The sequence below is a fragment of the Acomys russatus genome, chromosome 19, assembly GCF_903995435.1.
Source record: "Acomys russatus chromosome 19, mAcoRus1.1, whole genome shotgun sequence".
Taxonomy (NCBI): domain Eukaryota; kingdom Metazoa; phylum Chordata; class Mammalia; order Rodentia; family Muridae; genus Acomys; species Acomys russatus.
In genome coordinates this window covers 13,248,029-13,312,786 of record NC_067155.1, presented here as the reverse complement: position 1 = coordinate 13,312,786, position 64,758 = coordinate 13,248,029, and the positions used below count along the sequence as shown (strand labels likewise).

At 45.7% G+C, this 64,758-nt stretch overlaps 2 protein-coding genes across 2 annotated transcripts; both read right to left on the bottom strand.

Annotated features, from left to right (window-relative positions):
- Positions 1-5,569: 5,569 nt before the first annotated feature.
- LOC127203213 (MHC class I-like protein MILL2) lies at positions 5,570-23,724 on the bottom strand. Its single transcript, XM_051162008.1, has 9 exons — positions 23,622-23,724; positions 21,581-21,628; positions 20,274-20,500; positions 16,298-16,601; positions 15,814-15,859; positions 14,342-14,817; positions 14,123-14,236; positions 7,759-7,846; positions 5,570-5,573 (listed from the first exon to the last, which is right to left on the bottom strand). The coding sequence occupies exons 1-9, from the start codon at positions 23,722-23,724 to the stop codon at positions 5,570-5,572; spliced, it is 1,410 nt and encodes a 469-aa protein (XP_051017965.1).
- A 6,226-nt stretch (positions 23,725-29,950) lies between these two features.
- Positions 29,951-31,155, bottom strand: Igfl4 (IGF like family member 4). The gene is made up of 4 exons (XM_051162007.1): positions 31,137-31,155; positions 30,683-30,754; positions 30,339-30,607; positions 29,951-30,159 (listed from the first exon to the last, which is right to left on the bottom strand). The coding sequence occupies exons 1-4, from the start codon at positions 31,153-31,155 to the stop codon at positions 30,100-30,102; spliced, it is 420 nt and encodes a 139-aa protein (XP_051017964.1). The 3' UTR covers positions 29,951-30,099.
- Positions 31,156-64,758: the final 33,603 nt, after the last annotated feature.

The window sequence follows — 64,758 nt, the reverse complement described above, 5'->3', positions numbered from 1 at the left end:
GCAGTAAGCATCCCAGACAACAATTGAGCCAGGAGAATAAAAGTCACTCTTACAATCTTGGACAGTCTAATAAAGAACTTAAAAGAGTTTCTCAACCCTTTAGAGGAGGTTAAAGGACATTTTGAGCCAGTTAAGAAAACTGCATTTTTTTTTTTTTTTTTTTTTTTTTTTTTACAATATATCACAAAAAGGTAGAAAGACCCATTTGTATTATTTATGTAATTTACAGTCAAGGTAGATTACTATTGATTTAAAGGAAACTTCTGTAAATTATAAGTTAAATATGTAGTAGCATTGATACATTTTCTTTTTTTTTTTTTTATTTTTTATTTTAATTTTTTGAGACAGGGTTTCTCTGTGTAGCCTTGGCTGTCCTGGACTCGCTTTGTAGCCTAGGCTGGCCTCGAACTCACAGCGATCCACCTGCCTCTGCCTCCTGAGTGCTGGGATTAAAGGCGTGCGCCACCACACCCGGCTTGATAAATTTTCTTTTAAGAAATAACCTGGGTCATACAAACACTGTGTGCTTTATAATGATAAAGCCATATCAGGGTCAGGAAAGTTCCCAGCCCCTGTATTTAGACTGATGCTGAAAGAGTTTCAGTTTTATGGCTGTCATTTTAGTATGGAATGTTAAAGGTAACTGAGATAGGCAGACTGTCAGTTGTCTCATGAATGATTGTATTCTTAAAATATCCTCGATTGTGCTTATGGTCATGATTGACTGCCAGTGTGGGATTTATTTGGCCTCCTATGCTTATTTCAAAATTAGATAGAGGTAAATAACTACATTATTACCTATTTTTAAGGATAACTGGGAGATACAAATTGATAGTCAGCTGTCAGTTAAGGAAGGCTATATTTTGATTACAGTAGACTACGTATCAACTCTTTTAAGGTGTTGTACCTATGTAATTCTTAAAGATATTATGTAAGGTTTCAGTCCTTTTAAAAGCTACTGTGGTTTTGTTAGGTACTTAGTTCAGCTAACCACTGGGTGTTTTCTAAATTAATCAGCCAATTTTAGGGTAGAAACAAGCAATCCAGATATACTAAAAGTAGACAGATACGGTCCTCAAACATTATAGGTCATGACATCCTGTCTTATATTTGTAAGATGTAGTTTAGGACAGATAGCTAAAGACAGGCAAGTATTGAGCTTAGAAATGCTGGCCCTCAAGCTTGTCAGAGATCTGCTGAATATGGCATTATGTATATTTAACTGTGACAGAGATTCCCAAATCCTAGCAGTAATTTCCCAAGGTCCCCAAGAAGATTTCGACACGGCAGATGACTTAAACACTGGATTGCGGTATTCTAACCATCGGGCAAAACTGCCCCAATATGCTTTGCCTGCTGTTAGGCCCAGCCTATACTGTGGACAAACAAACAAACAAACAAACAAACAACCTGGACATTTAGAGAGTTATTGTCTCACGTTGCTGAAAATGAGGTGAAGTCAGTCTCTTATGTCCCTTCTTCCACAGAAAACAGCCTCTCGTGTCCTGTACCTCTGTCCGCGATGATGCTAGGAAACCACAGGAGGTGGCAGAATGGCTAGCCATCTCTGTCATTTTGATTGCTGTATAGATTGATCTAGGTTACAAATTTCCCTTCTCAGGTCTCTGATGACATTGGTGGCGGGGCTAATGATAGCTTGGCAGTTAGAGGACAATGAGATCTAAGGCCTCTTTTCTTATTTAAAAAGACAGGCTTGCCTTGCTCATAGGCGTCAGCTTTATGTGAAAAGATAAACAGATCTCAGAGCTGGAGAGATGGCTCAGCGGTTAAGAGCACTGCACCCTCTGCTCTTCCAGAGGCCCTGAGTTCAATTCCCAGCAACCACATGGTGGCTCATAACCATCTATCATGAGATCTGATGCCTTCTTTTGGTGTGCAGGTGTACATACAGGCAGAACACTGTATATGTGATAAATAAATAAATCTTTAAAAAAAAATAAACAGATTTCAGTGTAAATATTTACTAATCCTTTATTTGGATGACTGCTCCGAGTAATCAAATGTCTGTGTCTCTAAATAATTAGATAATAAAAATTTAAGGTATATAAATATTTAATATAAATATAACACTATTTAAGGCATATAAAAGTCGAGTTCTAATAAGCTGGTGGAGCACTGACTGTTTATTAATCAGTCACAAGCTCAAGATTTTAATTTCCCTTTGGATGTATTCTGAATATAGACTTAAGGGTGCCTCTCATTATGCTAAAACCGAGTCTGACAATCTGTATATCAAGCCTCCTGGACTAAAAGAAAAATGTTTGTGCTTTTACTGGGTCTCAAAGGCATAGCCTACTCTGGCTGTCTTATAGACACAACTTTAACTTCTGTCCCTAGTCTCTATTTGTCTCTGCAGCTTTTTTACCTTGACTACAGACTCCATCCAGAGATCACCTGTGGATTACAAGCTGCTGTCACATGCACCTACTGGAAGCTGACATAAACCAGCTCTGCAGATATGACTGCTTCCTGTCTCTTCAACTAGATCAGCTAAAGCTAAGCAGATGGTTCTTATAAGTGCCCCAACACCTAGCTAGCCTTTGACTAGCTTTTCAGCCTTCCTAGGTTGTGATAACAGCTCCCCCTAATGCCAGCAGGAAAAATTACAGAATTACTATGTCCCTTGTCCCACCTCATAGGCTGAAATGCCATGTCAAGGGCAGGAGAGACAAATGGCTCTCCTTCCCCCTTGGGGCCTAATACTTATTTAAAGGTCACCCTAAAACCATTCTTTCGATGGTACAGGTCCCCTTGAACCAGCAGTTATCCAAACAGGCAAAAAATGGGGGCTACTGACCTGCTCTGGTCGTTGATGGTCCAGACTTACCAGGTACTCAATGCTACAGGACCAGACCTCACCTCCTCATGTTGGTTTTATTATTCTTCAAGGCCCCCATACTATGAGGGAGTTACATCTACAGGAAACACCACCTTAACATCTGACCAACAAAACTGTAGGTGGGCTCAGCAAGGACAAACTAGACTTGCCCTGCAAGATGTGTCAGGACAAGGACTTTGTATAGGTATGGCCCCTGGCAGGTATGTTGCTTTATGCCTTCAGAGACTGTTAATGTCAGCTAGTGGTTCATATTTGTTACCACCTGATCAAGGTTGGTGGGCATGTTCCTCTGGATTGACTCCGTGCGTCCATCTAGGAAGTCCTTAACCAATCATCAGACTTCTGAGTCCCTAGCACAGCTGACCCCCAGAATCACTTACCACTCAGACCAAGATGCGAATAGGGCCCTGATGGGGCGGGGATCCCTCCACTCCAACCGCCAGAAAAGAATAGACTTCCCTGCTGTTGCTGTTACCTTCTCTGTCCTTCTAGGGTTGGGGCAGGAAAGGAGATCTCAGCTCTAATTTTGCAGAATCAGAATTATCATAGCCTTAGAGCAGTTACAGATGCAGATTCTTAAGATCCAAAATCTTAAAAAAAAAAAAAAAAAAGTCTATTATCTCACTTACGGGGAATCTTTAACCTCATTGCCAGAGATTGTCCTTTGGAAAAAAAAAAAAAAAAAAAAAAAGATTTAGACCCGCTATTCCTGCAGCAGGGAAGTCTGTGTGGAGCCCTTAGCAAGAAATGTTGTTTCTGTGTAGATTCATTCAGGGATTGTCAAGGAGTCTCTTGCCGAAGTTAGAAAAAAAAAATCTGGCCCAAAGAGAAAATAAATATGAGGCCGAACAGGGATAGCCTGAGTCCTGGTTCAATAGTTCCCCTTGGCTTAAAACTCCCATTTCTGTGTTTGAGTGACCTACTCTTGAACGCCGCATCTAGAAAAACACACAGAAGATACACTTGGCACAGAAACATAGAATAACCAATCAGCTGAGAGACAGGAACGTACTAAAAGTCCAGATGTTCCCTGAGATGACCCAAAAAGTTATTCCTTAGAAGTTAATTGTCTGTGCTTTGGCACCAGACTCGTACTGGGTCAGCACCGATCAGTTTAAATCTCAATATCCCCCCACAAATGTCATCTAACCATATACTGTAAAACCCATTTCTTTGTCTAAAACCTATTAAAAAAAAAAAAAAAACCACATACTTTCTAAGTTCCGGGCTCCTATTCCCAATCCACTGCGTTGGTGACAGAGGGAGTCCCTGCCTGGGCTTGAACAAACAACCCTCATGCACTTGCATCAGAAGTGGCTCCTGAGTGGTCTTTGGGGACCTTGAGATCTGGTCATAACACAGCAAACCTGCAAGCACTGCACCTTTCTTCTTCTGACCACCTCTTTGAATCATTCATCACCCCCTCCCCCACACTGAGCATTTCTCTGAGTCTCCTCCAAAGTGTCTTCTCTCAGAACATTCCTCAAAGCTTTTTTTTTCTCCTCTCTGTTCTGGTATTTATATCCTCTCAGAGTCCTCAAACTAACTGCAGCTGGCATCCGGGCCATCTGGAGCACACAGAATAAAGCTGGATGGCAGTCCTTAAACTAACCGCAGCTGGCAAAGACAATGTCCCTCTCTGAGCTGCACGAGGTGACTATCAGCTTTGGACAAACTAAAAGCAGCTCCCTATCCCGCACTTGGCATTAAAACAAAAACATAGCGGGCGGTGGTGGTGCACGCCTTTAATCCCAGCACTCGGGAGGCAGAGGCAGGTGGATCGATGTGAGTTCGAGGCCCGCCTGGTCTACAAAGCGGGTCCAGGACAGACAAGGCTACACAGGGAAACCCTGTCTCAAAAAAACCAACCCCCCCAAAAAAAACCCCAACAAGAACAAAAAACAAAACATAATTTTTTTTTCTTTTGGTTTTTTTTTTTTTGAAACAGGGTCTCTCTGTGTAGCCTTGGCTGTCCTAGACTAACTCTGTAGACCAGGCTGGCCTCGAACTCACCAGTCATCCACCTGCCTTTGCCTCCCGAATGCTGGGATTACAGGCATGGGCCACCAGGCCCGGCCATAACTGAGTTTTTTTTTTTTTTTTAAGAAACCAAAACTTTCACTACACATCTTATTTTATTTTCATGTGTATGGGTGTTTTGCTTGTGTGAGTTCAAATACCAAGTCATGAGAACAGGTCGTAGCAGTCTTATTCTGCCTATCTGTAGGACAGCCTTGAACAGCAAAGCCTTGGAGGGCACTGATCCAGGCTGAGCTGTGGAGGTCAGTGCAGCTGGAGGGACACAGCACTCTCTGGTGGTAGGCAGTGGGTTTACAGTAAAGACCAGAAGAGACAATGGTGTTGAGTCCAGCCCCAGCAAGCTCTGCAGCTCAGCTCACACGTGGCAAAGACTGTTGCTCCCACACAGCACGGGAGACCCACCACTCTGAGCCCTTGGGTCCTCTTGCCTCTGCCAGTGAGTCACCTTCTGCCTAGTTTTCTAAGGGCATGGATTGGGGGTAGAGGTCAGAGAGACCACCAGTGGTTGAAGGAGAGGCCTTTGCAAGGATCAGAGGTCACGGGTGGGTGGGTGGGTGGGTGGAGGGCATCTTCTCTCTGTTGTCTGCACAGCGCCGCCACCCAAGGCCAACACCACAAGTGGCAGTTCTAATGCCATGGATGGTGTGGACTTGAGACTCAGAATACAGCCTACCTGTGGAGGAGAAATGGTCAAAGCCTCCACAGAAGGTGACAGGCGGAAGCTTCCAGAGAGCAGCAAGACTCTAACTTATTCAAGGTCACAACTGACAGGACCCTATGAATGTGAAACCTGGAACCTAAGTGCCACTTGACGTGACCCAGTCAGCCTGAACATCACCTGTGAGTAATTTCTGTCCCATCATTGCTACAACTGCCTAAATGGAGCCAGGACACTTGGCTGCTCCTGGGTTCATGACACAGACCCAGCACACAGATACCTAGGCAGGACAGGGCATCCTGGCCTAGCCCAAGCACTTGCAGCCAGGCCCAGCATTGAGCTAGAATGGGTTGGGTGGTGGTGGTGGTGGGGAATTTCTCCTGCCCAGAGAGGCTCAGGGTGATGGAGACGCAGACAACATCTCAGACTCAGGCTCAGGGCACACGTAAGTGTCCAGTGGGGATGTTCTGTGTGTGTGTGTGTGCTGGGGATGGGCCTGTGCATGGTACATGAGTATTCTTTTACTAATCTGCACCCCAGCTCTGGCTGGGACCTGCTGACCTGAGGTTGTAGCACAGCTACCACGGCCTCCCACAGACCAGGATTTCCCCTTTCTCTCTGCTGGCATCACATGTGGCTTTATTCTGTTTTCCCCAGGTGGTCCAGAGGCCCTGGTTATCTCCTCCTCAGATATCCATTTCCATGCAGGGGCAGATGTCAACCTCTCACACACCTGCACAGGACTCTTGGCTTATCAACGGGAAGGCCCGGTCATGCTCCCAAGAGCTCTTTGTCCCCAACCTCACAACTAATAACAACGAATCCTATACCTCCTTTGTCCAGACCTTGGCCATTGGCCTCAGTAAGACCTCAGTAAGACCACAGTGAAGAAATTTACAGGTTTTTGGTATGAGGATACAGGTTTTTTTGTATGAACGAGCTTTGGGGAGGGTGTGTGTGTGGAGCCTTGGCTTTATGGGTAGATGCAGAAGTCAATTCCCACCCCCTGGGTGGGGGCCTGTCTCACCAGAGAAAAAGACCCTGAGGAGGATCGTTGGCCCTGTTGAGGAAAGCCATGGGCCCCTCTTGGAAGTGAGCACCAGGAAGCCTTGGCTCCCTATCTCTGTCACAGACTCAGTTCCAGGTGACACGGAGAATCAGTTTACTAGGGTCGGATTCTGACTTTCTGTTGTCAGGGCACAGCGCGCTCTAAAGCAGTCAAAGCCTTGTGCTGTGTGGAACCATCCAGCGCACTGCCGTGAGAGCCACGGCATCTTCAGGGACTGAGCAGGGACAGTGTAGCCGGAAGGCACCCAGGCCATGAAGTACCTTTCCTGATGGGCTTATGAGACCTTACTGGAAGGTCAGGCTCCCTGAGCAGAGGCACAGAGGACACAGATCTTCTGGACAGGTGCTTGTCTCTTGGTCCAGCTCTGGGAATTCTCTCTTGCAGCTAACCGGTAACAGGCTCTGAAGATGTGGACCGCGCCCAGGACGCGAGCTGCAGTTCCCCCAGTGGCCACCAGGGGCAGCATCACAGACACACAACCCACACATTTGCCTGAACCAGTAATTTACCTTGTATCCTGTCTTCCACCCCAGTTCCTACAGACCTGGCTGCCACTGACACAGCCTTCTCAGACCTCCTGGATGTTTCCTTCATCTGCTACACTGCTAGGGGATCACGTTCATTCCCCCTCTTTGTGTATTTCCTCTGAGTCCGGGTGATAGTCTGGTTGATAGATAGGTCCCCCGACGGAGGTCCAGGGCATCCCAGAAAGGCCCAGGGAGCACATGACGCAGTGGGAGGGGCAGACCCATCACACAGCAGTTGAAAGTGGTAGCATCATCTTGAAGCCCTACACAGTGGAACCCAGAGCCCTTTTACTGAGACTCAGGTCACCTCCTCCTACACACCTGTGGGAGGCTGTGAGAGGCTCTGCTCCTGGGCTTTTGTTCTGAGTCAGGACCCCGACTAGTGAATGCTTTCGAGATCCGTACTCTCCCCTACTCATCCCACAGCTGGTCCCTTTGTTTTTGTTTTGCTCTGTTTTCTTTTGTTTCAAGACAGGGTTTCTCTGTGTTAGCTTTGGCAGTCCTGGACTTGCTTTGTAGACCAGGCTGGCCTCGAACTCACAGTGATCCGCCTACGTCTGCCTGGGATTAAAGGCGAGTGCTGCCATTAAAGGCGTGCACCCACCATGCCCGACCACAGCTGGTCCCTTTGGATACCTCACTGACATCACTGTTGCCATTCTCCTGAGAGCAAATGGCATCTTCCCAGAACACTGAAACATAAAGAGAGGGAGAGGGAGAGAAGCATCTGGCAACACTGAGGGGAGAGGAGACAGCAGTGCCTCAGACAAGCACCCCATCCACAGCCATGTGACTCGGGGAGGGACTTTTTGCCTCAGTGCAGACTCAGCTCAGAAGGAGGCAGGGCCACAGAGATACTAAAGCAGAAGCTCCTCCATACTGGGCGAGGATGGCACATGCACCAGAGACTGTGGAGGCGCCACTGTTACCCCACACAAGGAGCACTATGGGCAAGGGGCTGGTACCCTAAGTGAAGACAGAATCCCCTGACAGCGTGTGGTAGGGCAGACCTCAGGTCCTGGCTGGAGTCTCCAGGGAGGAGAAGAGTCTGAAGGAGTTCAAGGTGTCTGCTTGCCCCTGAGTGGAGTTGACACAGAGGTGGACAGATGTTCAGCAGCAGGAAGTTCCCAGTGAACAGGAAATGGTAAGGGACGTGCACAAAAGCCAGATTGTTCTCTATTCAAAGCCAATCACGTTAGAACTTGCCAGAGTCCTGCTTTGGCAGACTGTGGGGGGGGGGGGTGGGTAGGGTGGTGGTGGTGGAAATGGAGGCAGTTGTATGCAGCATCGGAGATTTGGGGTCAGTCAGACTGGTGACTGATGGCTCTTTCTCTTGTTTTTTTTTTTTTTTTGTCAGTCAGTGACCCATGTCTCTTTCTCTGTCCTATTCCTAAAATAAAAAAAACCTCTTAAACTCGGAGACTGCAAGAGGCAGCCAGTAAGGACAGGGAAGAGGGGAGGGAGACAGGATTTCCTCTGTGTGGCTCAGGATAGGCTGTTCTGCCACTGAGGAAGAAAAGATAAGCTGACCAACCAGTTTTTCCCCCTGAAGTCAGGGCTGCAAAAAAAGCACCTTCTAGGCAAAACCTGCAGGGAATTGTAAAATTGATGTGTAGTTAGGCATCTTTGTGGAGATCTTGGGTAGGCTAAAGTATGCCAGCTGATGGCAGAGCTCTGAGTCTGTTAACTTATTAAATCGACAGGGGAAGAAAAATAAGAGAGAGACCATTCAGACACACACACACTCAAGAGAGGACAAGGGGGTAGGCAAGTGACCCCAACAAACTGTTTTGTTCTGGTCGCACCTCTGATATCCTGAGCAAAAGCTCTCTATGTCAGAGAACAGATTTACCTCATAGTCCAAAGGATTTATCACAGAGCCCAGACAAAGGGAGAGGGATTTTAGTGACTACGTGTTTTGGGACTAAGCTAACCATTTTTTTTTTTTTTTAAACCTAGTCTTTGTTTTGGGACTATGCTAACCATTTCTTTTTAAATCTAGGCTGACATTCCAAGATACAAAGTCAATTTAGAAGTTTGTATTTCTGACAGTAAAGGTTTGTACTTAATTTTGACATTTCTTGGTGGTCCCCTTAGTTTCTGGGATCATGGGAAGTTCAGAGCAACGTGCCAATCTGTATGGTGTGTGCCAGGCTCCCTGACGTCATATCTAAAGGGAAGGCTTACCTGTAGCCACCAATCTGCCTCAAGCCTGTCTCCTGGTGAGCTGTAAACTTTCTATGAACTATTTGACTTTTTTCTTTTTTTTTTTTTTTAACTTCTAAAATTGTTTGAATCAAATCAGGACTTAATTCACCTGAACAGTAGTGCGACTTCACGAAGATCCCATAGGGGATTTGTTCAATGCGAGTGGGTAAATACCTAGAAAGTGAGGGTTCACACCACGTCAGACATTTGAGAGACACAGCAGCACAGAAAAGAGTGGTGTCAGGGGCTGGAAGCAATTCTGGGGGTGCATCATAGTACAGACCTTCCAGAAATCCCATACACCGACTGAACCCCAATTCAATGGCTCTTAGCAGGAGCTATAGTCTGAAGACTGCAGTTCCCAACTATGACAGGGTGACTCAATAAATAACATTGACCAGGGGAGGCCAATGAGGCGTCTCAACGAGCAAAGGCAATTTCTGCCCGGCCCGAGGGCCCGAGTTTAACCCTCAGCTCCCGCATGGTGGAAGGAGAGAGCCCTCTGACGCCTCAGAATTGTCCTCTACCCGACACACAGGTACTGTGGCATGCACCCACCCATACACGCATGTATGCAGGAATGCACACAGGTTCACATGTGCATGCATTCACACACATGAAGAGCATCACACACACAAGAACAGAAAAAAAAAAATTAAATTAAATTGTGGCATCCATTAGCAAGAGAGCTGGGGTGATGGATCCCCCCCTGAATTTTCCAGGAACAGCTAGAAGTAGGAACAAGGAAGTGTTGTCTAGGCTTTCTAGAACAGTCCTCATGCAACTTGGTGTGTTGTTGTCATGGTAAACCTGCTTGGTATGAGAGGAACCGCAGGTTCAGACATTTGGTGGAAGTGCTTGGCTGAGGAGCCAATGGGGCGACGCTACCGTCTGTGGGGTTATGACTGAACGCCTCTAAGTCGGAATCCCACTGGGGCGGAATGACACAGCAGCACCGGAGGAGCCTCAGCTGGCCCTGGATGTGGCGATCCGTGTGTGATTTAAGCTCTAGTAATGTTTCTTATACAAATGTAGGTGCCCTCGTATTTGAGGCATGGATGTTCAGAATTGAGACATCAATTCTTGGTGGTTTTTTTTTTCCCCCTTTGATGAGCATGAAGCGTCCTTCCTCATCTCTTTTGGTTAATTTTGGTTGAAAGTCTATTTTATTAGATCTGAGAATGGCTACTCCAGCTTGTTTCTTGGGTCCATTTGCTTGAAAAATCTTTTTTCTTTCTTTTTTTTTTCTAGCACGTCACTCTGGTGTAATGTCTATCTTTGTTGCTGAGGTGTGTTTCTTGTGTGCAGAAGCAGGATGGGTCCTGTTTATGCATCCACATTGTTAGCCCGAGCCTTTTTAATGGGGGGGGGGGATTGAGTCTGTTGATGTTGAGAGATATTAATGACCAAAGATTGCTAAGCTCCTGTTATTTTGATGTTGGTGGTTGTGACATGTTTGTGTGCCTCTCTTCTTTTTGTTTTGCTGCGGTGGTGGAGTGATTGATTTCCAGTGTTTTCTTGGGTGTAGTTCACCCCCTTTGGTTGGAGTTTTCCTTTTAGTATCTTGCGTAGGGCTGAATTTGTGCATAGATATGTTTAAATTTTTTTTTTATGGAATATCTTGTTTCTTCATCTAAGTTGATTAAAAGTTTTGATGGGTATAGTAGTCCGGGCTGACATCTGTGGTCTCTTAGGGTCTGAAAAGATGTCTGTCCATGCCCTTCTGGCATTTAGAGTTTTTGTTGTCAGGTGAGATTCTGACAGGTTTGACTTGATATGTTACTTTGCCTTTTCCCTTGCAGCTTTTAACTTTTTTTTTTTTTCTTCTTCTTTGCTCTGTACGTTTAGTGTTTTGATTATTGTATAGTGGAAGGATTTTCTTTTCTGGTCTAATCTATTTGGTGTTCTGTAGGCCTTTTGTATGTTTATAGACATCTCTTTTTTTTTTTTTTTTTTAAGGTTGGGGAAATGTTCTTCTATGACGTTTCTTTCTCTTGTTCCTATTTCACAGTGTCCTTGATTTCTTGGATGTTTTGGGTCAGGAATTTTTTTTTTTTAGATTTAATATTTTCTTTTGACAGATGTATCAGTTTCTTTGATTGCATCATCTACACCTGAGAGTCTTTCCTCCGCCTCTTCTGTTCTGTTGGTGATGCTTACCTCTGTAGTTCCTGTTTTCTTCCCTAAGTTTTCCATCTCCACGATCTCTTCAATTTGTGTGTGTGTTTTTAAAAATTCTTTCTTTTTCCATTTTCAGGACTTGAACCATTTTATTTATTTCCTTCACCTGTTTGTATTTGCTTGTATTTTAAAAAAGCATTTCCTTTTTAAAGGCCTATATCTGTTAGATTGTATTTTTCTCTATTTCTTTAAGGGATTTATTTGTGTCCTCTCTAAATGTCTCTATTATCTTCATAATCATAGATTTAAGGTCTTTTTTTGGGGGTGTCTTTCAACGTGTTAGGGTATCCAGGGCTCCTTGCAGTGGGATAACTGGTTCTGGAGGTGCCATATTGTCCTGGCTTGTATTCTTTTGCTGGTCTTTAGCCATCTGGTTGGCTGTTGGCTGGTGCCCACTGGATTTCTCAAGGGTGTGGGAAGAGCCCGGGGCAGGAGGCTGGATCTTCCTTGGGATGATGGGTATGGTTGTGGACTGGCTGCTGGATCTTAGGGAATAGCCCACCTTTCTCCTTGGTGCCTGTGTCTCAGTAAGACCCATAGACATGAGATTGGAGTGGGCGTTCTAGCCTGTGTGATCATGAGGACTGGTAGATCTCCTTAGAAACCTGGGAGCCCACCTTTCCTCTCGCTGGGGGCAACTCCTGAGGTCAACAGCCCCTCCAGTTGCCTGTTTGCTTTGTGGGCTCTGAGGTCAAGCTGCCCAGATCCCATGTGTGCTGTGTGCTGGCACCTTACAGGGGGATCCTGTGTGCTCTGGCTGGTCTCCTCAGGAAGATGGGCAGAGCTGTGGACCTGAGGCTGGGACCATTTCCCTGGATCCTGGAGTCAGGTGGCCAGAGGCTGGAACCCATCACTCCCAGCACCCGTTGGCTCTCTTCTTGCCTGAGAAAAACAGACACTGGTGCTTTCAAGTCTGCAGCACAGCCTCTCACTTGTTCTGCAGTCACTGTGGTCCTGCTACCTGGACACCGTGCGTGCTAGATGCCACCAGCTTGGATCTCTCTGTATCTATACATTCTTGTGTGGCAGAAGCTACAGAAGTGTTGTAAGCAAGCTGATTAACGGAGCAGGCATTTCACACTTGCTGAGTCATGGTCACCATGGAAACAGCTCTAGATGTTATAGCAGTGACTGCTGCAAAAAACGCTAGCTAGAAACAAGACCTAAAACTGTCTTTTTTTCTAGAAGGAGCCTGATATAGTTCCAGGGGAATCCATTGCTCAAAATCATATGTTGTACCATCAAGATGCACAGGTGCTAATAACGAAGGAAGGCTGTGGAAGCAAGAGAGGCTGTTGTGAACAGAGGGAGGAGTTTACACAATTAGGGGTTTATGTAATTCATGCAATTCATTTGGAAGTGTCCCCTACTCTCTTAAATAGAGGGACTCCCAGCCACTAACACACAGGAAGAGTTAACACAGGTAGTGAGTGCGAACTTAAAACGGGGTGTCCATACCTCACGTTGTGGGGACCCCCCAACAAGGCTGCTGCTTTATAACTGTAATTTTGTTACTGTTATGAGTCATAACGTAACTATCTGATATGCAGGGTGTCTGATGTGTGAGCCTCAGGCTTATAACCACTGAGGAAAATCAGTTATTTCATTCTAATACTTGCTGCTATCACGTAATACTTTAAAAGCCAGATATTTTTAAATGAGCCTTGATTTGACACACGTTATAGCTAGGTTTTTTTTTTTGGTAGCTGTTCATCATAGAGTTTAGACACTTTAATATCATATATTATTATTTTTAGGTCTTATCCTTTATATACATTAAACCACTTACTCCGACCTCCAGAATTTATAAAAGCATTTCAGTTTCTCATTGTGTAACCACATATACCTATATAAGCTTTATACATGAATCCTTATTTATTAAAATAATTTTTATGTATTTAAAACATTTCATTTAATATCACATATTTTTTATCTTTATAATGTTTTTTTATTAAAAAACACATTACAGTATAGTAGTATAGATGGATTTTTTTTTTTTTTTTTTTTTAAATTCTTAAGGTAAAACTGGTAGGGATGGTCTATTCATCTCCTTTCATTGTGAAAGAGTATTAACAAATGAGAAATTGGCTGCGATCATTTCAGGCTGGCATGGCTGAAGGTAGAGGGTAGTAGTTTAATGCAGAAGATAAACAGAAGTCTTGCACTGGATCCTAAAAATCCATTTGATTATTATATGGAGTTAGAGAACGATAACGAATAAGACACCTGGAACATCCTTTAGATATTTCTGTTTTACGTAGACACACAACATCTCCCCCAGATGTTCCATGAATATCTCTTGAGGAGACGTTTCCGTGTTTGAATCAAGATGAAAATTGCAACAGACACGTCTGTCATCTAGCAAAGGGCTCTCAGTCGCCTTTTGGGCTATCAGCTGCACTGTACTTCCACCAGGGGGCGCTGCCTCCCAGCAGCAGGGCAGGCTAACAGGGTCAAGAGGTGGCTCCTTGGGAAAAATGGTGCTCAAGTCTCAAGTGACTACCTTTCTATCTGTACAATTTACAAAGAGAAGAAAAGGCCTGTCGCCACCCTCTCCCACACCCCGCGGGGTTGCTCACCTGGTCTCTTGCTGGGCTGCGTGGTATAGGCAAGGCTTAGAAACACCAACACCACAGAAAGAGCAGAAGCCGCCGGAGCAGAAACCGAGCTGCTGGTCCTGGCTTGGTTTTCTTCTGGAGGCCACAATAAAAATAAAAGCTGTCGTGGTCGGACTCCACAGGCACTTCCCGACCCCGCCTCCCACCCCGTGAGGAGGATGGCTACCCCATTTTCCTTACCAGAGACAGCAGGGATTTCTCTGTCGTGGCTGTGGTGCCTCAGGTTGCAGGTGAACTGCGCTTCCTGTCCAGGAAGGACCCAAACGGACACCCGAGTCTGGTAGGTCCCGTCTCCGCTGGGCAGGGTGGTCCCGGGCCCCCAGGTATGCTCCTGTGTCGGTTTCCCGTTCTGAAGCCAGGCCAGGTTGGCCACCCGAGGATACAGATTAAAAGCCCAGCACGTAAGTTTGTTCTTGCCATGGGAGGATTTCTTGAGGGTCACACTCATCCTTGGTGGGCCTGAGAGAAGATAAAGTGAGTTAATGAGAGTGAGGACCCTTCTGTCATTGCACGGTGGGTCGCCCAAAGGACCACCCTGTTCTTGTTTGCCTCCCAACCTCCCCTCTCTGTAGGTCACACATCTCCCAGTGGTTAAGGAACTGTGGGAGGCCGGGACTGAGCTCCAATGGCTCCTGATCCTCTTAAGGGCCTTTCCCCTGATTTATAAGCTGATGCTGAGAGGACACGATGTGAGGACACGATGTCCCTGCTGTCAGGGTCTAGCGGTTCCTCATAGGGCATAGGGATTAAAGGCGTGCGCCACCACGCCCGGCTTTACAAATGGTTTTAAGCCTCCACATGGGCATTGGGAATTCAACCTGGGGACCTTTGCAAGCGCAACGAGTGCTCGCGCTCGCCGAGCCACCTCTCTCTCTAGCCCCAACTTGACCTCTCTAAGAGTAAGAGCTGAGAAACAGTAAGAGGGCCTTGATCAGGGGTCCCGTGGCGTGGGGTAGCTTGCGTGTTGAATCCGTAGTGCGCAGCTCCAGGGTTGCACCTTCCTTTCCGAAGTTACCTCCCCATTGGGATGGCTCTGTAGCCTACTTCTCTTCCCTCCTACAGCCACCTCCACCCACCCACCCCTGCGAAGGAGGCTGTTGGGAGGAGGAGGTACTTTATTCTGCATGTGAGGGCCTTGCGCCTGAGATCCAAAGAAATCTGGGAACCCCTCCTTTTCCATCCGAGGGCCCCTGCACGCCAACTTTCGTGCGCTGCCTTAGACTGTGCCACCACCGTGCACACCAGTGAGAAACCAGACCCATACAAGGACCATGGAAGGAGCCACTAGTGTTAGCGATCAGGCTCCTCCATTCATGGCCAGCTTCGGGGACTTGGTGACAAAAGGACAAGCCATTGCCAGATGCCAAGATGTGACACACTTCCACTGTTGTCACCCTCTGCATGTCCTCTCCCCATGCATGGGCTGCTAAAAGGACCCATTCTCTCTACTCTTCTCTCTCTCTTTCCCACCCACCCCTCACCCAGGGGCAGCCTCTGTGTTCCCTCCTTTAATACGCCTCCCATGTGAGACTTGTCACATGGTGTGACCTTATGGATTCTGCTGTATCTTTCCACCACCTAGATATCCCAACAACTTGGCCACAGGAATGTTCCCCTGGGTCCTGAGAACCAACCCTCGTGAGGGTCAGTACCTGTATCCTGCAGAACATTTCTCAAGGAAGCCAGGTGTCTTTGGAGCTGAGTAGGACAGGTGTCATCCAAAAACATCTTAACCAGATCAGCTCTGGGTGCACGTGTCTCCCAGAAGGTTTTGATCTGCTGGGTGCGGGGCACAGCCATTGCCCATGTGAGAGTCTTCGGGTCAAAGGTAAGGAAGTTCTGTCCAGCGTAGCCTAGGTTCCAGAAGCTTCTAGTGCTCCCATTTCTCTGAAGCTCACAGCCCATGGTTGCCTGGAGGGTGGGAAGGCCTGGCCAGCCCCAGGCAGGGACTTGTCATCTTCCTGTCCCTGGACCTCAGCTCCCTTGAGACTTCAGACTAGAAGGGACTATCTACCCAGTGCTCTTCCCGATAGAATCATTACTGTTGTATTCAACTCAGTCTGGCCGTGCCCTGCCCAGAATCACGGCTTAGGGATCATAGGCGGGACCTGTGTGTTTCTGGCTCTGCACACTCACCCTTGTTCTGGCTCTGCTGGCTTATGACGTCAGCCAGCATCTCCCTGAGATGGTCCTCCTTCTCCCGCAGGGTCTCAGTCTCTCTTGCCCAGGTCTCAGCTCCCCCGTGCCCCTCGAACCCAGGTCCCCAGGGCTCTGCTGTCCTTTTGTCCCCATCGTAGCGCAGGAAGAGCTCATCATCAAGGTATCCCAGGGCCAGGAACCGGGGCTCCCCAGACACCTCCCGAGAAAAGGTCATGAGGTTATAGCGTAGAGTGTGGGATCCTGAGGAGACAGGTTTGTGGGCTCCCACAGTTAGTTCCGCCTTCAGGGATTAAAACCGGACTATTGCATGCCTCAGTGTCTCACTTTTGGATATGAAGAGCATCATCTGTGTGCCTCCCAATGAATAAACAAAAAGTAATAAAAGAGTTAAAGGTAAACAAAACCAGAAAAAAACCATTGAGCTAAAAAAAGGAATTAATAAAAAATGTCAAGGTCTCTATAAAATATTTAAGAAATTAAGCTAACGGCTGGAGAGATAGGTTAGTGGTTAAGAGAGATGGTATTTGGTTTCTGACATCCACATGGTGACTCACAACCATCTATTTTTGCAGTTCCAGGGAATTGCTGCCCTCTTGAGGCCTCTACTGGTACTGCATACATGTGTTGCACCGACTGTACACAACATATCCATATACGTAAAATATATATTAAAAAAAATGTAAAATCAATTAACCTGTAGGTGGATGTGATGGCACAATGCACTTGAGTGGCTGAGGCAGAAGGATGCCAGGCTATAGGATTTCCACAGAATGAGATCAAGTAAGCCTTCCATTGTTTGCCACTGAACTGGGGCTTCATTGGTTTCTGAGATCAATTGGTTCAATCTCCCAAATATCTAAAAAAAAATCTTGTCTGAACTCCAGCAGAACATGGACCATGGGAGTCAGAATGACTAGGCTGCCCCTTACCTCCCACCTACCTACCTCCCTGCGTACGCCTGCCTAGACCCTTCTCCTGTGTACACCCTCCCCGACTCCAGTTCCATCACTTACCATAACTCCCCTTTACCTCCATGGAGGGAGACAAGACACGGCCACTATAGTACTGTGAGGAGCCAGATGGATCCAAGACTTGCCCAGACGTCCTGACGAGAGGGCAAAGGGAGCTCTGGGTCTGTGCCCTTGTCTGGGAGTAGCCTGGGCAAGGCTGGTCTGAGGCTGGAGCTGGTGCCTCAGAGGGGTTGAGGTTGCAGCGTCTGGGCACCCAACTCTTCTCTCTGGGCTGTGGTTATCAGTCCTAAGGCAGCTGTGTCTGAGGGGCCCTGGGTTCTCTCTGCCGACATTGTCTGACTTAGCTTTCCCTGACTGTGGCCATTTTTACCAGGCAAATAACATATACTATGCTGTGCTTTTAATAATAGGTTTTCTTTTAATAATAGGTTTTTAGCTATTTAAACAAATAATTTATTTAATTTTATTTTAGCGTGAGGGTGTCAGAGCCATTGGAATTAGGATTGCAGACAGTTGTGAGTTGCCATGTGGTGGCTGGGAATTGAACCCGGGTCCTTTGGAAGAGCAGTCAGTGCTCTTAACCTCTGAGCCATCTCTCCAGCCCCCCTGATATTTTTAAAAAATTATTTATTTATTTATTATGTATACAGTGCTCTACTTGCATGTACACTTGCACATCAGAAAAGGGCACCAGATCACATTATAGATGGTTGTAAGGCACCATGTGGTTGATGGGAATTGAACTCAGGACCTCTGGAAGAGCAATCAGTGCCCTTAACCTCTGAGCCATCTCTCCAGCCCCTTGTTTTGTTTTCTTTAGACGCTTTGTTTTGTGAGGTCTAATGTCTTAGTTAGGGTTCTCATTCCTGTGGCGAAACCCTATGACTGAAAAGCAAGTTAGGGAAGAAGGGGTTTTCTGGGCTTACATTTCTATCACTGAAGGAGCTCACAGAGGGCAGGATCCTGGAGGCAGGAGCTGATGCAGAGACCATGGACCGGTGGGCGTTGCTTAACGGTTTGTTCCTTCCACATGGCTTGCTCAGGACCCGCCCTATCAATCACTTGCTAAGAAAGTGTCCTACAGATGCATCTTATGGAGGCATTTTCTTAACAGAGGTTTCCTCTTTTTAGGCAACTCTAGCTTGTGCCTAGTTGACATAAAACTTGCCATTTTATGCTAGGCTATACCCACTAGCAATTTGTCCCTGACCCCAGTCCCTGGAAGATATGTTCGCAGTAACCCTGACTCAGGGAACCCTCCCCCACCCTCCACCCGCCCCCCCAAATCATACAGCCAGGACTATCTACTTATTATGTCATGACTAACTGCTTTTTGGCTCCGGTACCCTGCTTATTTATGCAGACAGCTAAGGACTCTTTTGCCACCTTGACTACCTAGTCTCGGCAGAGCAAGCAGCACAGGCCCGGCTTGCTTTAGTCAAGGTCTTGGTGGTTTTCACCTTTAGGAATCCTTCTCTCATCCCCCACACCCCCGGCCCCTTTTCAAAGCAATCCCAAGTTTGCCTTAGAGGTTGTTGTCCTGCCTGAAGTAATCGATAAAAGTTTACGTTGTAATTGTATTGAGTTTGTGGTCTTCCCCCAATCCTTTGATGTTCTTAAACAGCATAGCATTTAGGTATCATCTATCATCTATCATCTATCAATAATCTATCATCTCTATATCTATCACCTATATCTCCTATCTATCTGTCTGTTTGTCTGTCTATCTGACATCTATATCTCCTCTTCTCTCTCTCTCTCTTCTCTCTCTCTCCTCTCTTTCCTCTTCTCTCTCTCTCCTCTCTCATCTATTTATCATCACTTATCTTTACTGTTTGCTAAAAGCCCTTAGAGAAGTTCTTTAATTTCATCCTTAAGATCTCTGCCCTTGGCTCCCTAAAGAAGGCTCTGTAAACTTAACGACCTGGGAAGGTACAGTGGATGAAAGTTTAAAGGCAGAATATCGCTTACAACACAGTGTGAGTGAGGTTCATGGGCTTACGCTGTGGAGTTTGATGAGAGGCTGCTTAGACCCACAGCGCAGAGTTGATTAAATTGTAGTTCAACAAAACAGACAAGAGGAAAAGAGATTAAAAAAAAAAAAAAAAGGCAATGAAAGTCCTGAGAACAAGGAAGCAGCATCAAACAACAACAAAACAAAAAACCAAAAACCAACCAACCAACCAAAAAAAAAAAAAAAAAACCAAAACCAAAACCAAAAAAACCCCACAAAAAACCTGTTGAATTAATTTTGCTTTATCCCTAGAGGATGGGGAGGAAGTTTCCTTTCATTTGTTTGCATATTTGCATATTGTTTGCATGTTGGCTCCTACTTCTCCAGCTGAGCCGAGCAAGCGCGAGCGAGAGCCCTTCCTCTTTCATCACACACAGGATTAAGTCCCCTGTTAAATAAAGCCTCCGTGCCCTTTCATCTGTGGAAGCCAGAGGGACCTGAGGCCCTGATAAAGTATTTTGGACAATAAAGCCTATTTGTTTCCTTGTTTGTTTGTTTTCTGAATTTCCCTCTACTACAGCAGGGGATTTGACAGCGGAGATGAAAGAGGCGGAGCACTTGAAACAAGGCAGCTGTGTCTCAGCAGACTTTGGGTTGAGGGGGGGAGGACGCGAAGGGGGGGAGGATGGGAAGGGGGGGGGAGGACAATATCCCTGCCCTGCAACCTCGAGCTGACTTGGACGTAAATGGGCTAATTAGCCACCCATGTGAAAACGGAGCGGCAGCTGTTGTCAGATGGTCCCCCTTGGGTAAGGTTTGGGCTGAGAAGCTCGCCCTGGAGTGTGGAATTTAACCCTTTAACCCTTAGGATGTCATTTGTCAAGGCTCAGGAAGGTTGGAATGCCAGCCAATGGCCGGAAGGGAGACACAGGGCATCTGCTTTGATGGCCAGCTTCTGCAGGACCACGTAGGGCTAGTGAATTTCTGCGTATTAGAGCAGTCTGGGATGCTGGCCCAGGGGCTCCACCGGGTAGGTAGGCAGTGGGAGGAGAGCGGAGGAAATTCCATCAGGAGCAGCTCGTTTACGCGGGCTTTCAGCAAGTCCAGGCTTCCCTGATTCTGCAGGACCACCTGGGGCCGGCATGGTGCGGGGCCTTTTGGGAGCAGTTTGATGGCCACAGTCGGTTTTCCGGATAATGGCTGTCAGCTGAGTGGAAATCTGCCGGGACAGACTGCAGACAAAGGGTTTATGTCCTGGAGCTCAGGGGGAAAATCGTCATCTCGAAACTTTCAGTCCGGTGGTCTTGGCAGTTGGTCGGGGCGGCGGGAGACGGGGAGGGGGAGGCGGGGTACGGGGAGGGAGCGGGGGAGGGCGGCGGCGGGGTGCAGGTGGAAGGAATTCCAAGGGCAGAGTAAGGAGAGAGGCTACTTTCAGGAATAGGCCGTACGCAGGGAAGCTCAGGCTGCTGACAGGTGTGCTTCGGTTAAGTCGGCTTGGCCTGTGACAAGTGAACCCAAGTTGAAACCCCCTGACACTACACTAATTTTTAAAATATTTACAAACAGATATGAAGGCTTCAGGGACATTAGCATGGCTGCTGTCTGCAAGCAGGGGTGCTTTCACCGCAACGAGGAGCACTGTTTAATTCTCTATTTAGAAAACATCCAAAGGAAACTGAAAGATTTGAGCCTGCCATATGCTGTACGGTGTATACCATATACGGTATACACTATACGGTGGTCTGCTACCTATGACAGGAGCCAGTGCTTTACCATGGCTAGCTAACAGCTCACCAGAACTCCATGGGTTAACTTCTGAGGCCCTAACATCACATATCATCTTTAAGTCTTTTTTTTTTTTTTTTCCACATGCCTCAAAACTTATATAAACTTCCATCCAATCATTTAACACTAAGGACAGTGATTAAAAGCAAGCTTTTTGAAATAAAGGGATAATAAAATGTACATTTTTAGTCAGTACTAGCAGCCTGCCTTTGTTTTTTTTTTTTTTTTTTTTTTTTCCACACTGAAACGTGTTTTGTAGGTTTCTCTCCCTTTCAGAGGGAAGCCTGTCAGCAAGGTGAACTTGTTGGTGAGTCTGTCTCTCAGCTCTAGAGAAAGAAAAGCCTGATTTTTTTTTTTTTTTTTTTTTTTTTTTACAAGTGCAATGGCCTGATCCGGGCAGCTGCAGCCAGTAGGGGAAGGAGCTGGGGGGCTTGCCGCTGTTAAACTGCTGAAATCTACAGTTAGCCAGCAACAGCTAACTGTGTCAGAAGCCAGAGCAGAATACATTTATTTGGCCTCTGTAATCAATTAAGATGACTGGGGACTTACCTGCTGGCTGCATGGTTCCTGGAGGCTCCTCCGTGATGATCTTGACGGCTTTGTTGGGGGTGGAAGCAATCAGTCTTTGGATGCCACACACTAAACAAGAGAGAATTGAGTCCATATATATATATATTACATACATATATAGCAGGCTGCAGCAGATCTAGTTTCAAAACGGGAGTTGAATTCAAGCTGCGTGCAAATTCAAGCTGCGTGCAAGCATATGGGGGCAAATTAAGATCACCTGTTGTCTTAGTCAGTGTTCTAGTGAAGAAACACCATGGTGACTCAGTCTCACTCTCTCTCTAGGCTTTTTTAAAAATTTTTTATTTTTTTTGCCTTTCTCTATGTAGCACTGGCTGTTTTGAAACTCTCTCTGTAGACCAGGCTGGCCTTAAACTCAGAGATCTGCCTCACTTTGTTTCCTGAGTGCTGGGATTAAAGGCTAATGCCACCTGGCGACCATATCAACTCTTATAAAGGAAAACATTTAACTAGGGCTGGCTTACGGTTTCAGAGGGTTAGTCCACTGTTACATAACGGATAACTAAAACTTATTATGAGTTAATAAGTATATTGTTTAAGGCATATGAAAAATTGTGAAAAGACTTAAGGATAATATATTTGATATTAAAGTTTTTAAAGTCTAATAGTAACAGTTACCAAAAAAAAAAAAAAAAAAAAAAAAAAAAAAAAAAAGGGACTGGCTTTTATGTTTATTTTCAAATATCTGGCTTTTATGAAAGGAAAAAGAACATTTTGTTTCAGTGTCCTTGTCCAGTATCAGATTTGGCGAGGCCTGTCTGAGGCTGGAGAAAGTCCCTAGAAGAGGTCAAAGGTTGCAGTTCCTGGGGACCAGCCTCTTCCTTGGGATGGGACTGTTTTTTTATACCATCCTCATTCCTGCCTCAACAGCTTTTCCTCGTTCCTCGTTTTTTAAAAAAATTAAATAAAAAAGGAAAAAAAAAAACCCATTAGCATATAGGCAGCCTCGCTAGCCTGCCTCTAGGGACCTAGCAACCTCTGATGTCATCAATTGCTACCTCCAGGTGCATGGCAGGTGTGTGCCCCCTATAAGGGCCACACCCACTAGCCCACTCTCTCTTGTTCTCTCTTGGTGTCTCTCAGTTTCTCTCTCTCTCTGATTCTCTCTCTCTCTCTCTCTCTCTCTCTGCCCTCATGGCCCACACAGGCGCTAACTCCATTCCCTTCCGTCCCCTTAAATACACCTTCTTGTGTCAGACCTGTGGTGTGGTGTGCAATTCCTCACATATATAAGATAACCCTGCCCCCACCAAGCTCCCAGGGGTCTGTGATTATACTTCTATGCTAGGATAGCCAGGGACACTTCCTCCCAAAGCTACAGTGTTCTTTAGACATAAAACTTTTCCTAAATGGCTACCAGACACACATCTTTCCAGGGACTTAACTAGATAACACACACACACACATGCACATATACAGACACACAGACATACACACACAGACACACACAAAGACATACACACAGAAACACACACATGCACGCTACACACACAGGCACACACACACCACACAGACACACAAAGAGACACAGACACACACACACCACACAGACACACAAAGAGACACAGACACACACACAACATACACAACACACACAGACATATACAGACACACACCACAAAGACATGGACACAGACACATCACACAGACACATAAAAACACACATAGACACACAAACAACACACACACATACACACACACACAAAGACATACACACAGAAGCACACACATGCACACTACACACACAGGCACACATACACCACACAGACACACAAAGAGACACAGACACACACACAACATACACAACACACACAGACATATACAGACACACACCACAAAGACATGGGCACGGACACATCACACAGACACATATAAAATACACAGACACACAAACAACACACACACACACACACACACACACACACACAATTCCCTCCTGGTACACCCCACAGCATAGAGACATCATGATACAGTGAGGTTCCTCTTCCTGCCCAGTGCTCACCTGCGCAGGTGCCCAGCAGACCATCCAGGAGCAGGTACACTGTCCACAGCTGGACTACGCCTAGGACTCTGAGGTCCTTGGGCAGCACCGTCTTCATCCACATTTCTTAGTAATCTGCCATCACTTGAAAGAGTCAAAGCCAGACAAGCTTCTTTTACTAGCTCCACACACCCAGGACTCAAAAAAGAAAACACGAGCCGGGCGTGGTGGCTCACTCCTTTAATCCCAGCACTCGGGAGGCAGAGGTAAGCGGATCGCTGTGAGCTCGAGGCCAGCCTGGTCTACAAAGTGAGTCCAGGATGGCCAAGGCTACACAGAGAAACCCTGTCTCGAAAAACCAAAGGGAAAAAAAAAAAATAACGTTAGGTGGAGGGGCTACCAAGAAGAGACTTGATACCGTAAGAGCAGAAACAGGAAGAGGAGGTCCTCCTCAGTCACAAGTCATAGGGGGTGGGAGTACAGGGAAAGCGGGAAGGAGGGAAGAATGGGAGGATACAAGGGATGGGATAACTATTGAGATGTAATATGAATGAATGAATAAAAAAATAAAATTAAAAAAAAGAAAAAGAAGCAGGAGGGGTTGTTCTTCTTCACGTTTTGGACAGGAGTCTGGAATATGCATAAACGCCTCCTGAAGAAGAGCAGCCAAGTGCCTGCCCCTGGGGCTCATTGCCTCATACCAAGATTCCAGCTTCCCAATGAAATAACCACATCGGCTCACACAGATCTGGACATGCCTGCTTGGAATTTCCCCTCTGCTTGCTCCTTATCAATAACTGATTAGGAATGAATAAAGCCAGGCAAGATGGGACATTTGAAAAACGATTTAACGAACTGTTGTCTGACCTTTTTGGGCTTAGCTGTGTTGCTGACTGAGAGGTTGAGCTCAGCACCCTCTGCTGCTAAGCAGACCTTGCCCCAGCCTGGTCTTGAGTATTTTAAAGCCGACCAGTAAATGTCATTTTAATGACTTATTTTTGGGTTTTGAGGCAGGTTCTCTCTACCTAGCCCTGGCTGTGCTGGAACTCACTATGTAGACCAGGCTGGTCTTGATCTCTGGCATGTCCATCATAAGCCATGTTCTCTAGCTGTGTCACATATATGCGTGTGTGCCTGAGATTTTTTTTTTTTTTTTGCTACAAACACACAAACATGAAACTACCTTAGTTATTTGGATATCACATTCCTTCCCACATTGGAAGACATGCCTATTCCTGTGTGTGTGTGTGTGTGTGTGTGTGTGTGTGTGTGTGTGCGTGTGCGTGTGCCTGTGCCTGTGTTGTGTTCATCAGTGTGCATGTATCAGTGCGCACACACATGAAGAGGCTAACCCAACTGCAGGTGTTTTTGTGTTGCCTTCAACACGATATTTTGAGACATTACCTTCCACTGAACCTGAAGGTCTCCATTTTGACTAGACTGGCTGGTAGTGACTCCCTGCAGGCTCTGTCTGCCTCTGCTCCACCCTGGCACAGGGTCACAGGCTCTCACCACAATGCCTAACATTTACATGGATGATGGGGATCCAAACTCAGGCCCTCTGCTTGTGCAGCAAGCATGTTACCTCCTGAGCCACGTCCACAGCAGCAAAATGCCCACAGTTCTTCAGTGTAAATCCAAACTTGCCAGTACTATAGCCCATCTCCAGCGTTGCCTCCTGTTGCAGTGGAGCGAGACCTGGGCATTCGAATGCTCGGCGCAACTTTCTTCGGTTCAGTGCCACTATCAGACCCTGCGACGATCACCACAACTCTCTCCGCCCCAACTTTTTCTGAGAATCTTATTTACAAGCTTTCTGAAGACTCATGAAATTCCTGTGCTAACGCCATCTCAGACTGGCTGGCCATCCCTCCAGGCCTGCAACGGGGGGTGAGGATGGGGCTTTTGAGGGGAGTGCTGCTATCCATGTCATTATCAGAGATTGCATGGCATTATGGGAGGGAGGGGGAGCCCAAACCCTCACCACACTCTCAAGTAGGTCACAACCCGGGACAGGTCGGACCTGTGACAGGTTGCCTTCGCAGTCTAGGCTTCTGTGAGGACAGAGGGCAGGGCTTCTTCTAACAGAACTGTGAGAGAGCCTGCTCCTCTGCGTGGGACTGACAGTTCACGGTGTGATACGATGGTTTGTGCCATCCAGGTCATGAGGGAATGCACGCTTGTTCAGTGACCGCTACCCTTCCCCCCCCCCCCCCCCCCCGCAGGTGACTGCTGCTTCTGAGGTCCTTGAATCCTGTAGCCCTCGGCATGATGTCTTGCATCGGGGTGCGGGGAAATGGAGAACAGCACGGCTTTCAGATGTCAGCATGAGTAGACACGTAGGCAGTATGTGTGTGTGGCCTCATGGGATAAGCCTTAAGCACAGAACAGCTGCTGCCCAGGAATTCAGCCTCCCTCCCCCACCCTCAGTGTGAAAGAATCCTCTGTGCCATGCGACAGGACGCACGTGCTTGTCCCCCTTGCGCAGGCAGGCTGTGAACCTTTGGTGGCCCCTGAGGGGAGGCAACTTGATAATCTAGCTGCAGTACCAATGGCTCCATAGGACAGAGTGGCCACTCAAGGGATAACTGTTGATTGCATTGTCTTGCTCTTGGTAGTTACCTGGATGAAGCAGCTGCATCCTAGGCTACCGGAACGACAGAGACCAGGGAGTCTAGTGGAAGAGTGGAGGCAATTGAAAGACCAAAGCCTGACCAAGGAGGCCTTGGCTATAGCTCTTCCCTGGGGAACCTTAGACGAGTTGGCTAGGCTATAGGATTGTTTGAGGCACAGGACCTCTTCTCTGAGACGATGTCTTCTAGATGTGTCATGGAAGTTGCACCTAGGAGAACTCAACAATTTGGATTCCCTGAAACGAGACCTGAACAAAGGTTGACATCCTAACACGCGTAAGGACAACTTCTCAGGGCTAACGCCCTCCGAGCATTTGATGACTGCTGAGAGAGGGGCACTTACTCTCCGGGGGACAAGCCCCTTAATTGGTTACTCTTAATTGTAGTGGCTGGAAACATGGTTTTGTTTTGACGCCAAGTGTGAGATGCGAAACAGACTTGTGTGAGGCTGTGCGGTGTTTGTCTGCTGGAAACAGGCTTTTGTGAGAACACGTGGTGTTGGTTCAGTAGAACTGCCTCTTGTGGGGGATTGGTCTTTGCTAACTGATAAACATCCTAGCATGGACTCTGATAGGAGATTATATCTCTATTTCTATCTGTCTATCTGTCTATCTGTCTGTCTATCTATCTATCTATCTCCCAAAACAAGAGGCTGGGCTTTTTGGTCTTGGCATCATTTCCTATGCTTTAGCTACTCATCGCTCCATTTTGGACTGGCTGGAATCCTGCCAACTACACCAGTGGAACTGCTCCAAGGAACTGAGTCTAAAAAAATCTACTTCTCCTGTTCCCATTAACCTCTTTTCTCTCCTATCTAGGGTAGGCAGGTTGGAAGGGAGGTAGAAGCATTAAAGAACCCCAAATAAAGTAAGGTTGGAAAAGCTCGAAGCCTACATTCAATACGATGTGGTCAGCCCTAGAAACATACAAGGGGCACTACACGGTCTCTCCAAGGCATGAGCCCTTCACTGGTTATTGACTACCAGATGGTCAGTCCCAGAAACACATAAGCAACACTAAACAGACGGAAAAAGATGATGGTTATATGTTTATTTGTGTATATATGTATGTATACAAAAAAATGGAGGGGATACTGGTAGTGAAAAGATTTAGGAAGGGAAGGGGTGGGCGGGGTAGAGAAACTAAAGGTAAGAGGGTATAAACAGCATGTGGTCAGACCACTGAAGCCTTCCCTTCTCAAAGCTGTCAGCTCATGGTATCATCTTAGCTATGGGTGAGATGTCATGCCTAACCCTCTCCGTGTTGAGATTTTTGGCCTGGCTCAACCTTGTGCAGATCTTGTGCACGCTGCCTCGACTGCTATGGATTCACATGGGCGCGTGCATGCCCTGCTGTGTCCAGAGAAAGACTCGTTTCCAGGTAGTCGCCCACTGCCTCTGGGTGGCAAAACCCTTCCATCCCTTAATCCACACTTTGAGGAAGTGGGGACGGAGTGATGGATGGAGGAGGAGTCGGCTAGGTGAGTGAACCAACATGGTCATCCCACATTGTACAACTTTTTCAAAAGTAAAAAGGAGAGAGAGGGGGGTGGAGAGAGAGAGAGAGAGAGGGAGAGAGAAAGGGGGAAGGAGAGAGAGAGAGGGGGGGAGGGAGAGAGAGTGAGAGAGAGCAAGAGAGAGAGAGGGAGAGAGAGAGAGGGAGAGAGAGGGAGAGAGAGTAAGAGAGAGAGGGAGAGAGAGGGAGGAGGGAGGGAGGGAGGGAGAGAGAAAGGGGGGAAGGAGAGAGGGGGAGGGAGAGAGAGTGAGAGAGAGCAAGAGAGAGAGAGAGAGAGGGAAAGAGAGGAGAGAGAGAAAGGGAGGGAGAGAGAAAGGGGGAATGAGAGAGAGGGGGAGGGAGAGAGAGTGAGAGAGCAAGAGAGAGAGAGAGAGGGAGGGAGAGAGGAGAGAGAAAAAGGGAGGGAGAGAGAGAGGGAGGAGGGAGGGAGAGAGAAAGGGGGGAAGGAGAGAGAGAGGGGGAGGGAGAAAGAGAGTGAGAGAGAGTGAGAGAGAGAGAGAGAGGAGAGAGAGAAAGGGAGGGAGAGAGAGAGAGAGAGCGAGAGAGCAAGAGGGAGAGAGAGAGAGAGTTGGAAGGACAATACCCTTTATGGATGGAAAAAGCTCCTCCTTGAGGCTGTGGGTTATTGAACAATAAAACACCAATGCACATACAATAAAAATAAATAAATTATTAAAAAAAAACCCCAAAAACCCAATGCCAGGAGTAGAACTGCTCATGATCTGTTGATCAGGGAGCCCTGTGGGCTCAAGAAACAACACAGGCTCTTCTTGTCTTTGCTCTTTGGTGATGATACCTGCCTGCTGAGGAGATCACGCACGTAGTCATATGATACAGAACCATGAGGACCGAGCTGTGTGGGAAGCCTCTTTCCGCCTGATAGCGCTTATAGTGCCAGAAAATACTTAAGTAGGATGTTTGCGTGTGTGTGTGTGCGCGGGGTGGGGGACGGGGCAGATAAGTGTCTTATCCAAATGTGAATCCAACTGTGATATTGACCTGCCAGGAAAGATATGAAATAGCGGCAGGAGCGTTACTGAGGTTGGCCAACACACTCCCTTTACTTCACAAGAGGGATTGCGTATGGGGTACCATAAACCTACTCAAAATCCCATGGCATGATGGAAGGTCACAGGGACCTGGGTGTGCGGCGTGTGTGCGTGTGTGCACGCGTCAATCTGTTGTTTAGTCAGATTCACAAAGCGTTAGACCACTTTCCAGACATGCGTGTTTATACTCACAAACACCCTCCTGCTTTTAATCAGAGAGGCACACTTTTTTTTTTTTTTTTTTTTTTTTGGCTGAACTGCATTGGAGGCCGAGAGGTGCTGAGAATGAGGGATTGTTTAATGCCCAGCACTAGATAAGACACTTATGCATCTTCTCCTAGGCTCATGGGACATTGCAAGAGAAGGGACGGGAAGTTTGTAAGAGCTGGAGGAAAAGGGAGAAACACTACAATACAGCATCTTCTGTGCAAGTCACAGCCACTGCGAGCAGGAACGTACAACTCTGGGGGACTGTGCTGGGTCTACACAAGAACGAGCCCATCGGCAGCCAGGGAAGGATGGAGGAGGGACGGGAGGGGCTGTGCCTTTCACATCTGAATTGTTTCCTTTGGATAGATTTGGAGGAAGGCGGAGTCAGTGCCTGCAGCTGTGTGGCCCTGAGGAGGGAGGGGGCCCACCCCCCACAATCAGGCTACAGTGAATAATCCCGACTGCAATGGTCACTGTAGGCATTTGGCTATTGTGTAGTTTAAATTCTGAAACGTTGTATAAACTCAGCTCCCCAGTTGTCCCCCCCCCCCCCCCCCCCCCCCCGTTATGTCAATAGAACAGCTTACAGCCATTTAGGCAGTTGGAGAGGTCCAAGGAAGATCAGGAGGAAGGAGCTGGAGCCAAGGAAAGCTACAAAGAACAAGTATCGCTGGGATGGTTGCTGGGAGTTAAGAGAAAATAGCGTAGAGGGCGGAGAACAGACAAACTGCTCAGATTGTGCTGGGGAGCCTTGTATTGTAAAAGAGCCTCAATTATTTGTTTTATAAAAACAACGTCAACAGATCATACAGATGCCTCAGTTTCAACTAAGTGGATCATATAACAAAGCCCTAAGTTGTGAGCCTTCGGCAGAGCCAGGTGGGGAGGATGAGGCGGGAGCAACATAAGAGAGAGTAGGGGATGGGGGGGGGGAGGGGTAACAAGAACACATCATTGCATCATACACATGTGCGAAACCATCTAAGACGGTTAATAATACAAAAAAGGAGATAGTGGAAAAACAATGTCCAAATGACTGATTACAAAAATACAGATTCTGAGATGACTTGGAACTCTGTTCTCCAAGGTCGGCTAGAGGACGTCAGATCTTACTGAGAGCTGGTGAGGTGAGGCTTCTGCAGACAGAGGCTCCTGCAGATGTGAGGAGGTGTAGGGTGGGAGACCGAGACTCGTGGAGTGTCTGATAGCTACCCACATACAGGGAGGTGGGGCCCCAGCCGAGACTGCACTCATTGGGGGTGGGGCACAGACACCCATGCTCTGTCCCTGCTTTCTCCTACCCGCACCTGGGACTGTAATAGAAAACTCACCTGGGCACAGATTGTGGAGATCGGGGAGGATCTGCAGTTGGGCTTCACGCCCGGGACTTTGAACCTAACGACCCTCTGACTCTTGGAGACTGAGGACTCCAGGCAGCAATGCTGGAAACAGGGCCAGTAGACACAGTGAGGGCCACAGAGGCGCGTGTCATTCAGGGGCAGGATGGTGTCATCGTCACAGCACTGCACCAAGGGGTTGTAAATCCGGTCCCCACATCTGGGTGCTGGCTGGCAAAGTAACAGGCCAGTATCTGGGAAGAGTCACAGCTGGGTGATATACATGGGCCAGCCTAGGACCCACCCCCAACCCACAGACCATCTTCTCCCCACCTCACCTTGTGGTCCATTCTCAGCCGTGGCTCCGGCTCCGGCTGAGTGCTGGAAGGCAGAAACCAGGGCTGCAGTTGCTATGGAGAAGAGAAGGAAAGAATAAAATGGAAGATATAACCAGCTGCCACGACGGAGGCCAGAAGATGGCGCCACTGAGTCATGCGTTTCAGGATAATAGCTCGGTGGATTTGAGACTGTCCCAGGGTGGGGGCCCCTGGGTCTGGGATGACAGGGTGAGAAAATGCAAGGAGGGCTCTGGGAAGAGGGTGATTTTAAAAGTCACAGACACAGGGATTGCAACCCAGGCAGGACGCTGGCACTGCTTTGCAGTGGATGGGGTGGGGGAAGGGGGAGAGGGTACAGGTGTGGGGCTGAGGGTACAGGTGTGTGAATTTGAGGTCCAGAGGTAATGGGATAATGTCATAGCACCTATGTCCCTTTGTTCCGATGCCTCCTTACCTAATATCCAGGTGGCCATGGTCTGTTTCTGTTGCAGAACTGTAGGAGGCTGAGCAGGAGCAGCAGCAGTGATGATTCTAAGATCTTAGGCTGTTATTTATGTTTCTATCAGTCATTTAAAAAAAGACATGCTTCCAAAAAGGGGTGGGTCAGAAAGGGTAATGGAAAGTTGGAGAGTAAACCATAATAACCAGTCCAACAACATGCTCTTATAATCTGTCCCAAACATGAAGATTCTGCAGAACTTTTTTTTTTTTCCGATGCAAACACACAAGAGTCTTTATTAAAAACTCTGAGCTAGGGCCCACACACGATGCAGCAGACCTTCTATGTGAGGCCCTGAGCCCAGGGAGAAAAAAAAAAAACCTGCAGAACTTTTTAAGCGTTGTAACTCAAGTGAGCATCTTTTCGAAGGCGCCATCTGTGTGCAGTCCGCCGACCCAAAGCACTGGCAGTTTCTAGGCTTCTCATACTCCATGCCTTGGAAGTTTTAAGGGTTATTCCCTGCCCTCATGGCAATCCAGCCCCGCGCTCTGTAGTCTAAACATTTTCAGTTAGTTAGTGGAGATTATAAGGTTGGAGCCTGAGCTAAGAGAGAAAAAGAGGGGCTTTGGGGTCGGTGCCAGGGAGGACGACAAAGGAGATAAGAGTTTCAGGAAAGATCCCTGGGACACAAGGAATAGAGGGAAAGCCTCTGCTTTTGTGGGCTTGCTTAGTTGTTTTACAGGGTTCCTTGTGCAAAACAAACAAACAAACAACAAACAAACAACCCCCAAACCTCTTTATCACACGTTGTAATGTTATTTTACCATCTCCGTTGTGATTGTGATGGAAACTTCCTTTTGACATCACTCATGTACTTCTTGTTCCTTGTTGTCTCTCTGTGAGTTACATAGAACCCGGAGAGGCTGAAGGAAGGGCAGCAGAGTTTCAAAAGCCAGGGCACCCCGTTAGTCATCAGGGAAATGCTAATCAAAACGACACTGAGATTCCATCTTACACCCATCAGAATGGCTAAGATCAAAAACTCAAATGACACCACATGTTGACGAGGATGTGGAGAGAGAGGAACACTCCTTCATTGCTGGTGGGAATGCAAACTAGTACAACCACTTTGGAAAGCTATCTGGCGCTTTCTCAGAAAAATGGGAATAGGGCTTCCTCAAGACCCAGCTATCCCACTCCTTGGAATATACCCAGAAAATGCCCTATCACAGAACAGGGACATATGCTCAACCATGTTCATAGCTGCTCTATACATAATAGCCAGAACATGGAAACAGCCTAAGTGTCCCTCAGTAGAAGAATGGACTAAGAAACTGTGGTACATTTACACTATGGAATACTACTCAGCTATTAAAAACGAGGAATTCCCGAAATTTGTGGACAAATGGATTGATCTAGAAATTATCATAATGAGTGAGTTCACCCAGAAGCAAAAAGAGACAAACGGTATATACTCACTTATATCAAAATACTAGTCCAAGGGATACGTACCATGAAAATCTTTCCTTACCAAGAAAGTGGGTCAGAGGAGAGGATATCCGATTGAGACTTTAGGCAAGAGTAGCATGGAAGAAAGAGGAAATAGTAGGACCCACAGGGTCCTGGAAACCTACAAGAAGAACTTTATGACAGGCAGATCTGGGTCCTGGGGTCCTCCTCAAACTAAGGCACCAGCCAAGGAGAATATAGGCAGTAAGCTTCGAACCCCTACCAAGACCTAGCCGACGAACATGATACTCTCCACCGTTGAGTGGAGAGTGAGATCTGACTCTCACACGAACTCTGGTGCCCCTTTTCTGACCATGTCCCCGGATGGGGAGACCTGGTGGCACTCAGAGGAAGGATAGCTAGTTACCAAGAAGAGACTTGATATTCTGAGAGCATATATAGGGGGAGGAGGTCTCCCTCGGTCACAGACATAGGGGAGGGGAGAAAGGGAGAAATGGGAGGGAGGGAAGAATGGGAGGAAACAGGGGAAGGACTAACAATCGAGATGTAATATGAATAAATTAATAAAAAAATTAATAAAAATAATATTTTTAAAACAACAACAACAACAAAACAACAACAAAACAAAACAAAACAAAACAAAAACAAAAAACAAAAGCCAGGGCACCCAACCTTCTGAGGCTTCTGAAAGAAGAATTATCCAGGGCCACCTATTCAACCTAGGAACACTAACAGAAGCTAATGAGAGGCATCCGTACAACAGTTCCAATTATGTGGCATCCCCCCCTGCCTTCAAGCAACTCCCAAGCTTTGGTCATAGCTAAGCAGTAAAAGGTGTCTTCTTCTTCTTCTTCTTCTTCTTCTTCTTCTTCTTCTTCTTCTTCTTCTTCTTCTTCTTCTTCTTTTTTGGCATTTTACTAAGAAAGTAAAAGAAAGGAGGCTGACACAAACCCAGTGTGAGGGCTGGCTCTCTCCAGTTGAGGAGCAAATAAGTCCATCAGCAGGAAGCAGCGAGCTCTCAAGAAGCTCCTCAGATATTTCGGTCCTCAGATATTTAGTCTCACAATCCTTCAGCCTTTAAAGATTTAAGAGTGAAGCAGTTAATGTGAATGAGGTGAGGGTATGTGACAGATATATTTATGTCTGAATGCCAGGATCGGTGAGTCTTGTACAGTTACCAGTGAAGCTGTCTTGAAGTTGGTGTCAGATTTGTAACTTTATGCATTCCGTTGGGAACTGGAAGGAAACACGGACGTGTCAACAGAAATGGAGTCACCAACACACCTACGTGTTAACTGTCCCCAAGTCTTCAAATATGTTTCCAAACTCTCGCGTCAGATTTAAGAACGAGACTACAGATTTCTTGCTGTTCAGGAGAGATTGCTTAGCCCAGTTTTAGCAGAGTGCTCAAAGCTGTTTGCCTTACTTTGACCATTCGTAAGTTCAGTTTCAGAATGCTGTTGTGATTTTAAATGTTGGGCCGATAAATCAGTTTTTAACCTTGAAGATGGAAGTTTGACTCATTTAAGTGAGCAATAGTAACCACTAAAAAAATTGCCAAAGCTGTAAAGCTAGTGTTTGTCGTGTTCTGGTACAAGTTTTATTTTTGGTACCGCGAGTGACTTGATAACACATCAAAAGTCACAGAACGTTTTCAACATTCGACTTTGACTTCTCCATCTTATTTCCAGGAAGCAAATGATGCTGTTGGAGCCAGCAGTCACGCACTAAAGACATTCTTTCCATAGGCTATTCTGATGGTTACATCCTGAGTGTGACCCTCAGGACCCACTTAGTGGAAGGAGAGAACCAGTTCCTATGGGCTGTCCCCTGTTCACAGGCATACATAAATAAAGAAATGGAATGAAAATGTCTCAAATAGGACCTCATTGGGCACCCATACTCATGTGCACACAGACCTGCCTACCCCCAACCCCCTCCCCCAGTTTAATAATAAAATAAAACAGCCAAGAGAATCAACATGTCCAGGAATATCAGGAGAAAAATTGCAGGGGAAGATCATAAAAATAATTGGCGGTTTCCTTTTGACCATCACTTGTCAAATTTGTACTGACAGAACCAGATTTGATGGGCAGTTAAAGCGCAGGCAAATGTCAAATTCCCCAGGGAGATTTGCAATTCTTTCTTCTAACAAATGATGTCCACTTTCAGTCCTGAGGGGCTTGCGACTTTGCAACACATCCCTTCAGGCTGAGTAAGTAGAACGTTGTACCCTGCGTTCTGGGGGAATGGCAGCGTCATTCATGGCAGAATGCCTGTTAGTAGTAGGGAGTTCAGTAAAGGCTTGTTGGGATAGCATGTCACACACCAAGAGCATAGGTGAGGAGTTGGTGGCCTGTCCTCCCTACACGCCAACTTCGGAACATACTCATCCACAATTAGAGCGTTGGGTTATTTCTACTTAGAGGATACAAAGCGAGAGCTCTTTGAAAGCTGTTACCCTGCTCGTTCTTTTAAAACATCAACTACAAAACATACCTTCAACTTACCGAGTATTCCGCCTGTCCTAGTGTGTGTGAAGCGTTCTTTCGTGAATAAATGTGCGCACAGACCACATAGACTGAGCGCCGTGGCTTGAAGTGTTTTCAGGGAGAAAACATTTGAGCATTGGGACAAGGGATGTGCTCTGTCTCTGGTCTTCCTCTTGTCTCTTGTATCAGATTCAGATTTATGGTCTGTGCTGAACACATCACCTTACATCTTTCTTCTGTTGTGGGGGAGCCTGTTAGAGATGACCACTCAGACACAGTTAGCAGCCAATTGAAAGTCTTTATTCCAGCTGGCTGGGACGACACTCAGATATTTGGGACCCAAGAGTAGCACTGAATGTTTAGGGTAAGAGGTTTTTAAAGTAAACACACACACACACACACACACACACACACACACACACACACACACACACACACACCCCACATCCTGTATGTCACTTGGAACTGGGGTGGGAGGTCCGGAAGGTGCAGGTAGTTTAACAGAAGCTAAAATAAGTTAGCTGGGGTCCATTTTGACCTTGGGCTCCTAGAATAAAGTTGGGTAATTGTCCACAGGGCTTCCCATGAAGGAGGCCAAATTCTTGTTAAAGCTGAAGTGGTCTCCTCAAGAACCTAAGATGGAGAAACCTCTGCTCCTTGATGGTTTTCTCCCAATGATGGACTTTCTTGGACCAGATTTCTACATCTGTTTTTCACCTTTCACCCTTTCTCTTTTTTAAATTATGGGAGAGGAAGGTGTGTTTTCAACAACAACAACAGCAACAACAACAACAAACAACCTGACATCTTGATTCCTGGTTGGTGTTTGGAGATAAAAATCAAGGTCATGTGCGACAGTGTAATGATTAGTAACTAAGCAAGATGGGTCTCTGGGCTGTGAACTTTTCTCCCCCAGCAAGACACTGCTTAGGAAACGCTGGACTAGTGAGATGCGCTTCACGCAAGTCATGGCATCCTTCCTAGTCTCTTATATTGTATCTTTTACTCCTCAGATTCTTTCCTCCATCTCTTGAATTCTGTCAGCAAAGCTTACCTCTGCATTTCATGTTTTCTTCTCTAAGTTCCCTAGTTCCCTGCTTTCTTCTGTTTTTGCTTTTGTCGTTGTTTCCACTTTCATCTTCAGATCTTTTTTGTTTTGTTTTGTTTTGTTTTTGTTTTTGTTTTGTTCTGTGGCTATTTAAAAAAATTTTTTTTTATTAATTTATTCTTGTTACATCTCAATGTTTATCCTATCCCTTGTATCCTCCCATTCCTCCCCCCCCCATTTTCCCATTATTCCCCTCCCCTATGACTGTTCCTGAGGGGGATCACCTCCCCCTATATATTCTCATAGGGTATCAAGTCTCTTCTTGGTAACCTGCTGTCCTTCCTCTGAGTGCCACCAGGCCTCCCCCTCCAGGGGACATGGTCAAATGTGAGGCACCAGAGTACGTGAGAAAGTCGTATCACACTCTCCACTAAACTGTGGAGAATATTCTGACCATTGGCTAGATCTGGAAGGGGTTTAACGTTTACCTCCTGTATTGTCCTTGGCTGGTGCCTTAGTTTGAGCGGGACCCCTGGGCCCAGATCTGCCTATCATAATGTTCTACTTGTAGATTTCTAGGACCCTCTGTATCCTTTTATTTTGCTATTCTCCCATGTGTCTCTCATTTAGAGTCCCAATAGGATGCCTTCCCCTCTGTCCCAGTTTCCTGGTAAGTGAAGGCTTTCGTGGGACATGCCCCTTGGGCTAGTATGCAGATATAAGTGAGTATATACCATTTGATTCTTTCTGCTTCTGGGTTAACTCACTCATTATGATCATTTCTAGCTCAATCCATTTATCCACAAATTTCGGGAATTCCTTGTTTTTAATAGCTGAGTAGTTTTCCATAGTGTATATGTACCACAGTTTCTTTATCCACTAGAACACCAACGGCCCAGGCCTTAATGTCAACCATTAATAAATGGGACCTCATGAGGCTGAGAAGCTTCTGTAAGGCAGGAGACACTGTCAAGAGAACAAAGCAACAGCCTACAGACTGGGAAAAAATCTTCACCAACCCTACATCTGACAAAGGTCTAATATCCAAAATATATAAAGAACTCAAGAAATTAAACACCACCAAACCGAATAACCCAATTGAGAAATGGGGCTTGGAACTAAACAGAGAATTCTCAACAGAGGAGTATCAAATGGCTGAGAAACACTTAAAGAAATGCTCAACCTCCTTAGTCATCAGGGAAATGCAAATCAAAACAACTCTGAGATTCCATCTTACACCCATCAGAATGGCTAAGATCAAAAACTCAAGCGACACCACATGCTGGCGAGGATGTGGGGAGAGAGGAACACTCCTTCATTGCTGGTGGGAATGCAAACTAGTACAGCCACTTTGGAAATCTATCTGGTGCTATCTCAGAAAAATGGGAATAGGGCTTCCTCAAGACCCAGCTATTCCACTCCTTGGAATATACCCAGAAGATGCTCCAGCACACAACAAGAAAATTTGGTCAACCATGTTCATAGCAGCCTTATTCATAATAGTCATCTTCAGATCTTAAACCATTTTATTGATTTCCTTCATCTGAAATTCTTCTAGTGATTTCTTCATTTCCTCTCTATAGGCTTCTGTCATGGCCTCTCTAAGGTCCTCAATCTGTTTGGCTGCATCTTTCTCTATTTATGGATTTTATTCATTTCCTCCATTATCAACTTCATTACTAAGGACTTGAGGTCATTTTCTTGTTCTTCAATTGTGTTTGAATCACTAGGGTTGAATTCTTTAGGATAACTGGGTCCTGGAGATACCATCTTATTTGGGCCTTTGTTGTTTGTGTTTTTTACGCTGGCCTTTGGTCATCTTGGTTTATAATTCTGGGGGGTTGTTTTTTGGTGTCCTTCACTGGTCTTTGAGAGTAGTTCATTGGTGAGTATCTATAGGTCAAGACCCCCCACCTGTGGGGATCAGAGAACTCTTCCCTGTATCAGGCAGGTGACTTGGTTTCAGCTCCAGGGGACTTTGCTCTACAACCTGAGCTCCCCATTGGGCCAGTAGAATCTGGAGCTGGTGGTCTGCCGCTCAATGTGCAGTCTGAGATAGTGTAGGTAGTATCTGTCTTTGGCTGGGTTTGGAGACCCTGCCCTAGGACCCCGGTTTAGTCCACCAGAGAGTGGGGATATGACCAATTGGCACTGTGGGAGCTGGGTTCAGTCAGTCTGAGAGTGTGGGACCACAGCATAGCTGTAGAACATGTACACAGTCACCTGGGTCCCCTGTGTGTGCCCTGGGTTCCTCCATGGACTGGTAGGGTGATCTGAAGTCATATCTATCCCAGATCCACACTCTGGCCTCCCCCTGGGCTAGCATACACTGACATTGGTGTTCTGTAACCCACTGTTCAGTCAGAGAGAGTGCAGGTATGGCCTGATAGACCCTGCCCGCAGCTGCAGGACCGTGGGGCTTTTCTGTGGACTGGTGGGGTGGTCTGATGTCTGATCCACCCATTATCCTGGGTTCTCCCCTGGGCCAGTAGATCCAGATGCTGACACTTCACTGTCCACAGTTCAGTCCCAGATAGAGTCCAATGTATGGAGCACAACTGCAGCTCACAGGCAGGTGTACAGCCAGTCTCTGGGGACTGGGTACCCAGTCCTCTGTGGACCAGTTGGACAGGCCAGACCCACCTGTGCTCTGTATCGTGTGGACCCCTCTCACCTAGGGCTTTCCAGGTCTTGTTGTCTGTTATTTCCACCCTGGTCCCTAGGATCCTTCCCGCTGCTCAGACACTGTGTGTAGTCAGCGCCACCTAATTCCTTGTTTTTTTTTTTTTTTTTTTTTTTTTTTTAAATATGGTCTACACTGCCCACATCTTAGCTGCTTTAAGATTTATTGTTTTGATATTTTGTCAAAAAAAAAGGGGGGCTGGAGAGATGGCTCAGAGGTTAAGAGCACTGTATATTCTTCCAAAGGTCCTGAGTTCAATTCCCAGCAACCATATGGTGGCCACAACCATCTATAATGAGATCTGATGCTCTCTTTAGGAGGGCAGAAGTACATGCAGGCAAAATACTGTATATGTAATAAATAAATAAATCTTTAAATAAAAATAAAAATAAAAGCAAGGCAATACAAAATCAGTGAGAGGTTTCATTCTGTGTTTGAGAAGCAAATGAGTGCATCAGCACTCAGTGAGTTCCCAGATAGCTGCTCAGACTTTTTGTTTCTGGTTTTATTCTTTCTGTGGTTCCTTATGGCAACAATTGATTGGCAAGTGGTGCTGACAAAAAGCAACGATGAGAATGAGGCATGGGTGTGAGACAGGTATGTTTATCTCTAGATAACAGGACCTGTGAGTCCTAGAGCTTCCTGAAATTGATTCTCAGATTGCAGCCTCCTCTTGCATTCTGTTTATAAGTCAGAAGGAACATGCATATTTCAGTAGAAACCTAGTCACAACTTTACCAAAGTATGGTTGCCCCTAAAAATGTTTAAATCTGCTTTCAAAAACAAGATCACAATTTTTTTTCCCACTGCTCAGGAAAGCATGTCTAGCCAAGGGTTAGCAGATTGCTCAAAACTGTATGTATTAGACTGAGAGGTCATCGTTTCAGTTTTATTAAGATGCTGTTCTGATTTCAAACCATGGTTTGAATGGTAAGTTGCTTCTCACCTCGACATTGCAAGTTTGACTTACTTACATAAGTAATTATAACCACTAAAAAATGTCAATGATGTAAGATAGAGATCTCCATTTGCTGGCACGAATTTTGTTTTTAAAACCATACGTGAGTTGATAACATAAAAAAAAAATCATAAGGCTTTTCCAACATTCACTTTCAGCTTGGCCAGTTTAGTTTCAGGGCGTAAATAATGTTGTTGTGGCCAGCACCCACTCTTTTAAATATGAAGTAAGATATGACATATTAAATATGTGCCACACAACAGTTATTATATGGAAAGTTTATTATATGAGCATGGGGAGAGAAAGAAGGGGGCACCCCAGGGAGAGAGAGAGAGAGGGAGAGAGAGAGAGAGAGAGAGAGAGAGAGAGAGAGACTATGAGAAACAAGAATTAGACAGAGCCACAAGGAGAGTTTGTCACTTTATACACTCCGGGGCAGGGGCATTCCCAGTGGCAGGTAGGTAGTGATGTCATAGGTTGCTAGACTGGGGCAGAATCTTAATATTCCTCTCGTTTCCTATAATTAAAAAATGAGGATGTTGGATTGTTTTTTAAAAAATTTTTTTAATGTTCTGTTCTAGAGGTTTCAGGTGTGCTGTTAAAATGATGGTATGCAATCTCTCCATAGGTAGGTTAAAGTATATAAATGTAGGTTCAATGGAAGCAGCTTTTGGCTGCCATGCAGGGGGTGGGGGAGGGTGGAAAGGAAATAGAGAGAGAGAAAAAAACAAGAACAACAAAATGTCCAGGTGATATGGTGAGAGGGAAGGGAAAAGCTCTGCCCTGGGAAGTTCAGGGTAGAGGGCAGGGTATGTCAGCCATATCCCGCCACAGATAGGGAAGGAAGGGGACTGAAAGAACCCAGAGCTGTGTGACCTGGGTCTGGAGCACACCATCCCAGTCTTTTGTAAATGCATAAGGGGTGAAGAAATCAATGGTCTTTGACTGCATCCTGCTGACATTAGGGTGGTGACAGGGGGGTTAAAAGGCTGAAATTTGGGTCCAGGATGAGCAGGCTGCTGTGTTCACTGTCCAGGGCCTGAGAAATTGCGGCTAGGAGGGGCAATGCAGGCAATGCAAGGCAACACACACACACACACACACACACACACACACACACACACACAAAACACACACACACACATATATGTGATGAACTTTGCAGACAAATGGGTGAAACTAGAAAATTAACCCTGGGTAAGGTATCCCAGATCAAGAAAGACAACTGTAGTATTTGCTCACTTGTAAGTTGTTAATGTATTAGTTATTAAGTAAAGGATAACCATGCCACAATCCACACACCCAGATAGACTAAGTAACAAAGATGGCTTGAAGGGAGACTCACAGGTCTCCCTGAGAAGGAAAAATAGAGTAGATTTTGTGGTGGACTGGAGACAGGTTGGGACAAGAACAGCAGAGATTAGGCAGGGGACTGGGATGGATGGCAGGAGAGAGCACTGGAAGAGATGGCTAGAATTGTGTGTGTGGGCATTTTAAAGGTGATGTGGAAACCTAGTGCAGTGGAAACTCCCTGGAATCTATGAGGCTGACCTTAGTGAAGATTCCTAGTAATGGGCAGGCAGGGACTGAACTGACTGTCTTCTGTAAGAAGGCAAGGCTCCCAGAAGTGGGACTGGGACATCAACCTAGGCACAAAACCTTTGACCTACAATCTATCCTGTCTGAAAAATATGCAGTCGTTCTAATGGTACAGAACTTGTGGAAGTGGCCAACTAATGACTGGTCCAACTTGAGGCCCATTCCATGAGAGAGGGAGTTAATCCCTGATGCTACCTGGAGGGCCAGGAACCAGAGGCTGGATATCCCAGAGACCTTGGATAAAACCAAACCCAATGGCAAAAAAAAAAAAAAAAAAAAAAAATAAATGCAGTGATTTCTAAAACTATTCTGCTATACTCATAGACTGGTGCCTAGCACAATTGTTATCAGAGAGGCTTCATCCAGCAACCAATGGGAGCAGGTGCAGAGGCCACAGTCAAACACTAGATACAGAGAGAGCTCAAACTGGACATCGCCACCAGTCCTCTTCCATAAAATAGAATAGGGAGAGAAGGAATTACAGGATCCAGAGGTGTCTAGGACACCATGACAACATGACTCACAACTAAGCAGGGTCCCTATAGGCACATAGAGATGGAAGAAATAACCAGGCAGCCTGTAGGAGATTGATATAGGTCATCTACATATACGTTATGGTTGTGCGCGTTGATGTTCTTATGGGACTCCTCACAGTGGGTGTGGGGAGAGTCTTTGGCTCTTTTGCCTGCTCTTGGGACTCTTTCCCTCCTCCTGGGTTGCCTCACCCATCCTTGATAGAAGGGTTTGTACCTAGTCTTATTGCAACTTCATGTGTCATGTTTGGTTAATGTCCCTGGGAAAGCTGCTCAGTTTTGAAGAGAGACAGAAAAGGAGTCTATCTGGGGAAGAAAGGAGGTGGGGAGGGAACTGGGAGAAGTGGAAGGAGAGGAAACTGCAGCCAGAGTGTAATGTATAAGAAGAAAAAATGCTTACTACATGCATTCCTTGTGCCAAAGAGGAATGCAACAGAGGGAATTGGGCTCCCTGGACCTGGAGTTACAGGAGGCTGTGAACTAGGCTGTAAACTACCATGAAGGTGCTGAGAACTGAGACCCTGGGTTGCCAGTAGCAGCATGCAGGAGCGAAGACCATGCAACTTGCTTGGCAAGGATCCGAGCTTGAGGTCTCCTCCAGATGGCCCTCAGTGGACAGGAGTCGAATCACCTGACAGAGATCCGATCCCTCCTGACACCTGAGTTCATCATTTGTTGCGACACCACCCATGACTTTCATAATGTTTTTCTTTTACTCTGCTCACCTTGCTCCTGATCTTGATGGGCTCCCCTCCCCCTGCTCTCGGTTCGCCAAAAACCACTGGGCACAGAAACCAGGTGTTCTGCCAAAATTGGGTAATAATACCTGGCCAGCAACTCATGCTTAAGGATAAAAATGTCTCTCATGAGGAAACAACATTAATTTTGGAAAAATGAAAAATCGTTCCTTACTAAATTTTTCAGTGGTTTATGAGTAACAAATGGCAGATGAAAATCATGAGACATTGAGGAAAGAAATCCCAGGGTTGAACACTTGATTAAGAAAAAGGAAAAAAATGCTTGGGTGGATTCTGAGGAAGACATAAACCGAGAGTGGAATGGTGAGCAGAGCAGCTGGGGTTAATTATTTGATTTCTATGGACAGATTAGCTGCCAAAGATAGCAGGCTTTGGAATTGTCATACTAAAGAAGAAAAGATTAGGATTCTTAAAGAATATGTTAGCGCCAAAGCACTTAAGGATGCTGCTGCATTTTGCTATACTCAAGGCTTCTAGAAAAGATGTCTAGTTAGGCATCAGGCTGAGCTTGAAAAATTAACTGCAAGTGGTGTCCAGCAGTTCTATACATAAATAGCCTAAGAGTACTATTGTCTAGTGGTTAATGTCTAGTTGAAAAGAAACCGCAAAAGCTGTGCCCTTCAGCCAAAACAATCTGGCTGAAGAGTTCAAACACTGAAGTTAATAAATAAAATTATGTGTTTGCCTTTGGGGTTCGTGGGGCATAGACATGGAGCTTGCTTCTGTTTTCTGCAATTTAGATGAGGTTGAAATTCTGTAGTTTTATGCAGCTCTCATGTGAAATAACTGGCTTTACTTCCTTAAAACTTTTTTGACTTTACTTCCCTAAAAAATTAAACATAGAACTGAGGTTTGTGTTCTGTGGTGTGCTGGCTCGCTTGCTTGTGTGCCGCCTGCTAGCAGCTACCGAAAACACTGCCTGTCAGCTTGTATCAAATGTCTGACTTGAGAGGTGATCGTTGGAGAACCAAGAACAGGCCAAGGGGAGTCCTTCGAGATCAGGAGAGGAGAAGAGAGTGAAAGCCACCATCATGAAAGTAGCAGGTGGTGTCTCAATAACCGATGAGCTCGAGGGTCAGGATCTTTGTCAGGCGATTCAACTCCTGTCCATTCAGGGTCATCTGGTGGAGACCCCAAGCTCCGATCCTTGTCAAGCGAGTTGCAGGGTCCCCACTCCTGGGTCCCTGGGCATGCCGCTACCGACGCTGGGTGTTCTGGAAGAATGCCAAGTCTAAGCCCCAACCCCAGCCTCCTTAGTCTTATTTGTGGTGCTGGGAATCTAATCCAGGGCTTCATTCACATTTAGCTAAGTGCTCTCCCAGTGAGCTGTAGTCTCAGCTACACCCTACAATGTTTATAACAGTGCTTGTCCTGTGAGAAGCTTGGCCCAGTCGATGGGAATTTTCCTTTATGGTGAAGAGTAGGGAATAATTTGTCATTCTATGCAGAAGCAATGTGATCAGTTGTTTTTTTCAAGGACAAGTCAGGCGTGCTTGCTCTTTGATATCAGAGTCTCAGATATCCTCCCATTTGCACCTGGCCACACACCCATGGTGATCCACAGTACATAAGCCACACCAATTGGGACTTCTGAAAAGTCTGTAGCTGTTGGGAGGGAGGATCTGACCTCTTTTTTTTTTTATTAATTTATTCATATTACATCTTGATTGTTAGCCCTTCCCTTGTTTCCTCCCATTCTTCCCTCCCTCCCACTTCCCCCCTTCTCCCCTCCCCTATGTCTGTGATTGAGGGAGACCTCCTCCCCCTGTATATGCTCTTAGAATATCAGGTCTCTTCTTGGTAACTTGCTATCCTTCCTCTGAGTGCCACCAGGTCTCCCCATCCAGGGGACGTGCTGACCTTTTTTTGATGCAGAGATTTTGGTCCTCTTGGGAGACCGTGAAAGTGTACCAAAACAATAAAAAAAGTTGATAAACAATGTCTTGTTAAGGAGCCTGAGCTTACCTTGAACTGTCATTCTCCTGCCTCAAAGGAATATTTTAGCACACTTTGGCTTGTTTCATATGTATGCATATGATTTACTTAAAAAAAAAAAACTTGAACCATGTATACATGTTTCTGTATGTGTGCATGTATGAGAATGACGGTGCCTGCAGAAATCAGAGGCATTAGATGGCTGCCAGAGTTACAGTTCTTGTGAGCCACCCAATATGGCTGCCAGAAATCAAACTCAGGTCCTCGGCAAGAGAGCAGGATTAGCTCTTATCTACTGAGCCCTCTCTCCGGCCCCTTGTTTTAAATACATTTCCATTTTCAAGTGAATTATGTCATCCTTCCTTCAATCTTTCACATGACATCTCTCTCTCTCTCAATTTCATGACTCCATTTAAAAAATTCTTCTTGTTACACATATGTAAGCAAATGTATAAGTACAACCTGCTGGCTGTACTAGTTTGCATTCCCACCAGCAATGAAGGAGTGTTCCTCTCTCCCCACATCCTCGCCAGCATGTGGTGTGGCTTGAATTTTTGATCTTAGCCATTCTGATGGGTGTAAGATGGAATCTCAGAGTTGTTTTGATTTGCATTTCCCTGATGACTAAGGAGGTTGAGCATTTCTTTAAGTGTTTCTCAGCCATTTGATACTCCTCTGTTGAGAATTCTCTGTTTAGTTCCAAGCCCCATTTCTCAATTGGGTTATTTGGTTTGGTGGTGTTTAATTTCTTGAGTTCTTTATATATTTTGGATATTAGACCTTTGTCAGATGTAGGGTTGGTGAAGATTTTTCCCAGTCTGTAGGCTGTTGCTTTGTTCTCTTGACAGTGTCTCCTGCCTTACAGAAGCTTCTCAGCCTCATGAGGTCCCATTTATTAATGGTTGACATTAAGGCCTGGGCCGTTGGTGTTCTGTTCAGGAAGTTGTCTCCTGTGCCAATATGTTCCAGGCTCTTTCCCACTTTTTCCTCTAAGTGGCTTAGTGTCTCTGGTTTTATGTTGAGGTCTTTAATCCACTTGGATTTGAGTTTTGTGCAAGGTGACAAATATGGGTCGAGTTTCATTTTTTTACACATAGACCTCCAGTTAGACCAGCACCATTTGTTGAAGATGCTATCCTTTTTCCATTGAATGGATTTGGCTTCTTTGTCAAAAATCAAGTGACCATATGTGTGTGGATTAATATCTGGGTCTTCGATTCGATTCCACTGATCAACCAGCCTGTTGCTGTGCCAGTACCATGCTATTTTAATTACTATTGCTTTATAGTACAGTTTGCAATCAGGTATGGAGATTCCTCCGGAGCACCTTTTATTGTACAAGATTGTTTTAGCTATTCTGGTTTTTTTGCTTTTCCATATGAAGTTCAGAATTGAACTTTCAATGTCTTTAAAAAATTGTGTAGGTATTTTGATAGGGATTGCATTGAATCTGTAGATTGCTTTTGGTAGGATGGCCATTTTTACTATGTTAATTCTCCCAATCCATGAGCAAGGAAGATCATGCCATCTTCTCAGGTCATCTTCAATCTCTTTCTTCAGAGTTTTGAAATTTTTTTCATACAAGTCCTTCACTTGCTTAGTTAGGGTAACTTCTAGATATTTTATATTGCTTGTGGCTAATGTGAAGGCTGTGGTTTTCCTAATTTCTTCCTCTGCAAGCTTGTCATTTGTGTATAGGAAGGCTACAGACTTTTTTGAGTTAATTTTGTATCCAGACAATTTGCTGAAGGTGTTTATCAGCTTTAGGAGTTCTCTGGTGGAATTTTGAGGGTCACTTATGTACACTATCATATCATCTGCAAATAGGGATAATTTGACTTCCTCCTTTCTCATTTGGATACCCTTGATCTCCTTTTGTTGTCTTATTGCTCTGGCTAGAACTTCGAGTACTATATTGAAGAGATATGGAGAGAGTGGGCAGCCTTGCCTTGTTCCCGATTTTAGAGGAATTTCCTTGAGTATCTCACCATTTACTTTGATTTTGGCTATTGGCTTGCTGTATATAGCCTTTATTATGTTGAGGAAAGTGCCTTGTATCCCCGATCTCTCTAAAACTTTAAACATGAATGGGTGTTGAATTTTATCAAATGCTTTCTCTGCATCCAAGGAGATGATCATGTGGTTTTTTATTTTCAGTTTGTTTATATGGTGGATTACATTGATGGGTTTCCGTATATTAAACCATCCCTGCATGCCTGGAATGAAGCCTACTTGGTCATGGTAAATGATATCTTTGATGTGTTCCTATATTCGTTTTGCAAGTATTTTATTTAGTATTTTTGCATCTATGTTCATAAGAGAAATTGGTCTGAAATTCTCTTTCTTTGTTGAATCTTTGTGAGGTTTAGGTATCAATGAGACTATGGCCTCATAGAATGAAATTGGTAATTTTCTATCCATTTCTATCTTTTGGAGTAGCTTGAAGAGTATCAGTATTAGCTCGCCCTTGAAGGTCTGGTAGAATTCTGCACTGAAACCATCTGGCCCTGGGCTTATTTTGGTTGGGAGACCATTGATGATTGCTTCTATTTCTGTAGGGGAAATGGGACTATTTAGCTTGTTTATCTGTTCTTCATTCAACTTTGGCAAGTGAAATTGATCAAGAAAATCATCCATTTCCCTTAGATTTTCAAATTTTGTGGCGTATATGCCTTCAAAGTAGGATCTTATGATTCTTTGAATTTCTTCAGTGTCTGTTGTTATGTCTCCTTTTTCATTTCTGATTTTGTTGATTTCAATACTGTCTCTCTGCCTTTTAGTTAGTTTGGCTAATGGTCTGTCTATCTTGTTGATTTTCTCAAAGAACCAGCTTTTGGTTTTGTTGATTCTTTGGACTGTTTTCTTAGTTTCTAATTTGTTAATTTCAGCCCTGAGTTTGATTATTTCCAGGCGTCTACTCCTTTTGGGTGTTTCTGCTTCTTTTTTTTCTACGGCTTCCAGTTGTGTTGTTAAGATGCTTATGTGCGATGTTTCCAATTTCTTTTTAAAGGCACTTAGTGCTATGAATTTTCCTCTTAGCACTGCTTTCAATGTATCCCACAAATTTGGGTATGTTGTTTCTTCATTTTCATTGAATTTCAGAAACTCCTTGATTTCTTTCTTTATTTCTTCCCTGACCCAGGTGTCATTTAGCAGAGAGTTGTTTAGTTTCCATTAGCAGAGAGTTGTTTAGTTTCCACGTTCTTGTAGGCTTTTTGTTATTTCTGTTGTTGAATTGCAGCCTAAGAACATGGTGATCTGATAGGATACAAGGTATTATTTCAATCCTCTTGTATCTATTGAGGCTTGCTTTGTGACCTACGATGTGATCAATTTTGGAGAAGGTTCCATGGGGTGCAGAGAAGAAGGTGTATTCTTTCTTGTTTGGGTGAAAGGTTCTATAGATATCTGTTAGATCCACTTGGCCCATGGTATTGGTTAATGATGTTATTTCTCGGCTTAGTTTCTGTTTCAATGACTTATCCTTCAGTGAGAGTGGGGTGTTGAAGTCTCCCACTATTATTGTGTGGGGATCGATATGTGGTTTAAGCTTTTTTAGGAGATCTTTTACAAATGTGGGTGCCCTTGTATTGGGAGCATAGATGTTCAGAATTGTGATGTCATCTTGGTTGACTTTACCTTTGATGAGTATGAAGTGTCCTTCCTCATCCCTTTTGATTAATTTTGGTTGAAAGTCTATTTTGTTCGATACTAAAATGGCTACACCTGCTTGCTTCTTGTGACCATTTGCTTGGAATATTTTTTTCCAACCTTTTACCCTGAGGTAATGCCTTTCATTATGGGTGAGATGTGTTTCTTGGATGCAGAAGAATGTTGGATCTTGTTTATGTACCCATTCAGTTAGTCTGTGTCTTTTTATTGGAGAATTGAGGCCATTGATGTTGAGAGATATTAATGACCAGTGACTGTTAAGAGTCTTAATTTTGATGTTGTTTCCAGTCGACCGTTTGTGTAGTTGTGTTTGTGCCATGGGATAGTTATCTATTTCCTGGGTAGTTTTGGTTGTAGCTTGACCCTTTGGGATGGAGTTTTTCTTCTAGTACCTTCTGTAAAGCTGGATTTGTGGATAGGTACTGTTTGAATTTGTTTTTGTCATGGAATATTTTGTTTTCTCCATCAATGGTTATTGATAATTTTGCTGGGTAAAGTAGTCTGGCCTGGCATCTGTGGTCTCTTAGGGTTTGCAGGATCTCTGTCCAGGCCCTTCTGGCTTTTATGGTCTCTGCTGAGAAGTTGGGTGTAATTCTGATAGGTTTACCATTAAATGTTATTTGGCCCTTTTCCCTTGCAGCTTTTAATATTTTTCTTTGTTCTGCATGTTTTGTGTTTTGATTATTATGTGGTGGGCAGTTTTTCTTTCCTGGTCAATTCTATTTGATGTTCTGTAGGCCTCTTGTATGTTTATAGGCATCTCTTTCTTTAGATTGGGGAAATTTTCTTCTATGATTTTGTTGAGAATAGTTTCTGGGCCCTGGAGTCTGATGTCTTCTCTTTCTTCAATGCCTATTGTCCTCAGATTTCTTCTTTTCATGGTGTCCTTAATTTCTTGGATGTTTTGTGTCAGGAGTTTTCCAGATTTGGCATTTTCTTTAATGGTTGATTCAATATCTGTGATTGTATCTTCTAGCCCTGAGATTCGTCTTCCATCTCTTGGATTCTGTTAGAAAAGCTCACCTCTGTGTTGCTCGCCTTCTTCTCTGAGGTCTCACGTTCTCGTTTTTCTTCTGTCTGTGTGTTTATCATTGACTCCATTTTCATTTTCAGATCTTGAACTGATTTTTTGATTTCTTTCATCTGATTTTTTGTATATTCCTGAGTTTCTTCCATTGCCTCTTTATAGGTCTTCAGAGCTTGAACCGTTTTATTTATTTCTTTCATCTGGTTGTTTGCGTTTTCCTGCAATTTTTCCAGTTCCACTCTATGTGCTTCTTTTATGTCTCTCACCTGTTTGTCTGCGTCTTCCTGCATTTGATTACGAATTTTATTTGTTTCCTCCATTATCATCCTCATTACTAAGGATTTGAGGTCATTTTTTTGTATTTCCATTGTATTTGAGTTCTCTGGGTTGTTTTCTTTGGGATAGCTGGAAACTGGAGACGCCATGTTGTTTTGGGGTTTTTTGCGTATGCTTTTTCGTTGTCCTTTAGACATCTTGCCATCTTTGTTTTTATTGGATAGCTTCCAGAGTTGGATGGAGGGTGTCTGACGATAGATTCACTTGTTTTCTCATGATTTCCCTAGGCTGCGAGCTCAAAGCTTCACTGGTGTGGATGTTAGGAGGTTAGCCCTGTTGTTCTGGTCTCTCACAGCCAGTGATCTTCAGCCCCCCTGTGCTGTGGATCCTGCAATTGTTCTGGGTCTCTGAATGAGCGTTGGGTCAGGCCAAGGTATCCACAGCCTTCTGTGTTCCCTGCCAAATCCAGCCAGGAACACTGAGCCCGAACCACGGGCTGAACTCAGCTAGATTCTCAGGGCCTGAACCGTCTGCCAAGCTCAGCTAGGGATTCTGGGCCCAAAATGCACACAGGGTCCAGCCAGAATTTTTGGGCTGAAACTACACACCAAGCTCCGCTAGTGCCTTTTGGCCCAAAGTGCGTGCTGTGGTCAGTTATTGACTCAGGGCCCGAACTGACCACCAGTGTCAGCCTGGAATTCTGGATTCAAACTGCACACTGTGTCCAACCAGAGTCTTAGAGCTGGTGGAACCGAGCACTCTGTCCAGCCTGCACCACAGCAGGAGAGCTGCGGCTGCTCTGAGTTAGCGCCAGTGGTGGACCAAGTGCTCTGCCCAGACTGTGTCACCGCAGGGCAGCTGCCGCTGAGCTGAGGTGGCGCCTAGGGTGGAACTGAGTGCTCAGCCAAGCCTGCGCCACCGCAGGAGAACTGCGGCTGCTCTGAGTTAGCGCCTGTGTTGGAACCAAGTGCTCCGCCCAGACTGTGTCACCGCAGGGGAGCTGCCGCTGAGCTGAGGTGCTGCCTAGTGTGGAGCTGCGGGCTCAACTAAGCCTGCACCACAGCAGGGGAGCTGTGGCCGAAGCTGAGTTAGTGCCTCGGGTAGAATTGCTTGCTGGGCTGGGCCAGTACCCGGGACTCTGGGGCCGAACTGTCCGCCGAGTCTAGTCTGGGTCCGAAGGCTCCACGCGACCCAAATCCTGCCCTGAGTCCCCTCTCCCACAGCAACTCCCACCAGCCACCACACCAATTGCCTCCACCGGAAGGCTATGAGCTGCAAACCTCAGCCACCGCTGCTGGTGCTGCTGGTGCTACTGCCTCTGCTGCTGCCGCTCCGATCAGAGAAAATCCACGATCCTCCTGTGTGCAGGGGCACGCAGGTCCTCCGCATCCTTGTCCCTCCGAGCCGTGGAGCACTCCCGCTGCCGTGATGTTTGGACCTCGGTGTTCCTGGCTCAGAAATCTGTGCAATTCCCTGAATTGTTCACTGTAGCCTCCAAACGCGGTCCACACTGCTCGCCGCCATCTTGGATCCCCAGCTGTCGCTTTCTTTAATTTTTATCTGTTGCAAAAAGAAAAAAGCTTCTTTGACGATGGGTGAGGAAGACACTTGACTGTGGGAATAAGGTGATGTATTTAGAACACAGTTAGGAATTATACTGGCTTACGAAAGTGACAATAGGAGGTTCTTCTTTACCATTAAAGACCTCATTAGCCATATGTATGTAGTTGGATAGGTCTACCGTGCTATGTGCACGATTTCCCTCCTGTGGAAAAGGCCTTATGATGTCCCTTATGTCCAATTAGAAATTTCTTAATTACTGCCAAGATGTAAGTACTGCTATTGCAACTTTTGGGGATACCTTACCATGTTGGTCATTGCTGTAGTTTGCAGGTGGATGAGTAGACGTATTGGTTGCTTTCTTATCTTGGCAGCGTACACATCTCCTCGCTGTACTACGAGAGTTAGCGCTCAGGGGAGGTGTCGAATACAATACAGCCTGGACGCTGTGAGTTCTGCGCCTTATGTACATGGTCTCTTCAGCAATAGGGATTTATCTTCAGCTTCTGAGAGGCGTCTACAGACGGTAGCAGTAGCCTATATTGTCTTTGGAATCCCTTCACCTCCTCTGATTAAGAACTCAGAAGTCAAAAAGCAAACAGATAAACAAACAAACAAACAAACCAAAAAAACTCAGAAGTCAACTTTTTATGCCTGGCACTGGGGTTTTTGTAAGATAGCCTATGACTCATTAGGAAGGCTTTGTTACCCCATGTTACAGAACTATATTTAAACTATATAAGCATATATATTTTTTAATCTTATACTTAATATAAAACAGTATGACTTCCTTTGTCTATTTGAAGCATCCTTAGTGTTATTTATCCATCCTTCCTCCCTCCACCTTTTCTATTTCCCTACTTTCTCCTTCTCAACTAAAGCTTGCCCCATTTTCCCCTTCATATCACCTGTACCCTTCTATTCTGATTTCTAGCACTCTTTTCCTGCCCTCATAATCCCTTTTTATTTTCCTGAATTCTGTGGTTACTCAAGGCTATATGCTCACATCTGAGGAGGCAGGGCTAGGATCAACAAATAAGAAAGAATATCTGTTCGACTTTCTGGGCCTAGGTTACCTCACTCACTACGATCTTGTCTAGTTCCATCTATATACCTGCAAAGTTCATGATCTTATATTTTTTTTAATCAGCTGAATGGCATTCAATTATACATATACATTACATTTCCCTTGAAGAACATTTCTGCTGTTCCCATTTCCCAGCAATTGTGAGTAGAGCAGCAGTGAACGTGGCTGAACAAGTGTCTGCGGAGAATGCTGTCAGGTCCTTTGGGCATTTGCTAACGTGTGGTATAGCTGGGTCATATGGTAGACTTATTTTTTAGCCTTCAGAGAATTCTTCACATAGATTTCCAGAGCAGCTGCTCCAGATTGCAACCCCACCCACATCGATGTGTTTCATTCATTCTTTTATTTCTTTCAAAATGTTCTTTGCCTCCCACCACTTTCTGCCACTGCTAAAGAAAAGCAGAGCCGTGAAAAAGTGACTCCTTGTTTTTTAACATGATCTATACTGAGCCACACCTTAAACATTTTAGGGAGTCTGGCTCCTGTCTCACGTATTGACCAGTTTGAAGATGAGACGCTCATCAGCTGGCTATGGTCTAAAATGTCTAATGCTGTGTTTGAAGAACACAGTTAGAGGCCTCCTGACGCCAGCCTCCTGACCTGGGTACGGACTCCTTCATGCTGTTGACTTCATGGACTTAATCATGCAGAGCCTTGGAGTTCTCCTGATGTATCTGCACTGTGCCCCAGAGCTCCCTGCAGGAGAGGAAACACCACCCATCTGTTCTGGCTAATTTTCCAGCCACCTAGTACCAAGGCTTCTGAGCGCTTGAAATGTGAGTAGTTCCTGGGTCTAGAAATGCCTCATGGGTCAGGAGCAGAGTATGCTCTTCCAGAGAACCTGGGTTTCATTCCCAGCACTCATGGGGCAGCTCACAACCATCTCTCAGTCCAGTCCAGGGGGATCCGATGCCCTCTTCAGATCCCCATGAGTACTGAATGGATGCAGTTCACAGATATGCATGCATGCAGAGCACCCATACACCTAAAACATAAATGCATTAATTTTTTTTTATCAATGTGTGTGCTGCAATGAGGCCATGGATTCTGTTGTCTTCAGTGTTAACTGACTTAAATGGCCACATGTGTATGGTGGCTGTCGAGTGGACAGCACAGATTGGGATACGACAGTGTGCTGCCATTAGGGGAAATTTTCAGGATGCCTAACCACTCTCCAGGATTCCCCGCCCCTCCCCGCCACATGTTCTCCCCCAAGGAATAATTCTGAGATGTGACTTAAAGCCAGGAGTTCTTTGAAAGGCCCTGGGTTCAGCAATTCCCCCAGGTGGTGCTTTCAGACTGCAGGGAGACCTGTCATAGCGGTGGACGCAGTGTCACTGGCTCAGACCCCACAACTTTAGGTTATTCAAATGAATCCATGATCTTCATTCTAGGAATAGCCTAACAGGTAGGACACAGGCCATCCTGCCTGACAGTTTCCTGTTACTGTCCAGCTCTCCCCCAGCACATAACTTAAATCCTTAAACAGTACCAAAAACACCATTCCAATTATTACAAAGTAACATCCCAAACAAATCACGATTTGATAGTACTGGTTTATATCTTTTTTCTTTATACATAGGAATATCAGAAAATAAAAAGAGAGTCCAAAGGTTCAGGTCTCTAGGTGAACAGACCAGACTCCTACTTTGTGTTTGTCTGAAGTTGAACAACCTGGAATGTTCCTTTGTACCTGGGTTTCTGTGTACAGGACACACAGAGGCTCTTCACACAGATGACTCATTTTTTTTTTTTATGTGTCATATTTGTTGTGACTAATGAGCCTCAGCACTGGTGTGAGGGTCAGTACAGAGCCTTTACAATTGGACCGAACCTTGTGTAAATGGAATCAAACACAGTCAAAGGTGTATTGGTGGTGATGGTGGACTGTCAGTAGCTCGGCAATCTAGGTTACAGTGATATGTGTAAGCTGTCCACTGTGCTAAGCCCACAGAAAGACACCCTTCTTCTCTTATAGGTTCTGGGTGGGGTGTGTGTGACATTGTAATTAAACACTTGGTGGGGCTTGTTTCTCTTCTCATTCCTGAAATGGAAGGTATAGCCTCAGGGGCCGTGGGAACCAATGTGACTCGGCTCTGAGCCATGCTCTGTGTGGGAAAGGCAGCCTGATGGATATGTGTGTTAAAACTGTGAAGCCATCATGAGCAAGCCCCGAGGTAAGGCCAGGAGAGTGGATCCCTGCCCGTTTACAAAAAATCACATTACAACTGCCATTTCCCTCCAGACTGTGACCTTGCAACTCCTGTCTTTATGACTTGATGGTGTCGCCTGCATGGTCCCTCCTGGATACTCCCACCCCGAGCCTAGTTAGCCACTGGCAGTGACCTAAGCCATGTGGAAGGTCCATGATTATCTGTTTGGTTTTTTTCTTTAAACTGACCTTCAGTTTCACTGAGCTTTCTACTCATTCTACCCCAATAGGGGCCAAATATTGGTGCTATGAAATGCAAATTAGAACCGCTTTGGACTCCATCTCACTGTAGTCAGAGCGGCTTGTCTGTAAGGGGGCGACGACAGCGTACTGGCAAGGATGTTGGGGGAAGAGGGACCCTGCTCGCCTCTGCAGGGTAGTCTGTTTGTACAAGTGCTGCACAAACCAGTAGGGAAGTTCGCCAAAACCCTGCGATTAGCATCGCCATGTGACCCAGCTCTGAAACGCTTCCGCATAAGCCCCAAGTGTTTCAGTGAACATTGCACAGGCATGCCTATTGTGGAAGCTGGAACAAGAAATGTCAGCCAGAGGCTTGTTTCAACACTTGGTTCTCCATTGGAGGATTTGTTTGCAGGGTGTGTGTCATGGAACCTTTAGGAGGTGGAAACTTTCTGGAGAAAGTTGGTCACTGGGGCTGGGCTTTGTGATTTTCTAGCCTGCATCCATCTCCTGCATCCTCTGTTTCCTGCGTGCAGAGGGAATGTGGTCTCTTCTCAGCTCCTGGCTGCCATGTGTTACCTTCCCCCACCACGATGGACTCCGTCCCTCTGGTACTGTGAGCTGAAGGAAACTTTCTTCCTTCAGTTGCTTTCGATCATGGTATTTTTGTCTCCGCAAGAGAAAAGTGTCTCACACAATTCTCTGCCCATGTGTGTCACTGCACTATTCCCAACAACCATGGGAAGGAGCTAGCCTGGGTGTTCATGAACAGGTTCCCTGGCAAGGTGAGCATGATGCCTAGACACAACGAAATGCTATGTGGCCACAAAGGAGGGGGGTGGGGGAAAGTGAAGCCATGACATTTTTCAGGAAAAGAAATGCAAAGTTACCTCAAGTGAAATAAGCCAGACTCAGAAAGACTAACTCTGCAGGCTTTCCCTTATATGTGGCGCTTATATATTTGCGTGCACATGTGTGTATGTCAATTTGTGTGTGTGTGTGTGTGTGTGTGTGTGTGTGCGTGTGTGTGTGTGAATTTATAGACTTGTGCAGGTCACGAAACTGGAGAGGGGACTGTAAGAATGGAGGAGAACAAGGCGATGAACATTCAGGGGTAATGTGTCACATATGGTAAGACATCAGCTACAAGGGCTAACTCCAGGGTGGATAGAAACCAGCCGGAGGTGACTGGAGGCCTGGGCGAAGCCAGTGGTGAGGGGGAAACAAGTGAAAACAAAAGTATTATGACGAAAATGCCACAACTAAAGGTGGCCATGATGTGTTACAGTTAATTGTATCTGTTCATCCTAGGAAGCCAATAACTGACACAGTGAGACTGAAATGTAACTCAAAGCTGCAAGCACTACGCTGGGCTGAATCTAAACTGCTACAAATGTATTAGAAAACTAAAATAAACTACTCTGATCCTCATAACCTACTATATCCCAAGCACTTGCCAATCTGATCTTCCTTGGGCAGCTTCTCTCCACCAGCTCCCTCTTTCAACTGTTCACTCTCAACTGTCAACTCCAGGCTCCTCCTCCTCTCCTGGAAGCCCCGCCATCTGCTTCCTGTCCTTCTTCCCAGATGATTGGCTAAATAGCGCTTTACTGACAACTGCTACATCCACTCAAGGCATTCTTCCACAATAACTCATGTCTGGCCTTTATGAGTGAAAAAAAAAAAAGACTTAGAGACATTTAAGAAGAGATGCAAACAGAATCATAAATATTTTATCAGTTGCTTTCAGTATGTCAGAGATGTCTGAGAGATGAAACAGCTTGAAGCATTTCAGATCACTCAATTTTCTTTTCCTGGTAACAGTTGTACAAACTGCTGTGCTGCCCACCTTTCTAGAGACAGCCATCAGGGTCTGCAGAGGGATGGGGGATGTTTAGTTAGCCTAGGCTTGGCCTGCACATTATTACTGAAAGCTATAGAGCCCAAAGAAGGACTCGATGCTGCCAGTCTCTAAACCAATATAATTCTTAACTGTATTCTAAATCTTTCCCTTATGCCCACTCTCATGCCCCACTAAAGATTTTTCTTTTTGCAACAGACAGAGAATATACAGAGATTCACAATTGGCCAAAATGTGGGGAATTAGTGACTGTGGGCTGTGGAGGCAATTGATCCATCTACAGTGCAATCCTACGCCCAAGGGAGCGTCATGGAAGAAGGGGCAGGAAAATTGAGAGAGCCACAGAGTCAGAAGCTGTTAACAGGCATGCCACCCTGAGGTGGAAAAGTATTCACAAGGCCCTGCCCTGGCCTGCAGGGTCTTCAACAGGTACCTGTGGAGGGGGCGGACGAGTTGGGGGGGGCAGGAGACACAAAGAAGGGAAGCAAGTCTGGGTTCTGATCAAGCTCTCAAACTTTATTTTTCACATAATAGTTTATAAAAGATAAACAATGAGGAAATGAGGAGATCTGTGTGAACGGGTTGTCATGGCGGTTTGACCACAGGCTTTGCCAAGGCACCAGGTGTCCCAAGTAATCTCTTGTAACCCATCTGGTGATCTTATTTCAACATTCTGTTTCTCAAGGTAGTAGGCCAAGAGCTGGGTTCTGGTAATTACCCATAGACCTTTGGCCCCTGGCAAGGCCCCACTCCTAGATAAAGAGTTATACACAATCAATAACTACAGAGAAGAGATGAGAGATGAGAGAGAGAGATAGACAGAGACAGAGAGAGAGAGAGAGAGAGAGAGAGAGAGAGAGAGAGAGAGAGAGAGAGAGAGAGAGAGAGAGAGAGAGAGAGATATCAGTTTCTTCAGGTATCAAGTTTCCTGATAAGTTATTCAATCTTACGTGGTCATCCCTAAACATATGTACGTACTAGCAACACTAAAGAGACCAAGTGTATATACATGCGTTCATGCATACATATATATATAATACATACAAACATACATACATACACACATACATATCTGTAGATAGAAGAGGTCCTTGATTTGAGAGGTGGAGCACAGAAAGAAAAGAGGAAAGGGTACCATTTATGTAAATATTCAAGTGTGACATTCCAAAAGCAATAAGAACTGAAACAAAAACTTCTATGTCTCCTGTGCTCTTCCACGTTCAGGGCCCAGTCTCACCCATGGCCAGAACCGTACCAAACGTCTGAGAAAATGATGGTTTTTGTTCCTGGCAGGCTGCTCACCAGTCAGCACTTACTTGGGGTGACCTTCGAGCTGGTCACCTCCTGAGGCTCAGGGTGGAAACTCTGAGACTCATTCAGTTCCTCTCCAGCCTCCTCTTAGGTTGAGAATGTGCCCTGGCCAGGTGTTCCTTTCACCCACACTGAATGTTTCTTTTTTTCTGAATTTTCAAGATGAGCCCAGATGGAACTAAAAACACTGTCCTGGACATGATTCTAGTTGAGTGTCTTATACCACAGTTTATGTGGCTTATGATGCCTGGAGGTAGAACATTTCCATGGAAGACTTAAAGCCTGTCAAAGCACGCTATCTTCTTTTCCTATGGGAACTAGGGCAGAGTCCATTCTCTCAAGGCCCAACTTGCCTACAGGACTATGGGTACGTGTGCAGCATGTGCAACTGTGCTTGTGACAATAATTAAAGAAAAAGAGGCTACGGAGCGGAAAAAATAAAAATGGAGAGTACATGGGAGCATACGGAGGGTAAGAAGGTTAGGAGAAAAATGACAATTATATTATGATTTCAAAAACATTTAAAAAATGTTCAACTCATTTTTTTCCCCCGGCTTTCTCTTGGTACCAGACTCCAAGTTGTACTGCTAAGTTCTTTCACCCACTTCTGTCCTCATTGCTGCCAAACATCCACATTAACCCACATTCTTTTTTTTTTTTAAATAAGTCCTCATGTTTATATTTTTTATTTAATTTTAATTTATGTGTGTTGGTGTGAGGGTGGTGTCAGATCTTGGAGTTACAGACAGTTGTGAGCTGCCATGTGGGTGCTGGGAATTGAACCCGGGTCCTTTGGAAGAGCAGGCAGTACTCTTAACCATTGAGCCATCTCCCCAGCCCCTAACCCACATTCTTATCGTTTTTATGTAGTAGCAATGTAGACAGGGTCTCTCTCTCTCTCTCTCTCTCTCTCTCTCTCTCTCTCTCTCTCTCTGTGTGTGTGTGTGTGTGCAGCCTTGGCTGTCCTGGACTCACTCTGTAGACCAGGCTGGCCTCGAACTCGCAGCGATCCTCCCACCTCTGCCTCCCAAGTGCTGAGATTAAAGGTGTGCGCCACCACCGCCCGGCTTAACCCTCATTCTTGATCTTTCTTTTAGGTTCAGAATTCCAAAAGCTGGTTCCAAAAAAATTTTTTTTCCCCTGAAAAGTGACGGGCATCTAAATGAAAATCTTAAAGTGATTTGCTCCCAGTGATCAAAATTAAGTAGGAATGTGAGAACCTTAAACTTATGTTTCAACTCCTGAAGTAAGAAATGCTTGCTGAAGATGTTGGGGATTCAGGACTGAAGAGATGGCTCAACAATTATGAGCACTTTTGTTCATGTAGAGGATCTGGGTTCAAGTCCCAGCACTGACATGGTAGCTCACCGTCGTCAGTAACTCCAGTTCCCAAGATGCACATGATACACAGACATATGTGTGCTCAACACACACACATAAATATGAAATAAAGATACAATTATTTATGGAAAAAATATCTTGAAAATGCAAAATACAAAACAGAAGGTTGTCCACATGCTCCAGGAAGGGGAAGGGGTGATTCCATTGAGCAACAATGGAGCCTTTAGCATCTGTCTGTTTTGAGCATCCTTCTCTTTCTCCTTTCAGTTTCTGTAACAAAAGAGACATTGGTATAAAGACCTCCCTGGGTTTGGGAGAATCTGACATCAGGAATCCCAGTGGGGTTGAAACATGACACCCAGCATTGACCCAAACTGGCTGAATTCTTCACCTTAGACTTCCTCACAGCCAACAGATGGCTTTCCTCATAGACAGCACGCCTCAATGATCTTGTTGTGGCCATAGAATCTGACTAATGGAATCTTCGAGACTTTTATCTTTTTGTTTCTTAAATCTGGCAACCTTAGGCAGTAGGATCTTGGGCAGCGTACTTCTCCAGTCAAGCCAATGGAGGCTCTAATGCTTCTTGATCTCCTGGCTGGAACGTGTACATGAGGGACATCGAAGACATTTGAGTATTTTCATTGGATCTCTCTTAAAATCAGCCCAACTCACTTCCGGATTGGGTTGACATGATTCCTTGTGTCAAAGTCATGGCATCGTCAGAATGACACAGAAGGTCGCTTCACCTTAGGTGTCTGTGTTCAGGCAAAGGCTGCTAGAGACGCACATGAGCCTCAGGCTGCTATAACAGCTCCCCACTTCTCATGTCCTCTTACGGTTTTAGAGCCAAGGCTAAGAGGAGGAAGCTGCAACTGGAGTCAGGAGAACGGAACTAAAATTCCGCTTGTCACACGTCACTTCCGGCCCCACTTTTCACTTTCGGTTTTGTTCCCTCCTCCCGGTCTCGTTGTTGGCGATACTTCTACAACAAGACCACCCCGACCCAGCTATGAAACGCGCCTCTCCCCGAATTCTCATCCCATCTTAATGAGGTCCTGGCCAGGCTTCTCCTCTCTGCATTGCTGACAGCATCAGATAGGCTGCCATGGATTCTATCCCTGCTGTCCCCACCTTCCCCCCGCCCCCCGCCCCAACCACGACTGAGCCAGATTCTAAGACAATTTACCTTATGGAATAATAAGCTGTAGACGATACCAAAACAAACCAGTCTAGAACATTTCCAGGGAAATAAACTGGTGACTATAAATGAGTCACACACACACACACACATTCATTTTCATTTTCCGTGTGGTGGTTTCCAGCCTCACCCATGCGCAAGCTGACTGAGAGGGAGTTTTAGTTGATGACGGATTTATGACTAGAAGGGAGGAGGCAAGCATTCATAGGATTGTGTGCATTGCTTACTTTTCCAGGCCACCTTGTTGACTGTCCCCAGACAAGGGATGGCATGGAGAGTTGTAGTAAGTAGGATCTACTCAGAGACCATACCCTGCTAGTGTCAGGCATAGAATCTCTTGCCTCTCCTCTTGCCACTCTGCCCTATCTGTTCACCTACTGCCCAGGTCATGTCCTGGTGTCTCTTTCTATTCTTTGTGAGTGCTGTTTACCTCTCATCACTCTGCTTTTCTATTTTTTCCCCTCAGCTTTCGAAAGGGAAGAGAATGGTAGAGCTCTGTTGCCTATGCCAAGATAACGTAAGGAAGGACAGGTGCATACTCCTGCCACCTCGGAGATGCCTACTGCCTTGTCATCCCCCCCTCATGGTAGACTGTAACATCTTCAATTGGCTCCCACGATTTTGTAGGAGGGTCACAACAAAAGAGAAATATTGGGACATTGACCAAAACATTTTTTTCTTGTTTTATTTTGAGACAGGGTTTCTCTGTGTAGCCTTGGCTGTCCTGGACTCACTTTGTAGACCAGGCTGGCCTCGAACTCACAGAGATCTGTCTGCCTCTGCCTCCCGAGTGCTGGGATTAAAGGCGTGCACCACCATGCCTGGCTCTAAAACATTCTTTAATTGTTGATAAAGGATGTGTCTTGGGACCTTGGTGATACAATTAAGTGCCTTGAATAACTAATTTTTGCTCCCGGTAGAGTCTGAAGATAAAACCGGGCAGCATCTCAGGCGTGGCCTTACACAGAGACCAACTATATTTCTAAAGAAAATGAACATGATGCAGACTTTGGAGAAGTGAAGGATATTTCCAAAAATCATTCAGCTTTGGACTTGGGTCCCTTTTTAAAGGAAACTCCTTCTACCAAACTTCAGAAATGTCCTGGGAGACTCAAAGGCCCAGTGGCTGTCTCTTATTGACTACTGGCTGATAATTTCAGATTAGCTGCTTTGGCAGCCAACCTGTCTTGGAAGTTCAGTCCAGTCCAAGCGTGCATGAACAGTCTGTTGGGGCCGCTGGGTAGGTTTCTGCCCAATCCATTCCTTAGATCAGTCAACTCGAGAGTGTGGCTATGGGGCTGTAGCTGGAGAAAATGTCTGCAGCCCCCTGGGCCCCTGCGTGGGCCCTGGGTCCCTCTGTGGACTGGTGGGATTATCTGAGGTCAGATCTATCCCAGTTCCCCACGCTCAGCTCCCCCTGGGCCAGCAGACACTGAGGCTGTTTCTCTGTATCAGTCAGAGAGGGAGAGACAAAGAGTGCAGGTATGTAGGTACAGCACAATAGGCTGTGCTGGTCTTTGGATACCATGCTCACACGGTCGCCATCCTCTGGGGATTTCTATGCACTGGCAGGGTGGTCTGAGGTCAGATCCACCCATTTTCCTGGCTTCTCCCCAGGCCAGCAGACCCAGACTTTGGTGCGCCACTGCCCACAGTTCAGTCCTACAAACCGAGTCCATGATATAGCGCACCGCTACAGCTCACAGGCAGGTATGGGTCCAGACTCTGGGCACTGGGCAGTTGTCCTCCATGGGTCAATTGGATGGCCCGAAGTGGGACCCACCTGTGCTCTGTGCTCTGTGGACCCCTCTCCCTTAGGGTCCTCCAGGTCTTGTGGTCTGTAGCTCCCAGCCGGGTCTCTTGTCTCCGTCTTGCCGATCAGATACCGTGCGTGTTCGGCGCTGCCATCTTGGATCGCACATGTTTTACGTTCTTAAACCAACCTCGACTCCAGGAGTACCCTCATGTTGATGATATTGATCATGCCTATCATTTCTCTCATAGGCCAGGGTGTGTTATGTGCCAGTCTTTAGTTAAGGGTTTTGTGTTCATCACTGAACAGGAAGAGACTGTGCCTCCAGCTCCCTGACTCACCGAGCAGGATGATATTCTCTCACAAGGACACCACTGGGCCTTGTAGCAGTGACAAAGACGGGTTTTCAGAGTTGAATGAGAGAAAAGAAGGGTGGGTGAAGAGCTTCATACTTAAACATTTTTTTTTTTAACTTTTATTGAATGTCTATGATTTATACACCATGCACCAAAATCCCTCTCCTCCTCCCAGTAAAATAAAACAGACAAAAAATCTTGTCACAGAAGCTGTAGTGTATCACGCAGTACAGCTTTTTGTCCACATATTTTTACTTTCAAATGTTCATTGCTATGAGTCATGGGTCTGGTTAGAGGCCTACACTATTGCTACCAGATCCTCACTGGGACTGCTGTCGGATATCCCGCTGTTGCCGCGTGCCAAGGAGATTCTTAATCTTTGAATCAGCAGGTCCGGCCCCTTCATGTGTTCCAGTAGATCATACACAGGGTAGATGTTGGGGTGAGGTCTACTCAGAGCCCTGGATCAGGGCCTGCTCCCTTGTCCCCAGGGCAGGGCCCGCTCTCCTGCTCCCCTGTCATCATGGCAGGGCTGGCTCACCCTCTCCTGTGTCCTCAGGGCAGGGAGAGCTTCATACTTTTTTTCTCAGCTTAAAAGTCACCATGGCTAATTTCTGAGGCCCAAGTGCATTGTCAAGTTCTGCAAGGAGGTTGCATCACCCAGAACTGGGCTGCTATGTGGACCCCTGAGAAGAGGACTTCTTCCTTTTGGGTGCTGGCTAAATTAAGGTCCCATTAAATGTCTTTTCCCACTCTGTGTATAACTCTTAGTTGCCCACCACCATTACTCTGCTGTTTTAAACTCTTCCTGCACAAAAGCCAACTCTTGTCATCATCATCACCTTCTGGAATCCCCCAGTGGCACCTGTGTTAACTGTACCTAAGTCTTTGACTTGGCTTGATGGAACCCTCCTTTCTGATAGAGTGTTCAGCATATTACTAGGGGCAGAGCAAAGTGTGTATGATAGAATTTTACTTTCCCCAAATGGGAGTTGCTCACAGGGCCTCAGAAGAAGTTATCCAATGGAGCCTAGTTTATGGCTTTTGGCCAAAGAACATAGAGGGGTCAGTTTCTCCATTTGTGGACAAAGTTAATCTGTCATAGTTGACATCAGATGACACTGGGGGATACAAGCCCTTCAAGTAGCCAAGGCAGATTATTTCTGGATCACTAGTGATCTATTCCCCAGCTCTTCCAAATGGGCTAGGAGTAGTGGGTTTATTATTTTTTGTTTTTTCAAGGCAGGGTTTCTCTGTGTAGCCTTGACTATCCTGGACTTTCTTTGTAGACCAGGCTGGGCTTGAACTCACAGCGATCCGCCTGCCTCTGCCTCCCGAGTGCTGGGATTAAAGTTGTGCACCACAACCGCCCGGCAGCAGTGGATTTATCAGTATCTGTATTTCCCTCTCCAATTCTCTGATGCAGAGCTCTCTGCTTCTCCCATCCCAGGACAGGGGAACTCTGTTTCATTCTGTCCCATTGCATCTGTGGCTCTCTTCAGAACAAGGCTAATGGTAACGCTTTCATGTCTTGAGATAACTGATTCAGAGTTGATAGTTCTTTTCCAGAGACTAGGAGCTTCTGGTGTTCATAGGTTTTGAATACTTCTGTTTTTTTGTTTTTTGTTTTTTAGTGAGTTGAGCATCTGCATGGCCCAATGGAGATTAGAATATTGGTACCAAAGATGAAAATGTCATGTGTTCTCATGGAGTTGGTATGAATTCAGGGTGCTCAAAAACAGCAACAACAAAAACAAAAACAAAACAAAACCCCATAATGTGTTTTCCTACCTTGGCAACAATGACCCTTCCAAGACTGCTTCCCAAAGTCAAGTTTCATGGACTGGCAAGGCCCGCAGGATCGGTGCATTGTCACATTGTGGAAGGAGGGTGACTCACCCAGGACTGGGCTGCTATGTGGACTCCTGTCAACAGGACTTCTTCTTCCTTTTGGGTGCTGACTAAATCAAGGGCCCATTGAGTGTCCTTTCTTGTGTCTTTGTGAATTCCAGGCATATGCTCTCTAAGAATACTTTACTGTTATGATAGGAACACTGACTGAGACCTGCATAGTCACATCACACGAAAGGGATAGTAAAGTCAGATTTGTTTCTGAGATGCAGTTCAGAGGATCTTGTCTCAATTCTTTAGTTCTCTGTGGATTGGAAGACCGAGCCTCCAGAGTTTCCTTACCTCTGCTGGTCGTGGATTTTCTGTAGAGTACCATACAGTCTGAGTCTAAAAGATGAGTTTGAAGGCATTTGCTGTCATGAAACCTGAAGATGTGTTCCTGAACATTCTGCAACCACCACTCACTATCTGAG

What these genes read in the sequence shown, in the direction of transcription:
- LOC127203213 (XM_051162008.1), bottom strand. Translation starts at nt 23,724, where the DNA reads ATGTGGATGAAGACGGTGCTGCCCAAGGACCTCAGAGTCCTAGGCGTA. An exon ending in CCAGCAGAGCCAGAACAAGG is followed by an intron (nt 15,860 to 16,297) that starts GTGAGTGTGCAG and finishes TGTCCTACTCAG; the next exon opens with CTCCAAAGACACCTGGCTTC. An exon ending in GCAGCCCAGCAAGAGACCAG is followed by an intron (nt 7,847 to 14,122) that starts GTGAGCAACCCC and finishes TTTATGTTTCAG; the next exon opens with TGTTCTGGGAAGATGCCATT.
- Igfl4 (XM_051162007.1), bottom strand. An exon ending in GGCTGAGAATGGACCACAAG is followed by an intron (nt 30,608 to 30,682) that starts GTGAGGTGGGGA and finishes CCCAGCTGTGAC; the next exon opens with TCTTCCCAGATACTGGCCTG. An exon ending in TCTCCACAATCTGTGCCCAG is followed by an intron (nt 30,160 to 30,338) that starts GTGAGTTTTCTA and finishes TCACATCTGCAG; the next exon opens with GAGCCTCTGTCTGCAGAAGC.